The sequence below is a fragment of the Lissotriton helveticus genome, chromosome 5_1 (assembly GCF_964261635.1).
Source record: "Lissotriton helveticus chromosome 5_1, aLisHel1.1, whole genome shotgun sequence".
Lineage (NCBI taxonomy): Eukaryota > Metazoa > Chordata > Amphibia > Caudata > Salamandridae > Lissotriton > Lissotriton helveticus.
In genome coordinates this window covers 671,487,920-671,560,008 of record NC_136065.1, presented here as the reverse complement: position 1 = coordinate 671,560,008, position 72,089 = coordinate 671,487,920, and the positions used below count along the sequence as shown (strand labels likewise).

Here is a 72,089-nt window from a genome sequence, read left to right as displayed (position 1 = left end):
GAGGTTCCATTTGAGTGGGAAGGGGTTGCAGGTCTACTTCGAGTTGCCGTAAGCCCTGCCGTGCCAGTTGATTGTCTGTTGGGGAATGATATGGAGCACAATGCTTGGAAGGAGGTGGAATACCGGACTCATACCGAGATGCTGGGTACACCTGTCTGAGCCTGTGCCAGTACAAGGTCCGTGGCTACCCGGAGGGGGAGTTCGCTTCCGCTGGAGCCAGGAACAAAGGCGCAGCCAGCTGCCAAAAAGGGAAAGAACCAAGGACAGGAGGAGCCTGCCTCAACATCCCAGCCTTGTGAGATGGATAGGCCACCTGCGGTGGTGCACCTGGAGTCCACAGAGGGGGATGTTACCTCACTGGAGAACCTACCCATCCCTGCTGAATGGCATGTGGAGGGAGGGCCTACCAGGGAGGAGTTCTGCAAGGGCCAGAAGGAGTGCCCTACCCTTGAGGGACTGAGGCGTCAGGCCGAAGCCCAGGCGGCAGGTAGCGTTACTGGGAGCTACCACATTTACTGGGAGGATGGACTTCTTTACAGTGAACCCAAGGCACCAGTGCACGGTTCGTCATGGGCCTTGGTTGTCCCACAACGTTACCGAGCCTTTCTTTTGGAACTGGCTCATGAGATACCTTTGGCCGGCCACTTGGGTCAGGACAAGACCTTTGCCCGGCTTGTCCCCCACTTTTATTGGCCTCAGATGAAGGTGGCGTCCGACACTTACTGTTGGACATGTGTGTCTTGCCAAGCCAGTGGGAAAACAGGGGTGAAGCTGAAAGCTCCCCTGGAACCACTCCCTGTTGTTAGCACCCCCTTTGAAAGGGTGGGCATCAACATTGTGGGGCCATTGGATCCACCAACTTCAGCTGGTCACAGGTTTATCCTGGTTCTGGTGGATCACGCCACACGGTACCCAGAGGCAATTCCTCTGAAAACCATCCCTGCACATGCAGTGGCTAGGGCCCTGATGGGGATCTTTACCCAAGTGGGTTTCCCCAAGGAAGTTGTGTCCGACTGGGGGACCAACTTCATGCCAGCTTACATGCGGGCTATGTGGAAGGAGTGTGGGGTTACCTACCGGTTCACCACTCCTTATCACCCACAGACCAATGGTCTAGTGCAGTGGTTCCCAAACTTTTGACTCCTAAGGACCCCCATTGAGTCACCACTGTGAGCCGGGGACCCCCAAGCAATTTGTATGAGTTAAATTTCAAAATTAAAACAGTAATTCGAAAAAATACACACGTGTGCACACAAAACAAATACTCAAAGTACTAAGGATTTTGGGGCCAGATGTACGACAATTTCATTTAGCGCCTCGCAATTGGCGACACATTGCGAGTGGCAAATTGCGAGTCGCTAAATGAAATGTACAACAGTGTGTTTAACACTGTTTGGGATTCCCAATGGGGTCGCAAATTGCGAGGTTCATTAATATTAATGAGCCTCTCGCAATTTGCGAGCCCATTGGGAATGCTAGCCCTCCCAGGGATGGTGGCCTGCTGGGCTCTGCAGGCCACCATGTCTCGGTTTTAAATAAAGCAGTTTAAAAAAAATGCAGCCTGTTTACCATGCATTTAAAATAAAAAAGAAAATGAAAAGTTTTCGTTTCATTTTCTAAGGGCAGGCAGAGGTCCCTGGGACCACTGCCTTCCCTTAAAAAATGATTTTGTATGCATTTGCAAAGGGGCAGGGGTCCCTTGGAGACTCCTTCCCATTTGCGAATGCATTACAATCTACTTGTAGTAGGTGGTAATTGCGACTGTTTTGCGACCGCAAAACATTTGTACATGGTTTTGAGACTCCCTATTTGGAAGGGAATGCCCCTTCCAAATAGCAAGTTGCAAAACCTATTTAGCGAGTCTCAAACAAATTGCAACTCGCGAAATAGGCTATGTACATGGCTCAATAGGTTTTTGCATGCATAAACTGGTTCGCTAACCCGTTCGCGCACATAAAAACAGATCGAACATCTGGGACTTGGTATTTTATATTGAAGTAATAGCCCCTCTGTCACATGTATTTCATTTGTTTTATAGCATCTCTCATACCATTGTAGGATGTCCGAGTACTTTACATCTCACACATATAGAGACATTGAATCATACATGTAAATCAGTGTGTATTTAAAATGTTTAAAGAGTGCTTGGTCTCGAAAAGCACAAACTCAGGATTCAGAACATAACTAGCACTGACTTTAACATTAAAAATGCATTTCCACCCAAATAAATCTTTTTAGCAGCATCAGGATAATGAATTACTGGGAAAAAATATAAATTAATAACTGGTACCATGCAGTTTGCAAGCAGCTCTTTGATGACAGTTTATAGGTCCCTCCGCTAGATTATGATTGTCACTTATGAAGTGCACAGTAACAAAAGAATTTCTGTGACTAAAGCAGTAACCACGAACATATGCACATAAAATACTGCTTTTTAAGATGCATAATACACGTTCTTTGCAGTAGGCACATTAACCCTCTGTGCTACATTAGTTCAATCAAAGCTGCCACTGAACAAAACTCTCCTCAGCTCCAGCAGCTACATTAATCACTGGCATTCTCTTGACACTTTTATTGTTGCTGGAAGGCTGCTAATTATACAAGAAACGTTTCTGTGCTTTTAAAACTGCAGCCTGCGGACCCCCTGGGAATGTGTCACGGACCCCTGGGGGTCCGCGGACCACAGTTTGGGAAACACTGGTCTAGTGGAAAGGTTCAACAAAACCTTGAAAGGCATGATCAGAAGTCTGCCTGAGAGCCTGCGGAGGAAATGGGACGTCCTCCTACCCTGTCTGTTGTTTTCCTACAGGGAAGTGCCACAGAAGGGAGTGGCATTCAGCCCCTTCGAACTTCTGTATGGGCACCCTGTGCATGGACCTCTCAGCCTGGTGAAGGACGGATGGGAAAAGACTCCCAGGAAGCTTCCCCAGGATGTGGTGAGCTATATGCTGGCCTTCCGGAGCCAAATGGCTAAGTTGTGGAAGCAAGCTTCTGACAACTTGGAAGCCAGCCAAGCAGTGATGAAGGAGTGGTATGACCACAATGCTCACCCGGTGGAATTGGAGCCTGGCCAGAAAGTGTGGGTGATGGAACCTGGAGAGCTAAGTGCCCTCCAGGATCGCTGGACCGGCCCCTTTGAGGTTATGGAGAAAAAGGGTAAGGCCACTTACTTGGTGGACCTTAAGACCCCCCCGACAGCCCCTACGGGTGCTTCATGCCAATCGCCTCAAACCCCACCATGAGAGGCCCGAGGTCATCTTAATGATGGTGACTGATGGAGCAGAGGAAGAGGAAAGCGATACTCTCCGTGATCTTTTTTCGTCTCAGGAAAAGGATGGGTCGGTGGAGGGAGTGATTCTCACACCATCCCTAACTCCTGAACAGCAGAGGGATTGCCGCCAGGTCCTGGAGCAATATTCCTCGCTGATCTCCCTTGTCCCGGGAAGGACTCACCTGTGTACCCATGATGTGGACACAGGAGACAGCCCACCTGTGAAGTCTAAGATCTACCGGCTATCAGACAAGGTGAAGGCCAGCATCCACAGTGAAGTCACTAAGATGCTGGAGCTAGGAGTGATTGAACCTTCAGGTAGCCCCTGGTCCAGTCCGGTGGTTCTGGTACCAAAAGCTGCCCCACCGGGCACCACTCCAGAACTAAGGTTCTGTGTGGATTACCGGGGACTGAATTCAGTGTCAAAAACTGATGCTCATCTGATCCCGATGGCAGATGAACTCATTGACCGTCTGGGAGCTGCCCAATACTTGAGTACCTTTGACCTCACTTCAGGGTACTGGCAGATCTCCCTGACAGATGGAGCAAAGGCAAGGTCAGCCTTCTCCACGCCTGAGGGCCACTACCAGTTTTGTGTAATGCCCTTTGGGCTTAAGAACGCTCCTGCCACTTTTTAGCGGCTGGTGAACGAGGTCCTCTCCGGGATGGAGGCCTTCTCCGCTGCTTATCTGGATTACATTGCCGTCTTCATTAGCAGTTGGGAGGATCATTTGTGTCATCTACAAGCTGTTCTCCAGGCCCTGAAACAGGCTGGCTTGACAATCAAGGTAGAAATAATGGGAGGTACCCCTTTAAATAAAATCAAGGTAAGTAGGGTTAACCAACCAATAAACAAAGGATATTCCCTTGAAAAATATACAGTGAAACAATTTGAAACTCCAAGCAAGTAGTTCAATACATAAAATCAACAACAATTATGCAAAAAATTTCTTTTGTATTACGATTTATTAAATTACACAATTTATTTAAAATACCAAGTGGACAATAGCACCACTTACACAAATAAAAACAGTTAAAAAAAATTTTAATAAGACAAATGATCAAAATACATGGGGTTCAAGATTGACCTGCAAAATTGAAACAAATTACAAGGACAGACAACAGTGAGACATTCAATTGTGCAATACTGAGTGTATATTCAAACTCTATCTGACCCCCATATGTTATGCACAGTCTATTAATGTGTCAACACAGGTGTCCGAGTTGAAGAATTATACTATGAAATGCGTCGACGCGTTTCGGTGGTACATATGATTCTGGGCCACCTTTGTCAAGACACTACGTTCTGTCTGTCGAGTTTCTGGGGTCAGTTAGATCACCCTTAAAACTATCCGTTGGATATTATCATGTGGGGGTCTATTACGGCGTAGTGATTTGCTTCATTTTTCGTTTACTCTCCTAAATTTGAGCAGTCTGTAGTTTGTTAGGTGTCCTGAAACGGTAGGCGTGCTGTGTCTTCAAACACTATTTCCTTGTCTGATGGCGGGTTTTCTCTTTAAAAGCTTTTTGTGGGACCAGGGGCGCTTTCGTCATGTCCTCCCGGTAGAAACAATCATTTTACTCTTTTACCGTGGAGAACTGCCTGCTTCTCTGGTCCTGTTCTAGAACAGAACCAGAGAAGCAGGCAGTTCTCCACGGTAAAAGAGTAAAATGATTGTTTCTACCGGGAGGACATGACGAAAGCGCCCCTGGACCCACAAAAAGCTTTTAAAGAGAAAACCCGCCATCAGACAAGGAAATAGTGTTTGAAGACACAGCACGCCTACCGTTTCAGGACACCTAACAAACTACAGACTGCTCAAATTTAGGAGAGTAAACGAAAAATTAAGCAAATCACTACGCCGTAATAGACCCCCACATGATAATATCCAACGGATAGTTTTAAGGGTGATCTAACTGACCCCAGAAACTCGACAGACAGAACGTAGTGCCTTGACAAAGGTGGCCCAGAATCATATGTACCACCGAAACGTGTCGACGCATTTCATAGTATAATTCTTCAACTCGGACACCTGTGTTGACACATTAATAGACTGTGCATAACATATGGGGGTCAGATAGAGTTTGAATATACACTCAGTATTGCACAATTGAATGTCTCACTGTTGTCTGTCCTTGTAATTTGTTTCAATTTTGCAGGTCAATCTTGAACCCCATGTATTTTGATCATTTGTCTTATTAAAATTTTTTTTAACTGTTTTTATTTGTGTAAGTGGTGCTATTGTCCACTTGGTATTTTAAATAAATTGTGTAATTTAATAAAGTGTAATACAAAAGACATTTTTTGCATAATTGTTGTTGATTTTATGTATTGAACTACTTGCTTGGAGTTTCAAATTGTTTCACTGTATATTTTTCAAGGGAATATCCTTTGTTTATTGGTTGACAATCAAGGCCAGCAAATGTCAGATCGGGCAGGGGTCGGTGGTGTACCTAGGCCACTTGGTGGGCAGGGGAACAGTGCAGCCCCTCCAGGCAAAGATTGAGGCTATCATGGCCTGGGAGCCCCCCTAGACCCAAACAGAGGTCCGAGCTTTCCTGGGCCTCACAGGATACTACCGTCGCTTTGTGAAAGGGTATGGCACCATTGTGGCACCCCTAACTGAACTTACATCCAAGAAGCAACCCCGACGGGTAGTCTGGACGGAGGCTTGTAAGCAAGCCTTCGACACCTTGAAGCAAGCAATGTGTAAGGCTCAAGTCCTAAGGGCCCCTGATTTTTCCAAGGAATTCATTGTACAAACAGACGCATCAGAACATGGCATTGGGGCAGTGTTATCGGAACTCAATGAAGAGGGTCTGGATCAACCTGTTGTCTTCCTGTCCAGGAGACTGCTTCCCCGGGAACAGAGGTGGAGTGCAATTGAGCGGGAAGCTTTTGCGGTGGTTTGGGCTCTGAAGAAGCAGCGACCCTACCTGTTTGGCTCGCACTTCCTGGTTCAGACTGACCACTGGCCCCTTCGTTGGCTAATGCAAATGAAGGGAGAGAATCCCAAGCAGTTGAGATGGTCTATCTTCCTACAGGGAATGGACTTCCGGGTGGAACATCGGCCTGGAGTGGACAACGCCAATGCGGACGGTCTCTCTAGGTATTTCTGCCTTAGTGATGAGAACTCCCAAGGGGTTGGGTAGCTCTCCCCACTTTCAGCTGGGGGGGACACGTGTTAGACCTGTCTGCCTGTGGGTGTTCCCTTCCAAAAACGTATTTATTTCTTTGTCCCCTTTTGTTTCCCTCTTAACTCTTTTCATTTTTCTTTTTCATGTCCACTGAGATTTTTGGCGTTGTCCTGGGGGTTAGGTGCTACCTTGCCTGATATGTTTTTGAGGACTTGTCGCACTTTTTAGAAATGATGTAAGCAGAGACACAAAATGGTGGCTGATAACTGCCATAATTTTTACCTCAGGAACTAGGGCCATACGACTCTATGAGGAAGATCTAGAACCTTCTGGCTAGTTCTGGTAGCCAGAACCCAGACTATAAAAGGCCAGAACCAGGGCGGCCATTTTAGATGCTAAGGAGTGACCTTAGAGCCAGTTGGAGTGCAGGCTGTGGCGCTAGGGGGCTTGGACACACAGAGGGCTGACTTCCTTCCCTAGGGATTGCTGCCTTACTGCTGTCACCGACCCGCTGACCATAGACCTGGCCCTTTTGAATTGTACTCGGTTGATTGGGACACAAGGACCCCACGAGTTACTAGAACCCTTCCCCTGACGCTGGGGTGAACTCGTAAGTCTGCTGGTGAACTGGGCAGGGAATTCTGCTGGGACCCGATAGCGGCAAAGTGCCCCAAGATCTAAAGGGGAATTCTTGGACTTCGACAATCTCAAGGACTTCCGTCTCTGATACCCCCGTAGTACTCACCTCTCTCCTGTGCTGGGAAGCGCTGCCCCGACGTTGTCTGCCCCTCCCTGAGGTGTTGGGTGTGGAACGGGAGCGTGGTGATAGAGACAGCGGAGCAAGCGAAGGGGTGCAAGAATAGTGGCCCGTAATTGCGCAGGTCCTAAAGTGAGGGAGACACTACACCCAGAGAGGGGGTGGAGCGACGTCACGGAGTAGCTGCTGGCGGGTGGGTCCGGAGGAGGGCCTGTCAGCCGCCTGAGGAGAAAGGCGGCACCGCAAAGGAAGACACTTATCTTCCGCGCAGAATCAGCAGCGCGGACCTTCATCAAACCTGTAGCCGCGCCTCAGTGAAGACCGGGGTTGAGGTACAACCAGCGTGCCGATAGTGAGTGCGACCCCCCTCCTGCAGGCTTTGAGGTGGTGCGGTTTGGCCTGTGAGGGGAGAGGACTTGGGTATACGGCGCTGGTGGTGAAACGGTGAACTGGAGGAACCAGCCTCCCTGATTACAAGTAAGCGGGGAGCGGGGGGCTAGCAAGGGACGTGGAACTAGAAATCTACGCCATGGTCCATGGTGTTTAGTTGAGGTGGAAGAGCTCTGTGGAACTGTGTGCTCGCCAGCGCGAGTTGAGCTGGCAGGACTGGAAATAGAATTGTGACTTAAAACTCAATCGTTTTAGGGCTAATTCTGGCTGGTTAATAACGAGGACCAGGGAAGCCAGTGACAGGAAATTTTCCACGAAGTTGGAACAGCATTGACCCCGTTCTCCTGAGAAGGGATTAAGAAGTGGGAGGGGAGAAGCATAAGAGTGAAAACGGGCAACTATTGAGAAGACATATTGGTAAATCTAGCTGAGTCGGCTTCTCCATGGTCACCAATTAGTCCTAATGTATACTTTTGCTAAACTGTATAAACTGTATAAATAAGGAATGTTGCTTCAGTGACCCCTAACTAGACAAATTGAGAATAGCCGAATTGTAAGTGATAAGTATAATTGGTAATCCATTGAATCTGGGGTCTCCATGATCTGCTGAGTTGAACCTAAAAGTATTTCATTACTGAATGTTCCAGAGTGTCACTTTAGACTAAGCATTAACCCCAGGTCAGAATTGAAAAGAACTGACCAACAACGCAGCAACAGAGTATTGAGTAATTACTTCTACATGAAAATGTGTATATGCTAAGAATCCAATGCGGAGCTATGTAATGAACAGAAACTAAGGACTGCAAGGAAACATAGAGAAACTACAAAGAGATTTTATAAAGCAGATCGTATTTTTCTAAACTGGTATGGCGTCCTTTATTTTCAGTGGTGGAGCGCTGGGTTACTGTGAGTGAGAATTGTAAGCACAACACATTTGCCTTGGAGTGTAGCTGTCCCTGCTCTGTGCTAAGCTACCCTATGTAGTGTGGTAACCCCATGTCTAACAGGAGGGGTTTGTTCAAGAAAGGAGGAGAGAAAGTGTGATGGATATCTGTTCATGGATGACGCAGAGTTTGGTCACTGTGAACAAATAAGGCAAGCTCCTGCTGTGTCAGGAGAACCTGTGTTTCTCATGTGTTGTAATGAAAAGTGTACCACTGGTAGAAACTTGGACAGTGGTGCAACCTCTCGGGTTGGCAGAGTTTGTAGACCGCCTGTGTGTTTAAGAGACAACCTGCCAAATGCATCACACTAAGCAATTGCGATTCCTTAATGGCGATTATTAAGTTAAGGAATCGCTATTGAGGAATCACAACTGCCTATGCATGTAGGTTTCACAAACAAAATAGCAATTCCTACACATTTCCCATTATCGGATCGCAAATTGCAATTCACTATTAGGGAATGCTTTCCCATTCATTCCTATGGACCTAAAGGCCCATAGGAATGAATGCGGAACCATTCGCAATTTGCGATTATCAAATAGGTAATTGCAAATTGCGAATGCATTTTCAAGGGTGCCAGGGGGCCAAAAGGCCACCCTGATGTACCCCCAAAATTGGCATGTGTGCACATGTGGCACACACAAATGCCCTAAGGGCGTGTGTGTGCCACATGGCACTTAGATAAACTGCATTTTGTGCATTTTTCTAAGGAATTGCAAATTAGCATAAACTTGTTAGTTGATGGTAATTTGTGATTCCTTAATGCAAAGTTGCATTCTGAGAATGCTCCTTGTATTGCATTTAAGGAATCGCAAATTGCAACTCCCTAACTGCATTCACAAAATAGGTTCTTGCAAATTTTGGGATTACCTATTTTGATAATGGCTTTGGGCTTGATGCATCCCAAAAGTCTAATTACAAGATGCAAGGGGCCCGATTCTGTGAATCTCCTGTTTGCGACTGGTAATTAGCTTGGTATATGTGCCCCAGCGTCTCTTTCTTTTCATTTCTTTCTGTATCCTTCAGACTATGGTTTTCCTTTCCTCACTTCTGTTATTTTCTTGCTGCCTCTGGTCTTTCTCTTGCCTAATCCCTTGTTTTGTTCTTCGTTTTTATTATTGAACGGAAGGGGATGTGTTATGTAGGGCTCATGCCCCTGTACCACGAGAGCTCAAGGGTGCCTCGTGCCTTGAGGTCTCGTGGTCAATCCTGACTTGGAATGTAGGGGTTTGAATGTGTGGGAAAACCATTTGGGGGGCTAACATTGGCAGTTGGCTGTTATACTGGCCAATTATAGGTCCGTTCTGATCTGTGTCACATTACTAAATCAATGTACCCACCTCCTCTTCGTTTGAACAGTGTTGTTCTCGCCACAACAGGTGGCTTTTCACTCGTCATATTTGATGTCTCCCTCTGCACCTCAGAGTCCCCAGGCATGATACTGTTGCAGTATGTTGCCATTTTAAGTAGTGACACCTGTCCCCACAAATAATAACAACATACAAAATCCCCTCAGACCTCTTGATCTTAAACTTCCAGGAATTCTGGCTGATCCACAGTTCCCAGAGTATGACCATAATACTGACAACTTCCTCTAGCATACATACAGCATATACCCCTACGATTCCACTTGACTGTGTCCCACAAGAGCCTTCCCTCCCCTGTATATGTAGCTAGCCACATGTGGTAAGTTGTTGATATAGAGCCACTTAATAACCAGCAGTAGCAACTGTGGTTCCCCCCTACGCAGAGACCAGGTTTACATCCAACTGACTCCCATCTCTGGTACCAACCACTTCCCTTTAAACTCTTTCCATTAGTAGGGAACACCAGTTCGCAGTTTGAATGTAATAACCAAGCCAAACACACCCAATGCCCTTATTGACTATTGATCTTGTTAAATCTCTCAGCCTAAACATCATTCACTGAGACAAAAGAGAGGATGCAACCTCTAAGCCAGACCTGTCCTTCTTTGAGTGTCAACGGCCTATTGCACTATGTTAAGAGAAAGCAGAGGCTATTATTACTATCCAGGAAGCAAATCAACATTGGACTATTTAAAGAAACCTAGCTTTCAACAGTAGAAACTGACAAACTGAAAGGAGATTGGGTGGGCAGGGTTTTCTGTAGAAGCCATCTTTTATTTGAACACAATGAAAGCCTGAGTCTCTCCAATCCGTCAAAGAAGGTGTGGATCTAGAAAAACGTCTACAAAATATTGTGAGATACTAATATCGTAGACATACTTTTGAGGGCCAAACAATTGAAAGGTAAGTATTTGTAGATGTTTTATACCCAACTCCTCGTAATGTACCTTGACAATATAAAACTCATCAAGGTACAGAGGTGTGTTGTTAAGAAAAGGAAATCTATACTTCTCTCTTTGAATTTACCTTTGTCTATTATGTCCCTCAATATTTTGTCCATGATATTAGTGTTACACAATATTCTTGAACTCAATATTCCAGAGAACAGTCTTCAAAGAAGCGTGCAGTGGCCTTTATACTGAAGAAATCACCGTGCTTAAGGTACTGAAGAATTGACCAAAAGGGCCGATAAGTTCTTGCCAAACTGAATATATCTAGGGGAATCTCTGGTCATAGGCTTGGTCTACGCCCCTAATCATTCACCAGCACACGTTTTTGAGGGTATTGGTTATTAGTAAAATGTAGACATAAACATGTATACAAAGTGAAGTGAGTCTATAAAATAGACAGACCACTGAGGGCAAACTCCTTCAAAACATTTTTCAAGGAGGCCAAAGAGGCCGCGGAAACAGGCTCTTTTTACTCCCTTGACATTGAAGCCCGAATAATGGTACTTCGTAGGCTGGACATGTAAGCCTTGCATTACACTAACTATTGCCCAGCTTTGCTGACTGAAATGAAATCCTATCCAAGGTACTGGCTAACAGGCTGCACAAAATTATTCCCTCTCTGTTATGTGAATCACAGATGGGCTTAGTCCTTGTGGCTCCTCCAGACATCATTAGCAAACCCTGTAACACCCTCTGCGGTTATCCAAGTACTCTCCTGAAGAGTGTTTGGAGTGGGGCCATCTCTTTAGGACCCGCGAGAGAGAATTGGTTTAGGACACAGCTTTATAGTGAAAGCAGGAGGGCATACCACGACCCCACACATGTGCATTACAGCGGCTTTCTGTCACATTCTTCTCCACACAGAGGCACCAAACAGGGCTGCCCTCCTTGGATCTTAATTTTTGTTGTAGTCCTTTATTAAGTGGAAAACGAAGAGATCCCAGGGTTATGTTTATCAAAATGACTACATAAGCTGATGTCGCTAGTCCAAATGTAAGATTTCATCAGTTGCTTTAACTGAAAACATTAAGGGTAAGACAGACGCGGGATCCTCACGAATGGAGGATAAGGAAACTGTCATTTCCGAAATACCACGTGTGTTAGTATGATGGTTCTATAAGAACCATAAATCCAGCGTTTCGTTCACCATTCTAATTATTCCGCATATGTAGAACTGTCTTACTTTAAAATAAAACCTTCTATTTTTTCCATCTCCATTCGCCAACATTTCCATCAACTTCTCATTTTTACCAATTAATGCATAAACACAATTTTATCATTGGTCTGTCAGGTGGTCGACAGTGAATATTGAGATTTATGACAATACTCTAGTTTATAGGACTAGGTATTTCAGGAAATATATTTAATCAATTCCGCTTGAGTCAGCAGGTGGTGAGTAAGTGGATGAAAAATTAGTGATTGCAGTTCTCTCACCTTCTTTAAGAGACTTCTGAATTGCGGGGAAAATATTAGTGTCCTCTTGATATATTTTTAAAAATCATTGTAACCAGCTCCAGGGGTCTTCTACTAGGTGTAGGAAAAGGAGTAACACTAGAAAGTTAGGAGGAGCAATGACAGAAGGTAGGAGGAAAAAAGAGGGGCTAATTTACTAACCACACTTGCACCAGGTTTGTATCACAAAAGTGCACAACAGGCACAAAATGTAGAACTGGGATTTACTTTTCAGTGCAAAACTTGTTTAGCATTGGAAGTAGTCCTTAAGTAACACAAAGTAGAGCTATGTGCTACTATGCATTACTTTGCTTCCATGGGGCGTACTATTGGTGTTTCCATGCAACCATCCAAGATATCTGATGCACAGCCCTATTTTCTAACATTTGTGCGGAGGGCTTTGTGCCAAAAATAACTCTTTGAGGTTAGCATTTACTTGTAGAAATGTTTTTATACTACAAATGCTTCCGACTTTGCTTAGTGTGATTCACTGTACAGCACACATTAAAAGTTGGAAAAGTGTTACATTATGTCTAAGCATAGTATTTTGTTGTGAAAGGTTACAAAACATGTGCTTGGCATTGTGCACAGCTCATTGCATTATGGCGGATGGGTGTGAGCACTGGCACATGTTAGCCTAAAGTGACCCAGCACCTGCAGAAAGGAAAACAATGCCATCTCTTAGTAGATGTGATGCTATTTTGCTCTCTCCCTTTCACACAACGCAGCACAGCAATTTTGTAGCTGCACGGTATTGCATGAAAATTTAGTATATCTGACCCATAGTGTCACATATGGTGATACACTGCAAAGCCCTATAGATATGTCCAGCTGAAGCAAAGAGGCTACAAGACTTTATAAGAGGAGTGTCACATTACTGAAAGAAAACATGGGATAAATGATTCATCAAGCACTTTCTTGTAGTTATAGGGTAAAGTGTGTATTCATTTGTATTTAATGGGAAGGGACCACGCCAATGATAAATTATTCAATTCAGGGATGCTTAGGTATTAGATTACTATTGGGCATCCTAGCCCCTGCTAAAGACACTTACTCCACGAAATACAAAGTAAACTGGATGATCTATTGGGCCTGATTCATGAATATGTTTCAGCAGGTATGCATGATTTACTTCCAGCTTATGGTAAAATCAACAGAAATAATGCCTTACATTGTTACTTGCATATAAATTGATGATTGCTGCTTTGTGTAAAAACAGTAGCTCTCAAGGAGACAATCTGAATAAACAGGATTTGAAGGAGTGGGTAAAATTATTTTTGGAAACTGAAACCATTTGTTGTTTGCTGATCAGTGGAACATATGTGTTTTTTGTGGTTATAAAAATTCAGATCCCTTCATTTATTCAAACTGTGCTGATAGGGAAGAGATGTTTTTAATTATCATAGGTATGTAGCCTTTCTGATTATTTTTGCTGTAAATTAAATAGTATAAGTTCCTTGATAAGGGAGAAAGAGTGAGGGAATTTGTGGTTGTTACATATTACATAACATTTCAGGATCCATTTAAAGTAACTATACATTACTAAGGGGCTGATTAGGATGTCGGGAAAATCGCCACTGACAGGCTGTCGGTGGCAGTCTCCCCGCCATCCTATGCAACTTTTGCGCCCGCCAGATTTTGATGGCAGGCGGTGTGCAGGTAGGGGTAAAGACTGACCGTCACGTATCCGATGGGCTCCTTGAGCCTGCTCGTGCGGCGGAGGTCCTCCTAATCCCAAAAATTGTGGAGGTGCCGCACTGCCGTAGGGATGAGGATGAGACCCTCCCTGCCAGTCTTTTCATGGCGGTTCACCCGAACCGGCATATGGATAATTGCAGGTAAGTAAACAATTTAATTAATAAAACAAATTTCGTAGCGCGCACTGCATCACATTTTGCGATGCAAGGCGCACTACCAAATTCGTTTTATTAATTATATTGTTTACTTACCTGCAATTATCCATATGCCGGTTTTTAGCACCCTCCACCCCGCCCCTCCCCCTCCCCGCCTCCCTGCCCCACCGTAACTCCCTCCACGGCCCGCGGCTGTTGCATTGTCAATCGTGCATATTCAAGTGGTGCATGGATGTCTGCCTATCGAACAGGACAGTAGATGAACTGGATTTTGACACGTGTGTGCACCCCCTGTTGGTACATGACCAGGAGTGTCACCGTGATACCCGTTTATGGGATGCCTTGATACTTGACATACATGCTGGCAGCTGGACCTGGGACATTGCACAAATCCATGTGCAGTGACCACATTGAACCGCTCCCCTATTGGGATGTAGTGCTAATTGGTGAAAGGGGGTGAACGCAGCACATCTGTCCGGATCTGCTAATGGATGGACTCGCCGTCCTGTTTGATGAAGTCGACAACGACCTCATGTTGGAAATGATGGCCTACGAAGCTGCAATCGCTTTCATGGACGAGTAACTACGTACCTGCAGCCACAACTGATTGGAACCTCGGAGGAGATTTCGAGGAACATGGGGGCCACCAGCTAAACGGCCATGGGCACGTCTCACCTCAGGGTTTCCTGATGGCGGTCTGAAGTCTCGTACTCTACGCGTCTATTCCTGATGGTTTGACCTCCTCTCCTGGGTTTCTCTGTTTTCTTCCATCAGGCGGAGCAGGTAATGCGGGGTGCCCTCGTTGGTCTCCGCTCCGGTGAATCAATAGCTCTTCCTCTCTGCCCCTGGGAGTTCAGAGACTGGCGGTGGGAAGAGGCATCTCGGCTCCGGAGACGCCGGGGCGCTGCCTGCTTCTGGCTCCATGTCGCTGGGGGCAGAGGCAGCACTGGCTCCGGTCTGCGTTTTGATATTGCTGTCGGGACCAGGCAGCTGCAGGAGGGTGAGGAGTGGCAGTACGATGGCGGGAGGAGGTATGTAGCACTCCAGTTTGGTGAAGCTGCAACACATGTAACTCACTCACTGGTCAGTTTATCGATTGGTGCTTGTTTCACGAGTAAGGACCTAGGGAGTGTGGGTTTTTCTTCAGCAGTGGGGGGGACAAGTAACTCTCTCTACCGCATGGAGGCGGGCGAAGGAGGTGGAATAGAGGCAAAAGGGATATTTTCCCCTCCCAAACTCGGTTGATATACTTTGCGAGCCAGAGTCGCCCATTCCTCGCAGAACATCGATATTACTCAGCCCACACTGACGCCTAAAAAATCTCCTCCTATCTTGGAAACCAACACAATAATTAAACAGCAAAAGCGAGGGGCTACGATCGACGAAGCAGATTTAAAGGGGAAAGAGGTCCCTAAGAGTAGGGGGAGAAGGTAGGGCGAAGAAAAAACTATCCTTAAAATTGAAGATCACCCCTTCTTTAAAAACCTACTATAAAGTTATGTCCTCCACTGCGGATACTGGTGAGCCAGTTAAGACAACCAGGCAAGAGGAGTTGGAGGGGGGCCCTCTAAGCCTAAGCCCAAGCCTGAAACCAAGGTACCAGCTAGTGATACAGGGTTACCTCCACCCCTTACCCCATTCTTGCAGTGTAAACAGAGAGGACCCAAGCAGCAGGGGGGCCTACAGTAACTTTGCCATTAACTTCACCCGATCCCCACCCGGCAGTGAGCCTGTCTAATAGACATAATGTTCTCGAAATACAGGACTCTCAAGTCTCTTAGGATTCTCAAGACGGTGCAAAGGAAATAGTTACTGAAACAGCCACTGATACTCAGAATGGGAAAACTGGAGAAGCCGGGGCCCAAGGATTTGCGCCTCACTCCCTGTCTCCCTGTCTGTCCCTCCACTATCCTACTCGCCATGAAGGAGGAGATGTCGAGTGGGTTTAAGATTTCAGAAATGAATCAGGCGGAGTTGGCCAGTAGGTTTTCTGACTCTGAAGCCAACCAGGCAGAAATCCAATCGTCTTGCGAGGTGTTAGCCCCGAAACTGGAGGTGGTTATGGCAAGGACGGATCTAATAGAGGGGGAGATCCCTATAATTAAGGAGGCTACACACTCTGCTTCAAAGGATGTGGCAAAATTGACAGCACAGAACAAAGAGCTCAACGATGACCTAGAACTGTTGGAGAACCACTCCAGGAAAAACAAACTGAGACTTTTCAATATTCCCATGAGTTTAGAGGGGGCAGACATTAAAGGATTTGTCATTTCCCTGATTCAGGGGACTGTTCTAAAGAGCTCACCAGGTATTAACCTGGCCCAAGAGATTCAAAGGGTCCATCGAGATTCCTTTTAGGAATCCTGGCAGACAAAAACCTAGGAAGATTTTGATACATTTTCTTTCCTTAAGGAAGGCTCAATATCCTTCTCGCTCACAGGCCAAGAACAATTCACCTTTCTGATAAGATCCAACATTTCACACACGACAGCAGCAAGGCAATAGGAGTTGGGGAGCAGACTAGACGAGCTGAAAAGTTTGGGAGCAATGCCCAATTGAAGTTTCCAGCTCAACTACGAGTAATGTATAATAATCAGATGCATCAGCTCTGCACAACAGAGGAGGTGGGTGCCTTAATTACGAAAATTAAAAAGGGAAGTGATTTAGGAGAGGGAGGCAACAATAGTGTCAGGGGTTCTTTTGCTTCAGATTTTCAAACCGTCTCCATTTTTTCTCTCGAGTTTATATACCGAGGGGGGAGTGACCTAATAGGCATCGCCTATTGGAAGGGAGGGTTCCTCATGGGAGCAAGGGGGTACAAGAGGGTGGGGGGAATTGAGCTGCACAAGATTCCTTCACCAGATAACTCCAGAGACGGCAGAGATGGCAGAGACGGCTCCACTCCGGGTTTTTGTTTGCACCCGAGGCCGAGGGGCAGCCCAGTAGTCCAGCAGCCCCGCAGCAGCAGCAGCAGGAGTGGTGACCACCGGAACAGTGCAAGGACTCGACGCGATGGTGGAGCACAGGGCTGGCTCCCGGGCTTCTGGCCCCCCGTGGCTTCATCTTTTTTCATCTGTTCCTATCGGCGGTCCCGCAGCAGCAAGCGGAGGCAGCCTGGGGAAGCCTGGGGAATCCTGACCACGCGGAGCAGACCGGGCTACGCAGAACAGGCCACAGCTTGGGGCAGGCACCTGGTTTCTGGCTCCCTCGCAGTTTTTTACAGCAGGCGTGCAGCAGTTCTTCAGCAGCGGCGGCGGCGGCTGCAGGAGTTTTTCGCGGGAGCTGCCCGGATCGCTTGGTCATCTGGTTGCCTGGTCGGGTGAGCTGCAACCTATGTTGACTATCGATTGCTGATTTACTTGCCCTGCCCCGCATGTGACTCTAAAGTATGACAAAAGCTCTGCATTACAATAACCTCAGAAAAAAGCTAAAAACACTGCTCTCTGCCTCATTGATCATTTCCTTTGCCTAACTCAGGTGGGCCATTCTGTTTGGGCTACTCATTTACCCCGTTTTGTTGACTTGCCTCCCTACTATCTCGCTACCTTGACTACTTGCCACATTGACAGCCCCCTTTTATTTTTGGCCCCGCAGTCTGTGTAGCGAAGGAGTAGAAAGAGGTAAAAAAAAAAAAAGAGCCATAGGAGTGTCAGCAGAGACTCACAAACAGGCCCCAATTAAGACTGGCCCTTTTCCCAGACCTCTCAGCCTGCCCTGGAAATCATCAATTGGAGAACTGCTGAAGGGCATCTGGAGGGGAGGACACCTGCTTAGAGTGTGTTTAAATGGAGCAAAATCAGGGGGAATTAATGCCCTCACCTGAGGCACGGCCCGAGGCTCCGTCCACACGAAGAAACCGCTATCTCCACAGAGCCGCTAAGGGCCCAATCCATGAGGCATCAAGGAGGGCACTTCCTTTTCTTCAAGGATGGAAGTCGTCTCACAGAGCATTCCACCAACGGTGAGCTAATGCTCTCGAAAAATGGAGAGACCAAATAACTAAGAAAAGAAGTTTAACACAAAAAACATCTAAATTAGCGGAAGTGCTGATGACAACTCAAGATGGATCTTGCACATCCCTCTCCCTCGGTGGGGTATCCAGCCTCAGCCCCAACCAGACAAACCATCCACCTCTGAAGACCACAGTAGTCTCCAAATCCACCAAAGATGGGGACAGCGTAACTCCATTAAAACCTAAATACTCATCTATCGTAAAGGTATGCATGGATAGCAAAAGGACCAGCCATACTAGTAGCGGAAGTCCTCCAGCAATGAAAAAAACCATGATAACTGACTTTTTTTTCAAAAAATCCCCTCATAACACTCAGTTAGCCCAACCGGGCATCATGGATTCCTCGGACTTAATTAAGAAAAAAGTACCCAACGGTGACCTAGCAGCTACTCTGGTCCATCCTATGGGTATAATATCTCCTATAACTCCATCTCCTACAACAATTAGTACGCACAAGCAGGTGCAACCTCACTTAATAAATAGCACATTTATTGACATTTCCTCAGGAAGCCCTTCGGACAGCCTGCTGGCGGTCATTGACCTAAGAACCAGCATGACGGAGAAAGACACAAGAGACAAAAAAGGGATCTGCCTCCCAACACCTAAGGATAGTCCGGATAAAGCACTATCCTATCCCAAACTAAATTGCATTACTACGGCTGCACAGATTCATAGCTCCAAGGAAAGAGACGCAGGAGCTACAGGACAACAGACAATTGTAGGCTGCAGTCTATGGCCCATTGAGCAAGCAGCCCATGACACTTTCAAGGGCAGCCAAAGGGGTCCTCACACCGGCCCGGTCTCGCTTGGGGTCCCTTTTTGCACATCGGGCAAATGTATAGTAAAATCTATAGAGTCCGGGCAAGCACTCGAGCAGCACGAGCTCCTCCCCCCAGTGGTCTGTAGCTCTACGCTAAGCTTGAGTATTACGGAAAGTCTAATATCATCCGCTTCTAAAAATATTACAAACATCACGGAACAAGAATCTTTATTGGCTTCTATAAACTCTGGTAAACACAGAAAGGGCCCTGACATGGCACTCCGATAAATTGGAGTTGCAATTAGATTTAATTCAAACCCTGGCCAACTCAATACTAAAGTAAGGAAGAAATCAGTGCACTGCAAGAGAAGCAAAAAAAGCCGCAGGCAAGGAATCCCCCTGCCCTTCTTGCTCCTGCCACCTGATTGCGGAAAAACTATGCTCCCTGCCAGATGCACTAAATCTAATGCTAACAGACATAAAGTCGGCTCTACTGCAACAACTAAGCAGTAGCCACAGCAGGCTCGACGAGAAACCAATAGACAAAAAATCTGGTGGCAATACGGAAATTGAGACCACCGTCCTGGGGCAGCTGATGGGGAAACCCCACTGCCGGTTGTGAAGCTACCAAAGCAAGAACTTGGAGAATCTCCATTACGCACCTCGGAAGCAATTCATAACCAGGGGGCTGATTTGGCCCCCACAGAGTACGAATTTGGCTTGGAAGCCAAGGATAAAAAATCGGCAACATAGAAAACTTCCAACAACTAATGATAACAAATGGGACGTTGCCCTATCAAAAAGAGCAAAAAAAAGACAAAAGAAGGCCAGAAACAAAGCAGTGAGAGACTTTCGCTTAAACCAGCCTCTAAGTAAACTAACAAAATTAGATAACAACTCGCCTAATGTATATCCACTTTTTAAAGGCTGTGGGAATTCGAAGAATTCATCAACAAATGCACAACCACCTGCTCTTCTACCCCAGGTACCCCTGGACTCGACAACGCCTATTCTAAATACAGCTCCCATCGTGGTCCAAAGCATAACAACACAGTCCATTTCATCAGGAATACACCTGCCGAGGTATTCACCCTCAATCATGCAAAACCGGAAGGAACCTCCGCCCGGCCATAGTGGTAACTTAACAAAAGATCTGGAAATAGAACATTGGCCGCCATTCTCACCTGAACGCACAGAGAGATTAGTTAATTCTACAACCTAGAAAGACCCAGGCTCCACCACTGATCAAAGCCCCGTACCTCGAAATTTAGAGCCCTCAATTCACTCACAAAGGACACAGCAACACACAGGATGAGTGGTGACTTTAGTCCCACAAGAAGTTCTTCCATCTGCAAAAGAAAGTGGAGATCCGCGGAGATCATCGCTAGCGTGCGAATTGATTAGACCTGTGATCAATCATCATTATCCCCTAGCTCACCCTGATAATGAAGGCCATACCAAAAGACGCCAAGGAGAGGAGCAACCGGCTAAGCTGGCCCTCTTCCCATACTATCCGTCGGAAGGGAGGCATGATGTGCTGAATCGTTCCAACATATTAAGGCTACTTCAGGCTACTCCTATCCACTCAAATTTAACCTCAGATGACATTCTGAGTGTGGAATTTAAATTTACACCGGATTACCAAAATGGGAGGGAAGCCACTTTTTTAACATTAAAAACAACTTCCCTGGCAGAGGAAATACTAGATCGCAAGGACATCCTCGAGGAATGGGGCTTAAGAATTTAAAAAATACAAGCACCGAAATATCCAGCTCCGTTAAGAAAGCCATATGACTCAACAATTTCAAAAGCTCACCCCTACAGTATATTGAAGGGGACAGGGCCCTTCCTCCGCCAGCCACCGATAGATAATATAAATATATCCTGCTTCCACTCATCATCAAGGGGCATGACTAGGAAAATAGTAACAGGACAACCAGGGAGTGCCCACCAACATGACCAGAGACCAGTTCCCCACATTTTGCCGAGTGAAGTCGCAGCCTATTCCTAGCAGTGAGAAGCGTGCATTATTCCCACAACAACAGATAACCTTCCTATCATGGAATGTAGCAGGACTATAAAGACTTCTTTGCTCAAACACAGCAAAAGCACTGCTATTGGCGTCTGATGTTCTTTGTTTCTAAGAAACATGGGCTCTAACACATTTAACAGGTGTTGGCTTCCAAGGGATCCACCACGTAGCTAAGAAAAAAAACATCTTTGGTAGGCCCTCCGGAGGCCTGTCAATATATCTCAACTTGAATATGAAAATAAAAACACGATCAATCTCAACCCAAGATGAGATGCTTCAAGCGCTCGTATTGTAGAGCAGCAAGCCGTTGGCGCCCCGCTTTAAAATCCTCCTGATCAATGTCTATTTCAACAGCTTCGGCTCAGATCGAGCAAGACGTCTTCGCCAGCTGTGCGATAATCTGGACCAAACCCTCTGTGACCATGTTAACTACGACACAATAATCTGCGGAGACTTTAACCTACGACAATTAGGATCATTTAACACCACCTCTTTATCTCTAAATCCTTTAAGTACCCAAATGAATAACATCTTAAGTAAACATGGATTACAATCTTTACAGCTCTTACCAAACAGCCAAGGTTCATCATTCCAATCCCTGAAGACCTTCAAAGGAATAAGTACCATCGACTACGTTTTTACACGGCGAACCTTATTAATCAACTTGTGAGCTTCAAAGTGTCTTTTTCTAAAGATAGCGACCATCTACCACTTTGTACAACATTTAACGTAAATCTCCCGAAACACAAAGGTCATAAAGTGTTGGGTACTTCATCCAACGACGAAAGATTTCACCTAATTCGGATGCTAAAATGGGGCCGGGTCAATTTACGGAATTTTGCATTTTGGAAAGCAGCCACTGGACAGTCCCTGCAAGCCCAAAGCGGCGAATACCTACTATCTCACTGGACTCCCATTATTAGGGGCATCCATGAATTATTTAATCCTCAAAAAGGCCCCAGGCAGCACCAGTCAACACCAACTAACAATAATCAAACGATTTTGGCGAGCTCACGGCACATTCGTAAGCTGACAACGGCACGCAAGAAAACTTGCAATGTACTAACCAAAGTCGACCTGTCTTTGGAACTCCAGGGCGCAAGAAAAAAGCATAGGCAATTGATATGGCAGGAAAAAAATCAACATAGGGAAAAGGATTGGCAATATGTCCACTCAATTATGAGCAATCATAATCAGGCAGACCTATGGAGATGCATCAAAAACAAAACAAGCCAAGACCAAGTAAGGAGCAACTCCATCACTGAAGCAATGTGGTCTTCGCACGTAAACAACCTCTATGTAGTTGATTAAACAGGAGCCTCTCAGCCTGAATACTCAGATCCTTCGGATGACTCAGAGGACAGTGCCTCCATATTTACGATTAATAGTGTTCAAAAAGTACTAAGCAAAATAAGATCCTTAGGTGCACCTGGTCCGAATGGCCTCCCGGCCCAACCGTTCAAAGGAGACTAGTCATTATGGTCTGCAATACTTCTCTCACTGTTCACAACCTGCACTAAACTCCATCAAGTACCTGACAGCTGGAGAGGTTCAATATTGCACCCAATTATTAAAAGGGGCGACAGACTGAATCCCTGTAATTATCGGCTGATAGCCCTGTTGGATATTGAGGCTTAAGATCTGTGCAGCTGTACTCTTAAAAGATCTAGAGGCTTGGGCAACAACAAACGCAATAACTCCTTTTTGCCAAACTGGCTTTAGACCCAATTCCTACACAATGGACAACATAATCACCCTATCCTACCTTGCCTATCAGGCAACAAACCAGAAGACACCAGCACTCTACGCATGTTTCGTGGACTATTCATCTGCATTCGATCTGGTGGACAGAGGCATTCTTTGGAGAAAACTGCAGGCGTGGGGCAATTCCGGCGGCCTTCTCAATTCCATCATATCGCTATACACTACTACATGGGTGAGGGTCAAGTTGTCAGACACTGTGCTAACCAAGAAGATCAATACCACCCAAGGGTTAAAGCAAGGGTGCTTCCTTGCTCCAATGTTGTTTAATTTATATACAGCGGACATGTCGTGGGCGCTTACCAACGCTAATCTAATCTCCCCAAAAGTCGGCAACACAAAGATCACAATATTGCAATATGCGAACGACATCGTCCTCCTCGACAACTCAAAAATAGGTCTCCAGCGAGCATTAAACTCTCTCCACCTATACAATAGTGTAAATAAACTGAAAGTAAATGAAGCAAAAACAAAGGTTGTATCATTCGAAAGGACGCAAAAAAAATAAATAACAATTGGTCTCTGGGTCGCTTAAAAATCTCTGGAGCCATATCCTATAACTATTTGGGAACATGGTTTTCTGCAAACGGCGCATCAACAACACACAAGCGTCACAAAAAGAACAAGGCAGCGTTAATAACCACAAGACTGTGTCAATTACATGCTTCCCTTGAAAGTCCATCCTCTGCGCCAATTAGAAAGGTACTCAGAGCAGTATTACCATCCGCAATTACCTACGGCAGTGAGGCCTTTCCAGGTCAACTCACCAACACCATCAAAAAATTGCATCTAGAAATATACAAAAGAGTGTTTAAATTGCCCTGTTATACCAGGGGACCCTTGGTGAGACTTGAGTTTGGCCTGGAGGGCATCACATGGTCAAGTATGGGGTCTTTTGTAAAGTACTATCACAGATGTATCACGGCAACACCGGGCACCCTGAAATTTATTTTGCAAGATATCTTCAAACATAAAATCAATCCATGGTCCACTTACTTAAGGCATCAGTAGAAACTATACAAATCGACTTGACCACTTTAAATACTTCTTCATTTACGTTCGCTGCAATAAAAAGTATAATGAAAAAACAGACTAGATTACTTTCCAAGACCATGGACCTGCAAAACATTAATACCACTCCACCACTAAGGGCCCTGGCAGCGTCATACAACAATGAAAGTCAAGTTGGACTTAGGGCACAACCTTACCTCAATTGTACTATAGGGAAAGCCTGCCTGACTAAAATCTTGGCAGTAAGGATGCTGGCATTACAAATCAAAGATTTTAATCCTAACTGGCCGCTGCTTTCTAAAGTAGACAAGTGCAGACTCTGTGGCTACAAATCAGAATCTCTTTTACATTTACTGTGCAGCTGTACGATCTTGCTTGATTGCCGTCCAACTTTACTAAAGCCACTCTTTTTAATTCACAGCATAAGAACATGCAACCAAGTAATGAACTGGATTTTTAGCACAAGGTCCCCCCTGAATTGGCAAGAATAGGTACCTTTTTTTAAAGCTGCGCAGGACTTCCTAAAAAACTCTATACAAAGCACTGAGACGATTATGTATTAACCCTTAACCCATGGATAACGGACATTGATGCATAGTAGAGTTATCACACAAAAAAGTAACCAAGGGTCAGGGCACAAGGTGACTAACAACTGAACAAATATACAACCACGATGTGGCAAACAGAAATATCAACAATGAATCATTAAATCATTTTAGATGTGGCAGACAAAACCAGAGTAAACACCCATGTGTGTCAGATATTAAGTGAACTCTGGCTCAAACACATTGGTAGAAGTTTCCCATCAGTAGCTGTCCTGTACCGCCCTTGACATCATATGGGTTCTCATTACCCAGGAGACAGAGTTCACAGCCTATACATTTGTTTGGGACTGTGATTTTACCTAGAAATAAATATTTAGGGTAAATGGTGCAGGACCTTAGTATATTAGTAGCTACTGAATAAGCAGTGCAAAAGAAGAAAAAAGTGTATAAGTGAATCTAAAATTGGGTAGAGCTATATAAACTACTACTTTAATATTTTTATTAGCTCTCCCAAGCTTAAAAGATACTATGTGCAGATACAGATTTAACATAATATCTGTAAACAATAACGGTCGACATGTTTCAGCATGGAGGGCTAGTGTGCCAATGCATTCCTCAGGACCAAATCATTGCTACTGCTGTATAACGTGAGAAAATAAAACTAAAATGATATCACCTGTTGGATGAGGCAATATACTCCACCACAAGACTGTTGCCACATTGCTTCGCGGTCAAATGAACAGAAAGGACACACAAAAAACATAGGTTAAGATAGACCTAGTTAAAAAAGTAATTTAAGATAACACATAAGAACAGATAGGTAGTGTCAATGCCTTTTGACAACACTCATACAACAATCCAGAGCTATCTGTTGCAAAATATAATTTTTAAATAGACTAAGCAATATATCATACATAGCCACTCACCCAATCGTTGTGGGGATGGCGCCTCACCCCACCTGGCTGTAGCTCAGGTAAAGAGGAGACCGCTCTAATATTAAAAACAACAAAAAGACCTTCAGTACACATCGTAGCTGGTTGCATTTCCCAAAGATTTGAGTAACTTCACTAGTATGTCATTTCTTGGTCAGCCTCTAGAGATAAGCCTGTAGATTGTCAGAGACTTTTGAAAAGAACAGGCTCACTACTGGCCGACTACTCGTGCTGTTATATCACATAGTTTAGAGGATTGAAGCATGTTTGTCAAAGTAATAATCATCGTTTTAATCCTGCATCGTTTGAAAAAGCGGCAGATATTGTTTCCTTCACTTAGTAGCTGCCACCGAACGCGGTGTATTAATCAAATGCAAAATCGTTCAAACACTTTACTATAATGCGCAGTGATGAACCTTACACACACGCTTCTACCAATAAAATGAAAACTAGCGAAAGCGTGTTGATTGACTACGTACTCGATAACGCGCTTGTCACTCGGTGAATGCTTTAGCACTCACCCGGTTGCCGCCCCCTCCCATGGTTAAACTATCCGATGTACTTGGCTCGGTTTTCACTCAGATCATAAATTATACCGCGAAAGACGGCATGCATTTATTTCTAAATTCAAAATGAGAGAGGTTTAACAGTCCTACCTGACCGTCGGTGTCTCCAGACGTTCCTCTGCTCTGTCTGGGGAGGCACGCGGCCATTGCCCGTTGTCTATTTAATCTGTACTTCGCTCTCAGTCATGTGACTGACAGTCACATGATAACTGAGGATCCTGGGACTAGTCGTTTTTCGTAGCGAAAACGATTTTTTAATGCAATTTGGCAGATATAAAAGCCAGTTTGAATAGAACATTATTAGATCTAAACTTTATAATAATATTCTTAACATAACCCAGGTGTTTTATATACAATGACTTAAGTTTGTCTTGTACAGATAGAGTGCAACAAATGCTGAGTGCATACATTTTCAAAAGTAGCCTCTAATTGTAAAAGAGATAAGTACATTGATATATTTATAAGACTTAGTTCCCAGACTGGTTGTGAATTTCCACATGAGTGCATACGTTTGTGTATATACCTCTCCACCCTCCCTTGAAGTGTGGTACTTAACTATCCAGAGGGCTTATCTTCCTTGATCTTTATTTGTTCGTTCTCCTGATTGAGTAGCCACAAAACCAAGTCCTCTATTCAGAAGACTCTCTTCATCACTGGTGAGTATGTGGGAACTCAAATTAATCACGAGGCTGTCGTGTTGCTTGATCCCGCTTGTTGTTGGGGGGCCTGGGGTACCTTCTTCCCATTCCGTAGGTCCATTGTCGGGGTTAGTCCCCATCGGACTTGTTGTCCCGATCCCTGTCTTCTTCTGCCTCTTGTTCGTCTTGGGCCCAAGCCTAAAAAAGGCTGCATATTTAGATCTTGTTGCATTTGTGGCGGGCAGAAAGGTCCCATTTGTTGTGAAAAAGTCGGTCCTCAAACTTGTAAATCTACTAGTGTGGATATTGGTACTAACAGACCATGGCAACAGCTTAGATTCACAAACTGTAATAGTGAGAATCTAGTTTATCTAATCACTTGCCCTTGTAACAAACGATATGTGGGTATGACCACAAGAAAAGTGAAGGTCAGAATTATGGAGCACAAGAGTACAGTACGTTGTCGGAAACAAGCCACTCGTCTGACATCACATTTTCTAGAGAAAGGCCATGGACCAATTGATTTTGTATGGACTGTCCTGGAACAGCCCTTTGTACCCAATCACTGTTCTGATGTGAGCAAATTTCTTTTTAAAAAAGAACAGAAGTGGGTTTATAAACTCAACAGTGACAAAGAGGGATTGAATGAACCAATACCATGGATGTCGCTGTAACGCCTGAAGTATTTTTGGTTATTGTGCACAGTTGATTCCTTCAATGGTAGTGTATATACATTTTGGTAAACATCGTTTACCACGATGTTTTCACATCGCAGTACCTTTAGCACGCATCCCTTACAACGCAAGTCATTACCACGACTTGCGCTGGAGGGCGCTAAAGGATTAAAAATAGTTCATTTACTATACCAACACCTTCCCTAGGGTCCACGGGGACTGGTGTTAGAATAGTAAATTAAACTATTCGAAATTCGCACCCCCAACGCAAGTCGTGGTAACGACTTGCGTTGTAAGGGATGCGTGGTAAAGGGATGCGTTGTGACGGTACGCGTTGTACCGTCATACATCCATATATTTTTATACTAATTTGACATCTGAGTATAAAAATCCGTGAATCCAACGAACAAATAAAGATCAAGGAAGATAAGCCCTCTGGATAGTTAAGTACCACACTTCAAGGGAGGGTGGAGAGGTACATACACAAACGTATGCACTCATCTGGAAATTCACAACCAGTCTGGGAACTAAGCCTTATAAATATATCAATGTACTTACCTCTTTTACAATTAGAGGCTACTTTTGAAAATGTATGCACTCAGCATTTGTTGCACTCTATCTGTACAAGACAAACTTAAGTCTTTGTATATAAAACACCTGGGTTATGTTAAGAATATTATTATAAAGTTTAGATCTAATAATGTTCTATTCAAACTGGCTTTAATATCTGCCAAATTGCATTAAAAAATCGTTTTCGCTACGAAAAACGACTAGTCCCAGGATCCCCAGTTATCATGTGACTGTCAGTCACATGACTGAGAGCGAAGTACAGATTAAATAGACAACGGGCAATGGCCGCGTGCCTCCCCAGACAGAGCAGAGGAACGTCTGGAGACACCGACGGTCAGGTAGGACTGTTAAACCTCTCTCATTTTGAATTTAGAAATAAATGCATGCCGTCTTTCGCGGTATAATTTATGATCTGAGCGAAAACCGAGCCAAGTACATCGGATAGTTTAACCATGGGAGGGGGCGGCAACCGGGTGAGTGCTAAAGCATTCACCGAGTGACAAGCGCGTTATCGAGTACGTAGTCAATCAACACGCTTTCGCTAGTTTTCATTTTATTGGTAGAAGCGTGTGTGTAAGGTTCATCACTGCGCATTATAGTAACGTGTTTGAACGATTTTGCATTTGATTAATACACCGCGTTCGGTGGCAGCTACTAAATGAAGGAAACAATATCTGCCGCTTTTTCAAATGATGCAGGACTAAAACGATGATGATTACTTTGACAAACATGCTTCAATCCTCTAAACTATGTGATATAACAGCACGAGTAGTCGGCCAGTAGTGAGCCTGTTCTTTTCAAAAGTCTCTGACAATCTACAGGCTTATCTCTAGAGGCTGAGCAAGAAATGACATACTAGTGAAGTTACTCAAATCTTTGGGAAATGCAACCAGCTACGATGTGTACTGAAGGTCTCTTTGTTGTTTTTAATATTAGAGCGGTGCTCCTCTTTACCTGAGCTGCAGCCAGGTGGGGTGAGGCGCCATCCCCACAACGATTGGGTGAGTGGCTATGTATGATATATTGCTTAGTCTATTTAAGAATTATATTTTGCAACAGATAGCTCCGGATTGTTGTCTGAGTGTTGTCAAAAGGCATTGACACTACCTATCTGTTCTTATGTGTGTGTCCTTTCTGTTCATTTGACCGCGACGCAATGTGGCAACAGTCTTGTGGTGGAGTATATTGCCTCATCCAACAGGTGATATCATTTTAGTTTTATTTTCTCACGTTATACAGCAGTAGCAATGATTTGGTCCTGAGGAATGCATTGGCACACTAGCCCTCCATGCTGAAACATGTCGACCGTTATTGTTTACAGATATTATGTTAAATCTGTATCTGCACATAGTATCTTTTAAGCTTGGGAGAGCTAATAAAAATATTAAAGTAGTAGTTTATATAGCTCTACCCAATGTTAGATTCACTTATACACTTTTTTCTTCTTTTGCACTGCTTATTCAGTAGCTACTAATATACTAAGGTCCTGCACCATTTACCCTAAATGTTTATTTCTAGGTAAAATCACAGTCCAAAAAAAATGTATAGGCTGTGAACTCTGTCTCCTGGGTAAGGAGAACCCATATGATGTCAAGGGCGGTACAGGACAGCTACTGATGGGAAACTTCTACCAATGTGTTTGAGCCAAAGTTCACTTAATATCTGACACACATGGGTGTTTACTCTGGTTTTGTCTGCCACATCTAAAATGATTTAATGATTCATTGTTGATATTTCTCTTTGCCACATCGTGGTTGTGTATTTGTTCAGTTGTTAGTCACCTTGTGCCCTGACCCTTGGTTACTTTTTTGTGTGATGAGTCCAGTACATGGGGGTATGTATCCAATAGGTCGTTAAACTAACCCTCTGGTCCTTTTTTGTTGTCTTTGTAGCATAGTAGAGTTAGCCTATGCCACAATTGAGTCTTTTCTTGTTGTAAACTTTTCATTTATTTTATGAAAGGTTTTCTAACTTACTTTTATTCATTATTTTCAAAATAGACATGGGAAAGGGAAGATGGCAGAGAGAAAGTCTATATACCAAGTGCTTCCTTTCCTCGGGCACAATAAGCCATTCATATTGCATGGTTTTGAAATGCAACTAGAATTTTATTTTGCTTCTGTATAATTGTGTTTTTTCTTAAATGTTTTCTATTGTCATGGTTTTAAGTAATCTACACAATAAACGTTGTATTGACTGGGTGGGGGTAGGGGGTGCACAGGGTGGGGCGCAATGGGTTAAAATTAAAAATAAAAAAACCTCATCTCACTTGAAGCATTTAACTGCTCAGTCAACTGAACGTGTATTCCGATGGCAGGTGATGCGATAAAATATATGAGGATGAGTTTTATCTCTTAGAACGTAAACGGGCTGAGATGTCCAAAGAGGCAAAGATTGATATTGAAATATTTGGAGCTCTCCGAAGCACAGGTCTGCCTTTTGCAAGAGACTCACTTGACTTCGGGGGAATCTAAACGATTGTTTTCCAGTATCCCTTGGATTAAAGGTTATTGTTCTTCTGAACAAACAATTAATAGCCATGGAGTCGCAATCTTGATTAAGCAGGGGCTAGCTTGTTCTATAAAGTCGGCACAGACTGACCAAACAGGCAGGTGGACTGTTGCACAATTGGACCTGGGAGGTACAGATTTAACATGTGCTTCCTTCTATGGACCAAATGTGGATGATCCATCCTAAATCTCTAAGCTGCAGTCCAAATTAATCTTGGAAACCCCTCCTACGAAAGTGGGCAGGGATTTCAATGTCCTTTTAGATCCTCTTAAAGACAGGTCAAATCAGGTGCATTATATAGGGGCTCGGCGTATTCGTCGTGCTATGAAGAATTTGATGCATGACTTGGAGTTGGTTGACGCCTGGAGGGGGAAGATGGGAGACCTCTCTGGGTTTACGTTCTACAGTAAAAAATACCATAATTCTTCCAGGATTGACTACTTTTTAGTGAGTAGAAATCTCCTGTATACTACATCTGCGGTCACCATACTTCCAAGCCATCTCTCAGATCATGCCCCAATCTAGTTTTCCTATAAAAAAATAACTAATGCGACACAAACAAGATAAATGCTTAATAGGGCAAAGTTAGCAGACCCTGAAATATTACAGGCCATTAAAATATCTTCCTTAGAGTTTTTGATCTAAATATCGGTTCTACCGCTATTAAATTTGTTTGGAATGCCTTTAAAGCCAACCTGAGGGTCCACCTCCACCGCCTTATATGCTCCAAAAATCAAGCCGAAGCCCGGGAGCTAAGATCAAGTGAGGAAAAAATCAAACACATAGAAGCTGAAAGAATGCTGTTAATAGGAGGGAGCCCAGCAAGGTTGGGTAAAGTGCAGGACGATCTTGATAAAGCTAGGCAAGAGTTTAGAAGGAAGTTAGATGAGAAGTGTAAGGCTCAATGGCTTAATAAGAACATGGATAATTATGAGTATGGGGAGAAAGCATGTGCCCTTCTAGCCTGGAAGGCCAGAGCTGACGGCTTCAAAAACAACATTAGCGAGCTAGTAATAAACAACAACGGGGATAAATCTACTAGTATAGAGGCTATACAGACTTGCCTCCTCACACTATTCTCAGATCTCTACAAAGAGAATTTAACTCCTTCAAAAGAACAAATACAAACATGGCTGAGCAGTAAATATTTACCTACTTTAACCCAAGCTAGCCGAGACCTTCTGGATGCCCCTATTACGCTGGAAGAAATAAAAACTCAAATTAAGTTATCCAAAAATAATAAAGCATCAGGCATGGATGCATTGACAAATGAAGTTCACAAATTTTTGTCAGATGAATTGACCACGGCTCTGGGAACTTTGTTACATTCAACATATAGCTTAACAGGACGAATTCCTAGCTCCTGGAAGGAAGCAACCATTGTCCTAATACTTAAACCTGGGAAAGATCCATCAAAAGCAGATTCATATCGCCGGATCTCCCTGCTAAATGCCGATTATAAGATCTTTATAGCATTTTGGCAGGGAGATTGGCTAAGCTGGTCCCTGGATTGGTTAACATCTACCAGAAAGGTTTTATAACCGGGCGTTACATCCAGGAGCAGAGGCAGCTGCTAATAGGTAATATAGACCTGGCCATAATAAGATCAGACCCCTTGCCAGAGATAGCTTTAGACGCTGCCAAGGCGTTCAACAGGGTATGTTGGGCTTACTTCTGGGATGTATTGGGCGCAATGGGTTTTGGTCCCACATTTATACAAACTTTGAGGAAATGTTATCAGGGAGCATCAGCAAAAATCTTGATAAATGGAATGCTTACCTCCAGCTTCGGAATCCAGAGGGGGACTAGGCAGGGTTGCCCTATCTCGCCCTTGTTATTTGACTTATACATAGAGTCGTTGGCTCAGGCTATTAGATCAGAAGAGCTAATCCCCCCTTTGAAATCTCAACTTCATCAATCTAAGATAGCTTTATATGCTGATGATATAATCCTATATACTAGTAACCCAGAAGTGACCATCCCGCGGGTTGGAACCCTACTGGAGGAGTTTGGCTCTATTTCTGGCTATTTAGCCAATTCCTCCAAGACAGAGATGATGTGCTGGAATATCGATCAGTGGGGGGGACCGGTTAGTAAAGAGTTCAAATATCTGGGCATTAATATTGTTAAAGATCTTGAGAAAATTCCCCTCATTAATTTGAAAAAATTATTAAGGAGATAGATGGTCTCTTCGTAAGGTGGAGGAACCTTCCCCTGACTATTTACGGGAAGGTTAACCTAGTGAAAATGATCATCCTCCCAAAGTTGACTTACCTGTTTAATGCAGTTCCCCTGACTTTCCCCCAACAGACTATTTCCAAGGTTCAAAGTAAGATCAAGAGTTTTGTTTGGGGGGATAAGGGAGTAAGGCTGTCATGGAAGAAATTGAGGTGCAGATTATTCAAAGGTGGGTTAGCTCTTCCAGACATCAGCTGATATCTAGTCGCATTCCAATTTAAAGCTACATGGATGCTACTGTCTAAACCAGTGGGAATGGCTTGGGGAAGGTTGCTTAGCGAATTGGCAATAAATGATGCCGGGGGAGGCGCAGAGGGGTTTCTTTACAAGTTTGGGTCTCCCAAATTCTTCAAAAGAGTGTGTTTGAAGGTTCTTAAGACTGCATTAGAAACTTGGTTTAAAGTAAGAACCAGATGGGGGATTGGCTACTATTCTGATTTTGCCCCCATATGGAATTCCCCGGGGACCACTGTGTCTCCGAGATGGTCTAGCTGGCCCTATTAAGAGAGCCGGAGTCTCTACATGGTCTGATTTGGGGGACACAAATGGTTTTCATCCTTGGGAACTACTGAGAGCCAGGATAGGCCCTAGTTTTTCAAAGTTTAAGTTTCTACAACTCAAATCTTGGTTTGAGGCGGACAATGGGGGTATCAGAGGAAATTGGGATACAGAGATCTTATTTCAATCTGTTCAGCCGTTGAAGAAAGAAATTTCTATCTGGCATAAAAAGTTATTAGATGCAGACGATCTAGGTATTCCATCACAGACATCGGCTTGGAACCAATCTCCATTTGAATCCGTCATTGGCGATCTCCTAGAACCATCCTTAAAACTATAGTATAAGTTTCCTAAATAAGCCAGTCTTTAAAAAAATAATTTTTTGTTACTAATCGCATTTACTATACACCTGCCAAAATAGCCAAATTCGCCCCTCTTCCTGAGCCAAAATGTATTGGATGCATGGCACCCAAAGCCAACGATATCCATATGTTCTATGAGTGCCCTGAATTAGGTTTGTTTTGGAATGGGGTTGGAGACTACCTGTGTAAAATCTTTAAAGTTAACATCGAGGTTAATGACTCTCTAGTTTTTTTTGCTACTGATGGACTCTCCCCCTCGGACTTAACACAGACTCACAGAGGATTGTTGCTATGTTTGATTCTGTTGGCTTGCAGGGAGATATGTATAAAATGGAAAGATCCCCTCCCCCCTTAAACGGAAGACTGGCTAAAATCCTCACTTGCAATGGCACGGCATGAACCTGTTGGAACCAGTGATAGCTCAATAACTATTCTGCAACCTTTTACCACCATAGGCCGAGATCTGAGGCTGCTATGACATCTATGGTAAAATTCATCTGGTTCTATGATTACACCATAACCCCAAAGGGGGCTGGTCGGGTGACCTAAGCAAGTGCAGGAAGCCAAAGGGCACCCAGTTCGAAAATGATGGCTTTGTAAGTTCTGCAGCATGCTTATTGGTGAGATGAGGACAAAAAAAAGAAGGAAAAAAAACTGATAGGAACCCTTTGCACATGTCCCAACACATTGTTACATCTTGGAGATCTGGTCACATATCCCACGACAACAGTGGACAAAGCTGCATATGCCTGGACTCCGACTACATGAGCAGACAACAACGCAGGTTAACACACACCTGTGAAAGGTGAGGCACTCCCCCGGAGTGGACAGTGGTGCTTGGCAACGTTCCTCATTCTTAGATACTGCTGCATTGGTCAGCATGTTGTGACACTTATCTTGCCCATACTGATACGCATATGCAAATAAAGTCTACGCACCTTCACTTGTACTGTGATGAGTGTTCATTTGAATAACAATGTGAGTCTCACTGCCTATCTGGGTCATGGCCATACATGCACATTGATAGCATTACCCAGGGAGTACCTTTTTGTTGAATCCCTGTCCCACATTCATCCATACTTACATACTTGATTGATCATAGCCATGCCACATATGAGTGAATTAAAATGTTTTATTCACATACAGTGGTGTGTTGAAGCTGGAGCAGTACAGGGCCATGCAAACCCCACTTTACATTGTTTCCCCGTGGAGGGCCAGTCAGAGTCCTTTAGGGATTGACAAGTTCATCGGAAGCGGAAGACATCAGTCCGCAGTGATTGCTGTGTCATTGGTAACCAGACAAAATATGGCAGTCCATGTCGAGGTCCAAGGTGAGTGTCACTGAGTGTATCGGGGGACAGTGGAAGGTGTTATTCCAGGGCATGATACAGAGGGCAGAACCAAGCTGAACCCGGCCATATGGCAAAGATGAATGCTATCACTTCATTCTTACCACAAAGCTGGATTCATCATCATCTTCGTCCTCTGATGTGTCATCTGCCTCACATGTGGGTGGTAGTGACACATCAGGAGCCAGGGGTGGAATGTCTGCTGCACTGTGTGGCACTGACAATTCTGGGGCCAGAGAAGTAGATGGAGTGGTAGCAGCAGCATTCATCTGTGCCAGGCCGTGTGGTGGCAATTCCATGAAGAGGAACTGCAGGGCATGGAAGATCCCAGCTACATCTCGCTGGTGTGCAGCTGTGGCAAACATTCCTTCCACCTGCATCTGCTCCAAGCTCTCCATCATTCTCCTTATGTGTCCCAAATCCCCGGTGACATCGCTGGAGCTACTCTGAATAGACAGTTGTTCTTCGCTCAGAGTCATGACTCCAGCGATGTCAGCCATGGATTGTTGAAGAGCATAGAGTGGACAGTGGCTGTCCGTTAGGGACTGTAAGTGGTCCCTGATAGGACTTAGACACCCACGAATGGCATCTAGTTTGTCTGCCATGAGGTTGAACCCCACCTGCAGCTGATCAGACATCTTCTCCTGGCACCCTAACACACGGCTTTGGAATGCCATGTGTTGGTCGTGGGGGTCCTAGGAGACAGCCCTGGTGGTGGGTGCTTCCTGCTATGTGGTCTGTGCAGGGGGTGGGGTCTCCTCGCTGCAGCTGGGCTGCCCTGTTCCTGGAGGTGGGGTGCTGGAGCGGTCCATGAGCTGTTGGATGGCATCAGTTTCGATGTTGGGGAGGTCCTCTTCATCATCAGTGCTGTGTTGTTGGGTCTACTCTGCAGGAGTGTTGATTCTCCCCCTGCAATGTGAAGGGGGAGATGCAGATTGACATTGTGTTCACATTTATGTTCACAGATTGTACAAGTTTACTAACAGACTGCATGACAATGTACATTTTAACTGTTTGTGAGGAGATGCCTATTTAATGCGGGACAGTTGACATTTCTACGCCATCACGAATGTGAGGTTGTACTTGTACATTGTCATCTCACAGTTTCCTGCTATACACTAAACCAACGGCTAGGAACACACTTCTCTGTTTCGATAGCTTCCATCCGAGAAGACAGAAAGATGCAATCCCTTTCAGTCAGTTTCTACGCTTGCATTGAAACTGTCCTTCTATCAAGGATTATCTCCAAAACGCTGAAATTATGAAGAAGAAATTCATCCAATGAGGATATCCACCGAGAATGGTTAGAGAGACCCTCGAACGAGCGTGTTTATACAAATCGAGACTCCATGTTCCAACCCAAACAACAGGAACAAATGGATAAGCTTTTCTGTGTCACCAAACATTCCCCTATTGACAACAAAATCAGGCAGATTGTTATCTCACAATGGCATCTACTTAATCTAGATGAGCAAACCACTGATCTACCGAAACCTCTTTTTGCTTTCCATAGAAATAAAAACTTGAGCAATTTGTTAGTTAAAGCTAAATATCCAGAGCAAAGAGGATGGACTCAAAGGTCCATCACAGGAGTCAGTCCCATCAGTGGCAACCATAAATGTGGAACATGCCATGCATGTGCCAATGCCATTGTCAGCAATCAAATCTGCATTAATGGCTATCATGTACAATTAAAAGAGATGACAAATTGCAGAACGTCCAATTGCATTTATGCCATCCAATGTCCCTGCCCTCTCACCTATGTAGGTGAAACCGCCAGAGAGGTGCGGGTAAGAATAGGGGAACACAAGTCCAATATCAGACTTTCCAAGGATACAGCACCGCTTGTAAGCCATTGGATGGAGAGCAACCACTCAGAGGAAGATCTCCGTTGGATAATTCTTGAGATAATCCATCCACAAAAGGGACGGGACAGTAACAACGTACGCAAAAGGCGCAAAGTATTTTGGATTTTTGTACTTAATTCCAAAGACAAAGGACTGAACGTATCCCTTCCTTGGGAAAATGCTATTCTTTAATTATCTCGGCCTTTTCTGCATGCCTGGTCCTGATTATAACCTCCTTTTTGCATCTCTGTCTATTCTGAGCTGCTTTTCTGTAGATAAGTCTGCCTATTCTGGAATACCTTGCCTTTTGTTTTTCTCTCTTTAGTTATTTTCTAGTCTCCTCTGATGCCTTGATTGTAAAGGACCTTCTTTTTTCTGCTGATGCAGAATTCTTGTTACTATGATTTAACTATCAAGCTTTTATGACATGTACAGTTTATCAAATTTCACCATATATATACCCCCCTACGGGACGACATTTTTTTAATCATTCCTTTTTAGGTCTCACCTATGCAGCGCGCATGCGCTGCAAAGGCAAAAGGACCTTTTGCGATCGCTTTCGCTTTTCAGCCAAAACTTGCACGTGTTCCATTGCCTTCAATGGCAACGCGTGGACGTGTGGCGATTGACTTGAGGAAGCGTGCGGCGCCATATGGTAGCAATTATCGCTCCTGGCGCTGCTCGCTCTTGCAAGTGAAACACTTTCTCTCGCCCCCTTCTCTCGCCCCTCCCCCTGCTGCCTCCTTTTAGCCCAAGGAACAAGCTTGTTTTCTGTAAAGAATGCATATTAGTTGTGTTCAAGGTGAAGTAATTACTTGTACAAACTGAGACATTCCAACTCTTTGACCCTCTTCTTCCCTATGTTCCAGAACCTCTCATCACAAAAATGAAGTTGGTTGTCACTAGGCCGACTTTCTACGCAGGTGAATCGCGCCTCTGCCCCAGCTTGACAGCAGTCAGCCTGTCACAGGTTCTGATGACAGCAGACGTGATAAAAGTAAATTGTAGAAGGTTCACGTGATATTTGTAGAAGCAGTAACGTGAGCGGTACAGACTCCCCGCTACACGGGTAGCGGCCGCAGAAGGCTGCAGGGTTCCCACTTGAGGCTGTTCCATCACGGTTACCACTTGAGGCTGTGGGAAGCCGGTTCAATCTCCTGTGGTAACACAGCCAAGCCAGCCTGCGTGCAGAGAACCTGCATTGATTGCACTCATCAGGATCTGAGGCTGTGGCTGATGAGATGCAGGCGAGAGGGTCACTCAGAGAGGCAAGGCATGCTGAGATTCGGCCGGAGGGCTCTGAGCACTGCCCTGGGGGGGAAAGAAACCATAGGGGTTCTGTGTAAAATTTCCAGTAGACAAACCTTGATCGATCTCCAGCGGGTTCATTAGTCACCAGAGTTTTCTTGACAGTTGTATTGGTGCTTGAAACATGCTGGAGGCAAGCAAACTGTCAGGTGTCATTGGAATGTGGAAGACACATCGAAGGGCGTGTCAAAACGTCGGTGCTGAAACCTGCTGTCATCTTTATCAATCAAACATTGTTCCAAATACGGATTTTGGACTGGGGGATAGGGTTGTTTGAATGACACGACCCTGCGCGCATTACCGGTGCCCCGTGAGCCCGTATCAAGTACTAGTATTATAAACACTGCCTGGTGGTAACTGTCACGCACTGTGACCCGTGAGGATTAGAAACGTACTGGTGCCCCTATGATCAGATCTGAGACTCAGACAGAGAAGCCCCGCGGCCCCACCTGCATTTACTGTAATAATCACAATGATCAGATTGACTGCAGATTTAAACCAGGAGGCTCACTGGGAAAGGGGATGAGAGTGAGCAGCCCTGCAGATGAGATTCTATTGTGTGAAATTGATTTATTTTTCAGATGGCTCATTCATGTAGTAGTATTATAAATACTTACTTGAACTAGAAGAGGCCGTCCGGAGGTCGCGGGCCGCAAAGGGACCCCCCGCCGCGGCTGCACAGCTCAGCTGCAGCACTGACTGCTCTGCACTGCATTTATGGCAGGTGGCTACAAGTGCTGGCAGCAGAGGTGTATAAAGCAACAGGGATTCAAACTGCACAGGGGTCTGCAGACACCAACACTGCTGTAATGCATTCCACACAATTGTTGAAGGCTCCGACACTGCAGACCGGCACACATCACAAATGCTGTCCATCACAGGCGTAAGAGTGCATACAGTCCTCTGTGGAGGAGTACACTTGCACAGGGGTTATGAACTGCCCGGAGAGCTCCAGAATTACTTCAGTCTTGGCGCACACTCCAATGGAAGGCCGCTGGTCTGCCAGGTGGGGTGCAGGAGGCTGCAGGCCCCGATTGCATAATGCACGCTTTACATATGCGTGCAGGCTCTGGTACCAGGCCTGTGAAGGGTTAAGGAAGTGGACACTGTGGTTGCTGTCTCTGACTGTAGGGGGTGAAATCTGCACAGAGGCCGCAGCTTCCGACTGTAAGGGAGTGCACGCTGTGGTTGCAGTCTCCGACTGCAGGGGGTGCACAAAGCACAGAGGCTGCAGTGTTAAACTGTATGGGGAATCATATGGCACCCGAGGCTCGACCTCTGCCACTGCGGTGCCAAGGGGAATCTTCAAACCGTCGCAGCGCTGTGCAGATTACTCTGCGGCCCGGTGCATTTATACAAACTCGGCTTGCTTTGAACGGCACATGCGTGGCCCTATTAGTTCAACATCTTTCATGTATCTTTCACGCATCAGATATAGCTGACCTTATCATGAACAAAGAAATTGATGTGTCAATTCTGACGGAAACGTGGCTATCAGAATCCTCATCTCCATATATGGACCTACTAGTTCCCCCACAGTATAGGATTGTGAGACTCGATAGGCCAAAAAAGTTAGGAGGGGGGGTCGCCTGCATTTACAGATCTGAAATAGAAGTAAAACTAATTCCATCAGAACCACTTGAATCCTGCGAACACCTAAATCTCAGGATAAGATCAGAAGATAATCAAAATTGCAATCTTCATGCACTCTACCACCCTCCAGGTAATAACACTACCTTCATAGACAAGGTAATGGAAATCATCACCAGCGAAGCCAACTCAGAAACTAATAACATTGTCCTGGGGGACTTTAACTTACACTGGAATGACAAAGACGACAAACAGGTCAACGCTCTGAAAGAACTTCTAACAGAGTTAAATCTTAACCAAGCATGCACAGAGCCAACACACGAAAAAGGAGGCACGATAGACTGGATAATATCAAAAACTAACAATACCTCAATCATATCAATTGAGCCATGCGACTGGTCAGATCACCATGCCATAACCTTCCTGATAAACAATCTGAAACGGAACAAGACCTTACAACCCACCAGACATAAGAAATGGATGCGAGACATGAAAGATCCGAATATGGCCTTATTAGTGGAAAGCTGTGAGAAGAAATTGATCCCACCAAACAACTTGCAGAGCGTAGAGGAACTTACTGATCATTACACTAAAACAGTAACGAATATAGTCAACACTACGATGCCACTAAAAATGAAAAGAGTCACAGAGAAGACAAAAAACCCATGGTTCAATGAAACACTTAATGAAGAAAGGAGGAAACTAAGACTAGCGGAAAGGAAATGTAGACAACGACCATCATCACCCGAACTGAAAGCACTCAGAAGAATAAGAAGCGAATATAACAAAAAGATACTAAACTCCAAAAAAGAATTTATCAGATCTGAACTAGATAACGCCAAAAAAAGACCGCGGAAATTATTCGAGATTCTAAAACAACAATCCAATAAATTAGCTAAAACCAGCCAAGAAACCACAAAAACGCAAATAAGCTGTGAAGAATTCTCAACATTCTTCACAGAAAAGGCAAGCAAGTTGGAAAGAGAGCTCAGGAAAGAAGCTGACAACATTGGCAATACGTACAGACAGAATCCCAATATCACCGTAGAAAACACCATTGAGAGGACTAAAAACAAGGCACAATGGGAGAACTTCAAACTACTGGATCAGAATAACATAGCCAGAACACTATCTGACATCAAACCTAACAATCACTATAATGACCCACTACCATCAAAATGTGTCAGAGAAATAAACCACATTGTGATTCCCATCTGGACGAAAATAATAAACGCCTCTCTATCACAAGGGATCCTTCCAGACTGCCTAAAAACAGGTCAAGTCGTCCCTATCATCAAGAAACCGAAAGCGGACCCAGCAGATCCAAACAACTTTCGCCCAGTGACCAACATCCCTATACTTGCCAAACTCATAGAGAAATGCGTACAAAAGCAACTAAGTCAACACATAGCTAATTTCTCGCTACTAGACGACTGCCAATCAGGATTCAGGACAGGACATAGCACAGAAACAGCGATCCTGCATATTGTTGATGATGCACTACAGGCACTGGACCGTAATCAAACATGTCTACTTATCCTTCTGGACCTATCATCAGCATTCGACACGGTAAATCATGAAAAATTACTGAAACGACTCCATGACAGGATGGGAATGGCTGGAAATGTGCTTAAATGGTTTGAATCATTCCTGCAGAATAGAACGCAAAGATTCCTGGTCAACCAATCACTCTCACCTACATGCCCTAATTCAATTGGAGTTCCACAAGGCTCTACATTATCGCCATCACTGTTCAACCTTTACATCGAACCACTCACTGAAATCCTCAGAAAGTCGAAAATCTCCTACCACATGTACGCGGATGATACCCAGATATATATCAAGATCACATCCAGGGAAGATATCTTGAGAATGAATTAGACATTAAAATTGACACTACGATGGCTAGCTGACAACCATCTAAAACTAAACACACAAAAAACGGAATTCTTGCTAATATCCCCACCGAAGATACACACACAAGTGAAGGAATGGACCAACATGATTACAGCATTAAATTGCACCCCTACCCTAGTGGGCTCAGCGAAATCACTAGGAATCACACTAGATGAGAAATTAAACATGAAATCCCATATCAACACAATGGCAAAAAGCGCCCGCTACCATCTGAACTACATCAGAAAAGTGAAACCATTCATATCCAAAGCAGACCTCAAACTGGCAGTTCAGGCTCTTGTTATCGCGAGGATTGAATATGGATGTACGACGCTAGCGGGGCTTCCAAAAATTTCAACAGCACCCCTGAAGGCATGTCTCAATGCGGCGGCAAGACTAATCACTGGATCAAGGAAATTTGACCACATTTCGCCACACTTGAAGGCATTAAATTGGTTACCATACGAAGCCAGAATCCAGCTAAAAATAGCATGCATAACACATAAGGGACTCCACCACAAGACACCCAACTACCTTGCTCAGAAAATTAAACTATCTGGAGGGAACAGACCAGCCAGGAGCACAAAGGAGCTTATGTTGAGACCTGCCATCTTCCGGAAGAAGAAAACATACGACAGAGCTTTCTCAGGAGCAGCACCTAGAATCTGGAATTCACTTCCTTCTAACATTAGAAAGATTGAAAACACCATATCCTTTAAGAGGGAAACTAAGATCTTCCTAATGAGTAAATTCCTTCCATAGTCAGAACACGGGAAGACAGAAGGCATGCGCATTGGCAGGAATTGAAACAGACTCAGAAAATAAACATTCAGGATCGTCGGATTCAGTTACACTTTATATTGTGCTATGTATTAAGTCATGGTTCGTACTTATGTTGATATAATCTATATTCCTGTAGAAATTTGTTCTTATATTTTATGTGTCATATATATACCTACCTCTTAATGTTGTGAAAGTTGCTACAACGATACAGATTATAACTACCTCATGTAATGTGAAGCGCTCTGATACCCAAGGGTCTTGTTCGCGCTATACAAAACTCTAAATAAATAAATAAATAAATAAATAAAATGTAGACATCATGGCGGCCGGCGTGCTGCTCGTCTAGGAGGTAAAGATTGGCCTAACCCCACCCACCCTGCTGCGTGTCATTTGAGTGACCCCTCCTCCCAAGGAAACTGACATTAGGTTATTGCAGGCCATCCTCAAACGGGATTGTCGGGGCCTTACCAGCTTCTTGGCACCCCGATTCCCAATATATGCAGCAGGTCTCAGGTGTGTAAAAGGGCCCCTCCCTTATTTCATCACACTCTTCCCTCTGTTTGACACTTTTGAGGATTCTCGGTCACTGAAAAATGTCAATTTTTTGTACAGAAAGTGTGGCATGGGCTTGATTTTTAATAAAATATTGGCCAGGGTTATTTTCTTCCATAGCCTGTATAATAACACGCATTGGCATACCCAATAGGTCTTGCCTTTGGTACCTTATAAGTGTTTTAGCCATGCAACAGGATATTGGCTGCATAACTAAATACTTAAAGGTCCCAAAAGCAAGACCTATTTGGCTATGCCAATGCTTGTTACCTTTCAAGTCGGCCCATCAGTACTGACCAGGCGCTATCCCTTTATTATCCAAGGGCTGTGTCTGACTGACACACCCCCACTGGCTACGTAATTCCTTCATGAGCTATTTAGGCTCCTGCCCATGGACTGTTTCCTGCCACTTTACCAGAGGAAAGCCGTTGTAGCCACGCACGAACAGCCGCGTTATCGTTAAGGTATTTCTCTCTGACCGCCCAGCCTCTGCTTCTATTATTTCACCGTCTGACTTCTGCTTTCTGCCTGTGTGTATTGCCGGTCGTGCCCGAGTGCCACTATTTATATATGTGTTTCCCTTCTTTTTTTGACTCCCTTCCTGCCTTGCTGTTATCACCGGATCATGGTTTTATCCGCCACATTATTGGACCATGCCTTTGCCTGCTAAATATCGCTAGCAGTTCTGCGTCATTGATCTAAGAGACTGCCCTTCCCTACTAGGTATTTACCCTCGGACTTTGTAAATTCCTTCTAGCTACGATACTATTGGGGAAAGCTTTGAAACTTATATGCGTTTCCTGGTCTTTTAATTGTATTGCAGTGTCCCGTTAATTAACAGTTTCCAGTTCAGCGGCAGTGTTTCCAGTCACGCCCATCGGTCTCTGCACGTTTCTTTTTCATTACCATTACCAGGTGAGTGCAATGTCCATGCTTGATCACTGTTGTTCCCTGAGTGTCACGTGGCCTTTGAACATTACTTCTTGGGCACTTTTAATTTGCTGTCTTTATCTCTATCCCAGAACCGCCTCAAGTGTTCTTGGTTTTCTTGCTTGATAAACCGATGGGGTTGACCTAATCTCCCCTTTCGAATTTCTTACGCCCTCGGCGCATCAGATGAGATGTTTATCTTTTGTTTGTGGTTTTCCTGGTTGTGCCGTTAGTTAGTTTTTATTGAAGCTAACGATACAATCTTCATGTCAATTCATGTGATATTTATTGACTTCTCATTTATGTGAACAGTGTTGGCTACCGGTGCCCAGACGGAGGATAATCACGTCTACATTAGCTTCTGCTATCCTCTTTTTGCGAGCAACATTTTTCTACTAAATACTTTTCTTCCTAGGACAGGCAAGAGCTTTAAATATCTCTTCTTTCATATTATTGAACTGTAGAGCCACTCAAAGTACTTGACGTGCTCTGCCTATTTGTCCGGGCATGCTCTAGTCCAATAGATTCACACGTTTTGAGCAAAAACAGCTTGTTCCTTTGTTTTCTCAGTACACCGCTTTGATTAACATAAAGCTGCCTTTGCGTTTTTTTTTTTTATTCGGGTCCAGCAGCTATTTCTCAACTTCTGGGGTATCCGTTTTTGACCTCTCCGGAAGTTCGTGCAATAATTTTTTTTAGGTCTCGCCTATGTAGAGCTCATGTGCTGCTTTGGAGAGACCTGTAGCCATCGCCACAGCTGTGGGGGCAAAAACGTGAATGCGTTGTGCACATCTTTGTGATTTCCTTTCCTGAGGGCGTAACGAAACTTGAGGGGGCCCCCCTGCAAAGCACATGGAGGGGCCCCCCCCGCGGCTCAGCTCACCACCTAACTACCACTTTGCCCTACCACCCAGAAATCTAGTAAATATTGTGAGTGAAAAGCTCAACTTCTGGGGTATCCGTTTTTGACCTCTCCGGAAGTTCGTGCAATAATTTTTTTTAGGTCTCGCCTATGTAGAGCTCATGTGCTGCTTTGGAGAGACCTGTAGCCATCGCCACAGCTGTGGGGGCAAAAACGTGAATGCGTTGTGCACATCTTTGTGATTTCCTTTCCTGAGGGCGTAACGAAACTTGAGGGGGGCCCCCTGCAAAGCACATGGAGGGCCCCCCCCCCCGGCGGCTCAGCTCACCACCTAACTACCACTTTGCCCTACCACCCAGAAATCTAGTATATATTGTGTGAGTGAAAAGCAAGGTAATCTATAATTTTCCCCCTTAATATCTGACAACACCCATCTCGTATAGCGTGGCCCAAACCCGAACACTTGTAGAGGTTAAATACTTTTCTAGCATCGAGGGATTACAATATAGTGTCCTTCCCGCTCCTTCACATAATATCAATGAGATATACTCCCTCCTTCGTATTATCCCTGCACCTACAGCCCAGATTAAAACCAGCTCCATGCACATGTATAGGCAACAGAAGCCTCCTCAACCAGCTAATTTGCTTGGATCCTGGACCTTCATATTGGCATCTAGATTGAGGAACAATGTGGGCTACTACAAAGCACATAGCTTTGGCTTCTTATTTGGTTTGTGAAACAATGAAATAGTGGCATCTCAGATCAATGGGCTAACTCCACCACCGTCAGAGAAGCCAGCCATTGGCCAATATGATTATCTCTGTTTTTTTCAATCTTAAACATATGCCCAAAGAAGGTCAACACCTTAATGTGGCCTACATATGCTTGCAATTCAGATTTTAAATGTAAAAAACATTCAGTGGTTTTAATAAAAATAAAAAGCGTTTCAGTTGCGCCATGCATTTAGTTATTATTCGACAGCAATAAATCACCACCTAACAAAGCATATAAATTGCAGGCAGCTACAATGTCACTTTATAATGGCAACTTTAACAAGCAATGGCAACGCCAATAGGCCTCGCCTATGCACAATCTATTGGCTTTGTCAATGACTATAAGACATACTGGACAGCCGCTCATGCTGCTGTGCAACATGGCTTAAAGTCAAGAAAAAAGTGTTATGACACGTCCATTGTTACCTCATCATATCACTTTTTTTAGGCCATGTTGCACAGCACACACTCTGCTGTGCAATTTGTTAAAAAATATGTGGGGGGAGAAACACAAAGGGGGAGGGAGCAGCAATAACGGATAGCGGGAGATGGGACTATAAGGAAAACAAAACGAGGAGGGAGGACCAGACGGGGGCAGGAAGAGTTGGAGGATGGAAGAACAATAGTACTTCGTTCCCGTTGGGAGCAGCGGATGGGTACTAATTAAGTTGAATCAACCTGTGCTTGGCCTGTGCTCCACAGAAAGAAAGGGAAGTGAAGCTTGGCCTGCGCTGGCCAATTATGAGGCTGCAAAGAATAGTAACACTGAAGTCAGTAAATGGTAAGCAATGGACGTGCTCCAAGCCCCTCATTGTAAACCATAGTGTCTCACAAGTGAGAGCGCATGCAGTGCCTGCGCTGTTGCAGGCTTGACCTAAAACGGGGGAAGGGGCGAAATAAATCACCATATAATCTGGGACCGGCAGTGCAAGTAATATAGTCAATAATTAAAGTTTTCTTACAAAATAATATAAAAGTTCCCTTTGAATCAGCTTTGTCACAGAAGAGAAAGGACCTCTGTTTAGGTATAACTGAACAATATGCATAGACTTTGTACAAGCACTCAAAGCGAGTCGTCTCGTGAAGTGGGTTGCCACACCGTCCCATGCTGTGTGTGGTGTGTGGGCGCAAAATGTGAATGACAAACATACCAATGGATGAAGTCTAGCGACCAAAATCCCTCTACATATGTATATCATGTATCGATTATGTGTAAGAACAGTACTCTGGGGAGAAAGCAGCAAAAGCTGTCTCCAAGACCAACCCAAAAACAAAGCTACGAGTGTTTAACTGCATCTTGTTGTATCAGAAGACACAACAGGCATGTGCTGGAGCAGAGACTCGCCTGGAAATTGTCAGGTCACGTGTTGGTATCACATACTCCCTATGGGGAACATCGTTTACGACGCGGTTTTTACACCGCAGTGCCTTTACCCCGCAGCTATTACAACGCAAGTCGTTACTACGACTTGCGCTGGATGGCGCTGTGGGATAAGGAATCTTGCAATTTTATATTCCAACACCTTCCCTACTGTTACGGTGACTGGTGTTGGAATATAAAATTATAAGATTCCTAAATCCACGCCCTCCAATGCAAGTCGTTGTAACGACTTGCGTTGTAAGACTTGCGTGGTAAAGGCATGCGTTGTTACAACATGCTTTGTAACAACGTACATCCACTCCCTATATGTGAAGCCAACAGCAACCTCCTATCTTCGTCTTAAGTAGCTTCATGCTGTGGAAGGTGAACATAGAGGTGTTTCAAGGCTGTGGTGGGGTACTTTTTCAATATTTTTGTTGGGTTCTTTCGATACAACTTTTGACACTCGACGGAACAGTGCACTGCCACCAGCCACTACAATCACAGTGTGGAATAATAGCATTTTTATTTTAAAAAACGCTTCATACCACAATCTGGCATTTCTAGGCACTGTTGTTTTTCCCAATTCATTGATACTCAATTCACTGACCTCAGAAGCATGCAGAGGCCTTGGCACCATTCAAACTCACGGCCTGCAGATCACAGCATATGTCAGCAGCAAACATTGTTCTGTTAGTGAGACATTATGCGGTGTCTGGTTCCTTAGCTCTATCCTCAGCACAAAGCAGGACCTTTCATCTGTCCATATGTCTTTAGACTTCGAGCTGAAGGAACCTGCAGCCCTGTGAGGTTCCAGAACATCCTTGCAACATGCTGCAGCAACAATCGTTATTTCTAAGAGACTGGCTCTTCAAGCACTAAAAGGAGAGGTGTGCTTCCTAGCGGTTCTTGCTATTATCCATTAAGAATACATGATTGGTTTAGAATGTAATTGTATGCATGGCACAGTTTGCAAAGTGGATTGTTTATATAAGCTCTAAATGTTTGTCAGTTACGGGATCTAGGCATAGGGAAATAAACAGATTCACTCAAGAGGACACATTTTGAAACCGGTTCAGATGAGCTGAGCCAGTGGAGAGGATGTGCACAAATCCAATGACTGCCGGTTACCAAAGGTTGTGCTGCAGCATGTTAATCTCACCAAATATTCGTCCTGCCATTACCTGTCCTCCAAAACAAGATGCCGGCTAAACAAACCAGAGCACCGCCCAATGCAGTCCACACACTGGGGACGCCTGTCTGAGCTGTCATTATTGAATGTATACGCGGGCTCCAGGGTTAAATTAGATCGCAAAATCTGGCCCCAATGTATTCATTTCTATAGTTCCTCGAAGCCTCTTGACTTACTCTGCTTGCAGTGTGTCCCTGGGTTGAACCCACTGACAGCTGCAAGCAGAGGAAGTCAAGAGGCTTCGGGGAACTACAGAAATGAATAAATTTAGTGGGTTGCTTTGAGCCACCACCCACGGACCACTACAGTGCGGCTGCCTCGGACAGTCCCAGACATTCAATCACTCACCTGAGGAGGGCTGAGGTCGGCCTGCCCTGCAGCAATTATTTAAATCATGGTCTGGCCGGTGACAGACGGTCTGGGTCCCGACTCTCGGGACCTTCTTAGTCCGTGGCGTGGCTGCCTGGCTGGGATGGGCATGGCTTGGTATCGGATGCGTCACGTCAAGTTACACGTACTTTGAATTGTGCTTCAGTGCGCAATGGACCAGGCCAGCCCCACCCACCCTGAAGACTGCGCAGACGCCAAGACAATAAACTGCGCGCCTTTAATTTATGAGAGCCTCGGACGCCCGGCCGGGTCCTTGCGCAGTTGAACTTGCACACCATTTTCAAGAGCCACTGAGGCCCCGCCGGTGCCCGGCACTGTGCACCATTTAACTTATTAAGGAGGCATACTGCGCAGTGCACACAATCATGATGAAGAGGCGTGTGCTTCCAGCTCCACTTCTGAGTTTGAGTGAGGGGGCCCTCGCGGGGCCCCTGGAGCACGAGGGCCCCCCCGCAACGCGGGGGCTGCGGGGGCCTGTGTTACGCCCCCGCGCAGCGCCATATGGTAGCAGGCTCCCAAAAGGAGATTGCCCATGCCCCCTCCCCCTGCTGTCACTTTCACTGCCGCCTGGCCAATGCTTGTTGTTTGTGCTTTCCAGCACAAATTCTTAGCGACCTGTTATGTAATTAGAAAAACGTTTTAACTTTAGTTATATTACGGAACGTGTATTGAAACTATCGCTACCCTCACTGGGAAGGCGCTGCAGTTTTTCCCATTAGTATGTTACATTTCGAAATGTATTAACCATTTTAGTCTGGTCTCATATTGACTTAATTTGTAATTGTATTTTCGAGATAAATCTGAGGTGGCGTGGGGGGACCCAGGGAGAGCCAGGCGCGAGCCGGTCTCTTCCTGGGTATGTTCGCGCGAGAATCAGTAATCAGGTGGGACTGATTAGCGGAAGGGATATAAGGGAGACAGGCTGGCGGTTGGGAACTGCGTGGCGGGAGGCTAGAAGGGAGGTCTGTTTTGCGGCGCACGTTTTGGTGTACCTTGTTTACACGGGTCATATGGAGGAAGCGGCGGAGGTCAGGAGGGCCGTGCAGATACTCTGCGAGGCCGGGCGCGAAGACCTGCTGCGGCCGGGTGTCCCGGCGGAGGCGTGGGTAGGAATGGTCCGCCCCCCTCGCAAAGCTTCGGAGGGAGTTTCCAGGGCTGTGGAGGCGTGTTTGGCACTGGGTCCGGAGGAGGAGGAAGACGGCGAGGCGGCCATGCCAGCGGACGGGCCCATGCTCGTTTTGCCCGCCGCAGCTGTGGAGCCCCCGCCGGGTGACCCGGGCGCCCTCCAGCAGGTATGTGCTTTACCATTTTTTAGCGCTGGTTCACGTGGGGCGCCCGGGGGGAGGCGGGGGCGTTCTGTGGGCCGGCAGGCTACGAGTTCAGGCGGTCTGGTCCCGGGGAAGTCGGGGAAGCCGCAGGCGGGCCCTAAGCCCAAGCGGGGGCGGAGCCTGGATTACCACGGGCACTCGCTGTCCCCCCCTCCTGCTGTGCTGCCTGTGGATTCTTTACCTGCAGCGCCCGCTTTGCCAGACACGGTTTCTCCTTATCTGTGGCTGAATGGCCAATGCTTCATGCTCTCCCCTGCCACGCCGGGGCCTGGTCCTGCCCCACCCCTGCTCTTGGCCCCCCACCTGTCGGTGGCGCTGCCGCCGGGTCACGCACTGCCGCGCTGTCGGCTCACCCTCCCCCTGCGACTCCCTCCCCTGCCCCTGTCGTGGTTTCAGTGGGCACTGCACACAGTTTGCTGCCCCCCCCGGTCACTACGTCTGCGGCCACCGGAGTACTTGGCCTCCGGTCTGTCACCCCCACGTCCTTGGAGCCTGGTGGGAGGGGTTGGTCGCACAAGGGGGCGCCCGCGTATCCCGGGCAGGCCCTGTTCCCGGTACCTAGGGGTCGGCCGGGTGGCCTCCAGGGTGGTCCTCCGCCTGGGTCAGGTGGTGCTTCTGGTCTGGCGTCGGTGGGTCGTTCTTTGGGGGGTGCTTGCGGTTCAGCTGTCGGGGAGCATGTGGTTGCGAACTCTTCATCTGGCTCGAGCGGCCACAGTTTTCAATCTGCGCCTTCGGCTGGGCGGCTGTTGGCTGTTTCTGCGGCCCTGGGAACTGTCCACACGGCTGTTTCCAGTGGTGGGCTTACAGGGGGGCTGTCTGGAGCGGATGGCCCTTCTACAGCTTTCGGTGCACACAGCTTTCAGAATATTGACTGGCAGTTTTATGATGGGGGTATTGGTGATGGGGCTATGCCCAGTGGCAGTGATCAAGTTGCATTTTCTGATGAAGCTTTCTGTGGGAGTTTTCATGATGATGATTTGGAAGAAGGGGAATTGAGAGACAAGACCGTTGGGCTTTTGGCAGCACGGGCCCTAGGGGGTGGTTTGGGACAACCCACTGTTTCTCGTGTTTTGCAGGAGTCTCGAGCGGACCATGCGGCTGTACGAGGGGCAGTGCGGTCTGGATCTTCTCAAAAGGATCGTGGGGCTGTTCAGCCACAGTCGGAGCAGTTGCCCAGAGGTAAGGATGGGTGGTGGTCTGTGTGGCAACCTAGGGAGAGTCTCCCTGTTAAGAGTACTAGATCTATTGGTACAGGCGATGGGGTTGTGGTTGAGCGAGTCGCTCCGGCACCGAGGCTTGAGCGGCCGGTGATTTCACATGTTTCTACTGTGCAAGTTGCACCGGATGTTTCTACAGTGGGGTCTGGTGGGGCGAATGCCTCACGGGTCACAGAGGATAGTATCCTACCGAAGAAATTGCCGTACTCTGGGGTGGGGATGCCGTTGGGGTCCCATTTGTCTGACAAAACAAAGAATCTCATATGGTCTGGTGCTTTTGTGGATGTTTTTCGGCTTTTACATAGGGATGTCCAAGCTAAAGAAGGGTCAAAGGAGGAGGAACTAGAATTGGCTCGGAGGCCTCGTGTTCCGAAGTCGATAGAAAATTGGACTTCGGCCTTTCTTATTTATGCCAGCGTTTATTGCCAACGTCATCCAGAGAAGGCAATAGACATGTTTAAATATGTAGATGTCATTCGCAAGGCTCACAGTTCCTTTGGGGGCTTTGCCTGGTTGTCATATGATGACGAATTCAGGGCGCGCATGAGCGCTTTTCCTGAGCGTTCATGGGGTGCGGGTGATTCTGAATTATGGCTGCAATGGATGGCGTCGGCGAATCCGCCTGCTACGACCCACACGGCTAGCGGGCAGCCGGTGTACTATCGGCCCTTTTCAGCTCGCCCCGCTCAGTCTGGGGCGGGGGTTTGGGGCAGAGGTCAATCATCCGCATCTGGCACCTGCTGGCATTTTAACAGGGGTTCCTGTAACAGACCAGCTTGCAGGTATAAGCATGAGTGTTCGCAGTGTGGAGGGAAGCATGCGCTCACCCAGTGTTTTCCCGGCCAGCGCTTTGGTGATCAAGGACGGGGTTCAGGGGGTAGAGGACAGCCGCAACAAGCTGTTTACAAGGGCTCCTACTCCTATTAGGCAAGATGTTCTTGATCTCTGGCTGGTGGAATATCCTGATTTTGAGGCTGCTAAGATTTTGTCTTGGGGTTTCAAAATTGGGTTTCGGATTGGGTATCAAGGACCCCGGGTGGGCAGGTGGTCGGACAATTTGAAATCTGTAAAGGAGAGTCCCCATGTTGTGCGAAAAAAGCTGGATGCTGAGCTTGCAGCGGGTCGGATTGCTGGTCCTTTTTTGACTTGTCCTTTCCCTGACTTGATTGTGTCGCCTCTGGGTGTGGTACCCAAGAAGGCGGCAGGGGAGTTTCGCCTTATCCATCACCTGTCATGGCCCGAGGGTGCATCCATTAACGACTTTATTGATCCAGCTGACTCAACTGTCAATTATGCTTCGGTGGACGATGCCTTACGGCTCGTGCGCACGGCTGGGGTCGGGGCTTTGCTGGCGAAGAGCGACATTCAGTCGGCTTTCCGGCTACTGCCCATCCATCCTTGGGATTTCAGTTTGTTAGGAATGCAGTTTGATGGTAGTTTCTACGTGGATAGGGTGTTGCCCATGGGCTGTTCAGTGTCATGCTCCCTATTTGAGGCATTCAGCACATTTCTGCAGTGGCGCTTCACTTTTGTTAGCGGCCATGTCTTGGTCTGTCATTACCTGGATGATTTTCTTTTCATTGGGGAGGGTCACTCTGGGCAGTGTCAATCGGCTCTGACCATCTTTCAGGCTCTGGCGGAGGAGTTGGGTGTTCCATTGGCGCCGGATAAGACAGAAGGTCCCTGTACTTCCCTGACTTTCTTGGGGATTGAAATTGACACCGTGTCTATGGTGGCGAGATTACCTGAGGCCAAAGTGAAGGAAATGTCAGCATTCATACATCTGGTGTTGGGGGAGCGGAAAGTGTTTTTGAGGACCGTCCAGAAGCTTTTGGGGTATCTCAATTTTGCTTGCCGGGTTGTTCGGGCGGGCAGGACGTTCTGTAGGCGTCTGGGTCTTTCCATGTCCGGCGCAAGCCTTCCCCATCATCGGGTGCGCATCACCACCGCTGTGCGTGCCGATTTGACGGTCTGGCTTAGATTCCTGCAGGAGTTCAATGGTGTGTCCTTGTTTTTTGCGGATGAGGACATGGTGTGGCAAGTACAGTTGTTCACGGATGCGTCGGGAGCTCACGGCTTCGGCGTATTTTGGGAAGGTCGATGGTGCGCGGCCGGCTGGCCGGCGCACTGGAAGGACCGGGGTCGCAGCATAGCATTTCTAGAGCTCTTCCCGCTGCTGGTTGCCTTGTATCTCTGGGGGGAGGAGTTTCAGAATCGCTTCGTTTTGTTCCATGTGGACAATTTGGCAGTTGTTCACCTTGTCAATCACCAGAAGGCTCGTGACTTGAGGGTTTTGCGGCTCCTGCGCGCATTCATGCTGCGGTGTCTGCAATTAAATATTGTCTTTAAAGCACGGCATGTCCCTGGTACTTCTAATTGCATCGCTGACTCTTTGTCTCGCTTTCAGTGGTCCGAATTCCGCAAATTGGCTCCCGGGGCGGACCTGGAACCCACGGCGATCCCACAGTACGTATGGGACCTGGGGGATTGAGGGTGCACCAATTGGTTGAACAATCAGTGGCTGACTCCACAAGGCGGGGTTATGTGAAGGCCTGGCATGAGTTTCTGCAGTTTGGTAAGGATTTGGCGGGGCTATTCCGGGCTGGGTTGTCAGATGAACAGCGCATCTTACAATTTGTTTTACATTTGGCGGACAAGGGGCTATCGCCCACAACCATTTCTGGCAAGTTGGCTGGTGTTTCTTTTTACGGGCAGCTTTGGTGGGGGAGGGACCCGGTTGGGGGGGTGTTGGTTCGGAAAGTGTTGAAAGGTTTGGCCAGGCTTTGGGCTGGGGGTCAACAGCTCCGGCAGCCGGTGACGTTTGAGTTGCTCCAGTTGCTGCTACCGGCATTGGAGGTGTGTTGCCATGATGATTTTGAGTGTGCCAAATTTCGTTTGTATTTTGTTTGGTTGTTCTTTGGGGCATTTCGGGCATCTGAGTTGCTGGGGTTGAGGGGTAGGGTAGGTATGACCAGCGGTGAGGTGGTGTTGGAAAGTGACCGAGTGCGGCTGTGGCTGCGGGCGTCCAAAACCGACCAGTTGGGGAGGGGTAAGTGGGTATTTCTTGGTAGGAGTGGCGTCGTTGCATGTTGCCCGGTTGGTGAATGGGAAGGGTTTGTGGCCTCCAAACATTTTCTACAGGGGCCCATTTTCTGTCACGCTGATGGTAGTCCCATAGTGGCATCTCAATTGTTGGCTGTTTTACGCAAGGTGTTGTTGCGCCTGGGGAGGGATCCTGTTCAGTTTGGTACACACTCCTTCAGAATTGGTGCGGCGACTGAGGCCGCTAGGTTGGGGTGGGACTGGTCACAAATTCGTCGCATTGGCCGTTGGCGTTCCAAGTGCTGTGAAAAGTATGTGAGAAAATAGTACATTTTTGCATGTCTAACATTTCTTTTTCTCCTAGGTCCTTGGCCATCAGTCGTCAGATCCAAACGGAGGGTGTGGATACTAGGGCACTCTTTTGTTAAACGGGCGGCTTTGGCCGCTGCCAGTCAGCTTTGTGGGAGATCACTTGGACTAAACAGCATGACACACGAAGTCTCCTGGCATGGAACGGGGGGCATGCGTTGGGGTGGGCTTTTTCCCGCCTTGGCTGCTTTGGTTTCGCAGTGTTTGGGGGGCCCTCCGGATCTACTGGTACTGCATTTGGGCGAGAATGATTTAGTCTCTCTCTCTGGTTTGACTTTGTTAAAATTGATGAAGCAAGACCTGGAAATCATCAAATCCACATGGGTGAGCACCATGCTGATATGGACTGAGTTTGTGCCTCGTCTGCAATGGCGTGGGGCGAGGAGCCATTCCGCACTGGACAAGGCTAGAAGGAAAGTTAATCGCACAATGCGACTGTTTTGTCACCATTTGGGTATCTACTGTTTGGATCATTACCATTTAAAAGTCTCTGAACAGCATCTATTTTGTGAGGACGGTGTGCATCTCTCTGCGTTAGGCATCTCTTTTTACCTTTTGGAACTCAGGGAGTTGATCAGTAAAGTTCTTCAGGTGCAGTTGTGGTGTGCTCCTTCCTTTCCAATTTAGGTGGGGCAGGAAAACGCTAAAGGTTTTCCTGGGTGGCGGGTTTTTGCTAGTGGGGGTGGGCAGCCTGGAGCGGGTTGGCCATCCTGAAGGGTAGCTAGTTGGGTAGGTCTAGGGGTAGTAGGCAGGAGTTTGTTCGGGGTTTTGGGATTTAGGTTTCGTAGGCTCACTGTAGAGTTGCGTTATGTAAATAAATAAATAAATAATGAATGTGTTATGAAATTTATGATGCACCTGTCCTAAAATAAAGTGGCCTTTCTTGCTCCTAAAGAGGTGTGGACAATGATTTCTTGCGCGATGTACTTGCTGGAGGAGAGGCTTCCGTTTTGGTCCGAACCCACGTGGCTCGGCGACAATGGTGTCTTGTGGAATACATTGGTCTTAGTTAACTGTCCTTTTATATGATTTCGCCTGAAGACTTTGTACTAAGTCTGCTTCTTTTCCTGGGCGGATTGGATTTAAAGTTGCGTTGAATACGTATGTTTTTGAAGGGCCACGATTTACTAACCAGTCTGGCTTTTACCCAGCTATCCATTTCTGTTGGGCAAATTACTATTAAACATTATTTTTCACAATTATTTTCTTCTGTCCTTTATCGGAAAACGAGCTGCTGCCTCTTTTTTGATTAAGTACTGGGTTTCTGACTTCACTAGAAGTTGCAGGGTAATTTACTCTTTAGCCGACATGTAAAGTCTTCGTAAGCTAAATTTGGTTTGTGGTAGTCTGATTCAACGCAACCGTATTCTTTTTAACGGTTTAGTCGCGCGTTTGCTTTAAATCTACATACGACGAAGTAGACCGTATTGGCTGGTCCGAATAGGGCGTTGCAAGCCAGACCATGGCCTGATTAACTCATTAACATTTTAAATGTCCTGGTTTAAATAATTTTGTACAAGTTGTCACGTTAACCTGTAGTTTTAATCAAGGCCCTGATCGAAGCCATGCTAGCATGAAATCGTGTGGCTGGTGTGGTCAAACAGGTGCCAAAAGCAAAGGTTTCTTTTGACGGTCGCTGGTTTCCATTTGTTGTGTAGTGGACTGGCAACATTGCAGGGAAACACAAACTTACTATTAACTGTATGTAAACTGAGGACGCAACAGTGACCCACCAGGGTTGTGCATATGACCAGTATGTTGCATGCAGTATACGTGTTCTAGCACTGGCCTCTGCCCAATCGGTTTGCTTATTAGGTCAGGTATTTATATGAATGTCTGCACCAGCTGCTTAATTGACAGTACTGTTGACTTTACTTCTAGACTTGCATTTCAAGAGAGGCATATATGCATCGTTGCCTGGAGATGAACTGGACCCAAAGTAATGGGTAAGTCCTTAGCCAGGGCAAAAACAGTTGATGGACAGAATGCAGAACAATGTCATACATTCACCCCAGGACAGAGATCTGGGCCTAAATCACATCGTTTTTGTGCACTCCACACCACCCCAGGTTCAGACATGGCCATATGCAAGTCAGCCTTAACCCTGTGACTCATGGGAACAGTCCAGCCAAGCCATGTCTTTACTGGACCGAAATCGAGCATCCTAGGACCGGTTTCTGGCTATCCGCCGTCTTCAGCCACGATAGCTTGACTCCAGTGGTGTGGAGAGCATGGGACTCTCGTCTGAGCATACCCATCGGATATTCAGGCTTTGAACGGTGCCCCAGGGTTGGTAAGGGATTACATTAGTGTCAATGTATTGTGGAATTGATTAATCTAAATGAGAGCCTTAAACACCGTTACAATACCACTTATACTTAAAATCTTGTTGGTGCCAACTGGTTCTACAAAATATCAAGTCTGTAACATATTTTACATATATAGCAATTCAATAAATCGATTAAACAAACCAGTCTAAATGAGCCGTAAGCTGCTCCTCCCACACACTATTTGATATGGGTGTGATAGGCAATGTTAGGAGACCTCCGATGTACACTAGGTGTCAGTGTATCCCTAAAGCATTACTTAAAGATGCAGCTGACTCCTCGGCCCCTTTAAACCGAGGCCTGTTCTCCACTGCATTTGAAACGCCGACTTGCTGCTTCAAATTGACCCACCAGTCCCTAATGCACTATTAGATTGGTGCCTATACTCCGAATAGCACTTGTACTACATGGTGTACTGGCTGTTCAGTTCCTGGCTCACCCAGGTGCAGAGTGGAAAAATGCATTCCATCCTTTATGTACTATGACCTGATCTGCACTAGGCCTGCCTACTGCCCCATGACCATCAAATCCTATGGAATAATGCACCAATAAGCTGCGTTGGGATAACTTTGTGGCTTTCATCCAAGTCATGTAGACTTGCTGTGGTTTATGTGGATAGAATTTAGCCTAGAGAATCTCCTTTTCTTGACTGTTACTGAGAAGCAACATTTCAGGAAGGTACATAACTTGTGGCGTGGGGTTAGATCACATTCACGGTGGCTATGGCTAGTTTTATGATGTACCCTTTTTTTTTTTTTTTTTTTTTTTTTTTTTTTTTTTGTAGGAAGATGCCTGAAGGCAATACCAAAAGGAGCTGGAGGCCTTCTATTCAGATACCTTGGGTAAGGCTTGAGTTGTGTATTGCATATATATAGCTTATATTCTGATTAACTTTTTCACATTGAGTGCGGACTTATTGCCGTGGACTCTGGTTCCATGCTGCGCCAGCGTTTTTAATAGAATTCTAGATTTCCTTATTTACCATATAGATCTGCAGAAATAAAGTGCCATGTGGTGGCACGCAGTGGAAGGCCATTTGTAAAAGGCCTTTGTTGCTTATCGCTAATTTTGGTTGTTAAACAGGAACCGAGGGGCAAAAGTTGCCGCATACCTTGCCTTTTCTTGTAACATAATTTTCTCAACTGTGCCGCATAATTTGGCTCACCTGTCAATTCCACTGGCAATGCATATAGCTTTAAATGTTATCTTTCCCCAACTCTAGTAAGGCGAAGTAGGTAGGTTTGTGCGGATCTGCATAACCGAGGAATTTAGCTCTATGGTAACTGAAGGACCTCCGTCATGCAAGAGTAAGGTGGATGGTCTTTGGGAGCTCGTATCTGTATTTGAAGCAGTCACTTTACTCTCCTACAACTTCAGTGAATTATAACTTCGTATTATACGGGCACAATTACTACCTCCGGGCTTTATATCGAGAGTAAATGCAATAAACTTCCTATTGCCTCCTACTGTTTTACCGTGTCTGGGACAGTTATGCCGCTACACACCATACTGTGAACCTTATATAGTCAAATGTTTGGATAATTGATTGTATATGGCGTGCGTAGATTGATTAAAAAATTATGTTAACCACTGTTCTCTCACAGGTATTGGACACCACGTGGTGAAGCAGACCCCTCAATGCCTCGTGGGTCAAATTAAGGTGATGCCTTTGTTAACAATGACCTCGGCGCGTAAAAAAACAGCGTACTACACATTCTCTAGGTCGTTCTACAGCGAGGTTCCTAGCTTGACCCCATTTAAGGCTGTATACTGCATTTTATCTTGTCTTGGGGTTTGGTGTCTTATGATGACGAGTTCATGCACCACACAGAATGTTCTGTTGATTATGAAACTCTGAAGACACAACACTTCCATTAATCGTTTAGTGAGTAAGTTTTATCTAGCCTTCTTTGTATTGCTTTGGGGCACACCAGTAGGTGAGGGGGGGGAAGCAAAGACACTGACACCAGAAGTGTGTGAAAGGCCGCTTTTATTGGAATCAGGTGCACGTATAACACATCCCCCTTGGCCTGTGCCGCACAAAACTACTGCTCACTAATTAACAACTGCCTAACAGCCCCCCACCCCCACCCCTAAATGTAAGCCCGAACATTGCAACAGTAATACAACAACATACGCTCATCAACCTGCCCCTCTACTAGATGCCCCTAATGACCTCCATGACCCCAACCACCATGCAGTCCCAGGCCTCCAGCCAACCACCCTATTTCCTTAGGACAGCGCCCCCACAACGCACCTGTTCCAGCGACAAAAAACACAACCTCAAACCTAAACAGTGCACCATCAACCAAAAAAGCCCCTCAAGACCATATCCCCCGACCCCCCCCCCCCCCCCACCCCGCAAAGGGAAACAACCCTCGGGCCTAAAAATGCCGAAAAAACCTTGCAAAAAGGGAGGGAGGGAGGGACAAAATTTATCTGCGACCTGGCTGCTGTGTCACCGCACCACAAACGTGCGCGGTGACACAAAATGGCCGGCTATATAGCCCCCAGCCCAGATGCAGCCCAAACCGCCCAACCAGCCCAAAAAACGCCGCTACGGCGATCCCCATGTGCCAAAACTTCCCCCTCCCCCCCCCTCCTGCCCCAAACTTCCCCGGGGGGGCGAGCCTCCCGTTGGTCGGCCACCCCCCCAAATCCCCATTGGGGCACACCAGTAGGTGAGGGGGGGGAAGCAAAGACACTGACACCAAAAGTGTGTGAAAAAGGCCGCTTTTATTGGAATCAGGTGCACGTATAACACATCCCCCTTGGCCGGTGCCGCACAAAACTACTGCTCACTAATTAACAACTGCCTAACAGCCCCCCACCCCCACCCCTAAATGTAAGCCCGAACATTGCAACAGTAATACAACAACATACGCTCATCAACCTGCCCCTCTACTAGATGCCCCTAATGACCTCCATGACCCCAACCCCCGCTACCATGCAGTCCCAGGCCTCCAGCCAACCACCCTATTTCCTTAGGACAGCGCCACTCGAAAGTCGCTTACGACTTTCGACCCCCCCCTTAGGACTCCTGTCTCCTGGGATACCTGACCACCCCCCGGGGCCCCATCTAAAGCCTCCTTTAACTGCACTATATACAGCTCCATGCCGTACCTGGACAGGTGGACCCCATCCTCCAAGAAGAAATAGTTCGCACCATAGCGCAACTCCGGGTGCTCCATCCTCCCCACCCCCTCCCTGGCGCAGAAAGCGCGCATCTCACGATTGATCTTCCTACGAGCCCTGTCTATGGCCCCTGGGCGCTCAGCTCCCCTCCACACCCGCCTGGGAATAAACTCCGACCATATGACATGGCAGCCCGCCCATTGCCTCCTGATTTCCTGCAGGTCCTGTCTCATTTGCTTGAGTAGCGCCAAACCCTTGCACTGCACCAAGTCTTTCTCGCCCAGGTGAATTACCACCACATCCGGGCACACCCCCCCCTTTCACCAACGTGTTTAACAACGGCAATAACTCATGCCAACGCCTACCCCCTTTCCCCCTCCAATGACATCTATACAACCCCGGATCCAATCCCAAATTGAGCGCCTGATGCCTGTCCCACTCCGCTCGTTCTGCCCGCTTGACGAACGAATGTCCCACAATAAACAAATTCAGGACAGCCACATCCGGCCCCGCCACAGCACCTGCAAAGACACATATATGAAAATCGGGAATCATTGCGACAACGCCCCATCCGCCTCCCTCAACCGCACATACGTCCTGTAAGAGTCCGATTTCCACCGACCCAGCCTCTGTATCTCTTCCTTACCCCAACCCCTCCGTGCCGCCTCCGTCACCGCCCCGATCCGAAAAGAATGCGTCCCGAACGCCAGGGGATCCTCCCCCAGGACCCGCAGTGCCCGCCGCAAGACCCACAATGCTTGAGACGCCGTCACTCCTTCCCTCCCCCCCCCCCCCCCCCCCGCCCAAAAACCTCCCCCTCCGTCACGCCACTTTCAGCCATCAACCTCCTGCCCCACACCGCCGGGCACACCCCCTCCCTGTCGCCCGGCCCCAGCACCACCCAAGTGCCAACCCCCCGCTGGTCCGTCTTCGAGCGTCTCAAACACACTGCCACTTCCTGGGCCCGCACCTCCACCTCTCCCCACAACACCCCCCGCCTCCCCCTCGCGCCCAGCAGCTCCGACACTCGAAACGCCCCAAAGAAAAGCCATGACATCAATGTAGAGAAACGCACCGTCTCGCCCACATCCCTGCACACCTCTGGTAGCGCGCCAATCACTCCTGCCAGCAAAACCGCCATGATGGGACGGCGCAGCCGCACCGTCGCCCCACTCTCCCTCGCCCACCCCTCCAGCAGCCTGGTTCCCAGCTCCCCTGCCGACGGAGGGTAACCCCACCACATCTTCCCCATGAAAGCCACCGCCGACAACTTTCCCGCAATTGACACCCGCGACAAGCCCCTGTCCATGAGCGCCAGCATGAATCTTACCACCTGTTCCTCGCGCTGCCACCTGTCCCCACGCCGCACCGCACCTGACTGCAGGAATTCCTCCCATGCCAGCTCGTAAGCCTTCCACGTAGACACAGCCACCGACGTCTTCACCAACTGAAAGACCCGGCCTCGCCTACCGACCACAGTTCTTCCGGCACCGGCGTCCTGACTTCCTCCGCCACCGTGGCTAGCCCATGGAACCTCTCCCACTGTGAACGAGACAAGGCATCAGCAATGTCATTGTCCACACCGGGAACGTGGCGCGCCTGAAACAGTATGTCATTTTCCAAGCACCGCAAGACAAACACCCGCATCAGTTTCAGTACCTGCGGATCCCGAGCCGACTGCCTGTTCACCACCTGCACGACGGCCATGTTGTCCACTCGAAAAAGCACCCTCTTGTGTGCCAACGCCCCTGCCCACACCGTGACCGCCACCACCAAGGGGAACAACTCCAGGAACGCAATGCTCCTCCCGCCCGCCTGCCAGTGGTCGGGCCACTGCTCCGCACACCATTTTCCCTCCCAGTACAGACCGAAACCTCCGACGCCCGCCGTATCCGAGTACATGGTGACCTCCCACTCCCAGTCCTCCGCCGGCGCCATCGGCACCCCATTGAAACGCTCCAAGAAAGCCCGCCACATGCGCAGGTCCTCCTTCATCCCTGCCGAGAGGCGCACATGGTGATGTGGCAATGGCAAACCCGACAGCGCCAGCCCCAGACGCCGGCAAAACGTCCGTCCGGCCCGCACCACGCGGCACGCAAAATTCAAATGTCCCAACAACACCTGTACGTCCCGCACCGTCACCTTCCTCCTTGCCAACATGTCACCCACCAAAACCAACATCGCCACCCGTTTGTCTTCCGGCAGGCGTTCTTCCATGGCGACCGAGTCGAGCTCGATACCGAGAAAGGACAACACCGTACTGGGACCGCACGTCTTCTCTGGCGCCAAGGGAACCCCAAATTCCCCCATCAACCCGGCCAAACCATCCAGCAGCCGCTGACAGTCCGCCGCACCGGGCCGCCCCACCAGGAAGAAATCATCCAGATAGTGCGTCACTGACTCCGAGCCTGTGCGCCTGGAAAAAACCCACTGAATGAAGGAGCTGAACCGCTCAAATAGTGCGCATGAAATGGAACACCCCATCGGCAGCGCTTTATCCACAAAGATGTGACCTTGAAACTGGATCCCCAGCAACTGGTAATCCGCCGGGTGCACCGGAAGGAGTCGGAAGGCCGACTTGATGTCGCATTTTGCCAACAGCGCGCCCTGCCCCGCCGCCGCAACCAGACGTCGCGCCACGTCCACCGACGAATACGTCACAGACGCCAAATCCGCCGAAATGTACGCATTGACCGACTCCCCCTCCGGCCAGGACAAGTGCTGTATCAGTCGGAACTGCCCTTCCTCCTTCTTAGGCACCACCCCGATGGGGGAAATGATCAACCCTGGCAGCGGCGGTGCCGAAAAGGGGCCCGCCATCCGCCCTTCTCTGACCTCCTTGAACAGTTTCTCTCTCACTATGCCCTTGTGCGCGTTCACTGATTTCAGATTGTCCGCCCAGCGAGCAATCCGGGGACCTTCGTACCCCAACCGAAAACCCCGGCGCAGCACTGCAGCATCCTCCGCCCGCGGATACGCCGCCAACCAGGGCTCCATCCGCTCGATCCTAACCGGCGTACGAGCCTTTTCCCAGAGCCCCTGCTCCCCCCTCTACCCCCACCCCTCCCCCCGCCTAAACCCCCTCTGGCAAATCCACCTCCCTGCGGGGGCAGCTGGCCTGGGGGGCCCCCGGCGCCCCAACACCGCAGCACCGGATGGTTCCGTCCGCACGAAGAGCACTCATGCCGGAAACTGCACGCCGCCTGCCCGCAGGCACCCCTATTGAAATCCCAACAGGCCCCGACCGCGGCCTGGCTGCCGGAGGCACCCTGCCCCACCCCCCCACGGGTGGGGCGCGCCGCAAAGGGGGGGGGACGCCAGCGGCAAAACACTGGCCGTGTATATGGTGCGGCCAAACTTGGCCCCTCCCATCGTCTGCTGGTATAGATCGGAATCCAGTTCCCCCCACTGGGCCTCCGGGTCCCCCGCCATGCGCGCCCGAAACTCCTCATCGTAGTGCGACCAAGCATACCCGCCGTATGTCACCTGCGCCCTCCGGACCACATCCATGTATTTAAACAGCGCGACGCACCTGTCCGGGAATTTCTCGCAATACACGCTCGCGTAAATGAGGAACGCCGCAGACCAATTGTCCAGCGTCAGGGGCACCTTTGGGCGCCTAGCCAACTCCTGCTCCTCCTCTTTTGACCCTTCCTTCGATGTCAACTCCCTATGCAGCAGCTTCAAAATATCGATGTACTCCCCCTTCCAAATCTTCTCCTTCGTAGCCGCGGACAGATGTGCCCCCAGCGGCTTGGTCAACCCCATGTACGGCAGCTTCCGCACCGGAATCACACAACTCTCCTTACCTCCCCCCCGCCGCCTCCTTTTCGCCCGACGCCTTGTCGCCCGCCGCCTCAACCCCGCTTCCCGCGCCCGGCGCAGCCCCGCCCGATACCGCGCCTTCCGTACCGACTCCCGCGTCCTGTACATACCGACCCCGCACCAGCCGCCACCCATCCTCCCCATCGCCCCCAGACCCCACGGACACCTGCACACAACGCCTCTTAGCGCTCCCCGCGCCGTCACCTGTCTTACCTGGCGTCAAGGTCGGCGTCCTTGCTGGATCCCGCCGCCTAACCAGTGGAGCCGAGGGGGCCGTCACTCTGGGTGCTTCCTGCCGTGCCGGCACCTGAAATACACTTCCAACACCATTACCAGCCCCCCCCATCCTCCCGAATCTCTCCCTCCTCCTCAGACTCACCATCCGCCGGCACCACACCACCCCGGCCCCCCAACTGGTGTTCCACCCGGCTCAAACCCGCTCTCTCACGACACACCCGCATTAAATCCATCAAGTCCACACTCTCCCTCCTATGCACCACACTCGCAGGCAACTCAGAAATAGTCGTGTCCATCCTCACTCCCCCACCCCCGGCGGCCGTAGAGACCCATCGGGGAGGGGCCGGCGGAGACGCGTCTCGCCTCCAATCGCCAAGTCCCTGAGCCAGGTCCCTCGCTGGAGCTCGGCCGTCCGCACCAAACAGAGCCGGCCCATCCACTCGGTGGGTGGGAGCCGCATGCTGCTCCCCCGAGCGCCTTACCAACAGCTCCTGCCAAGGAAAAAAGGTGGAGTCCAGCATGCCAGGGTAAAAACAACCCCCGTCGCCCCCCACGCGCTGCCCCCTCCGCCAAACCCCCACCCCATCGCCGCACCCCTCCCCCATCCCGCCGAATGACCTCCGCGCCGCGACGGGACACTCCCTCCTCCTAGCTCCCAACCCCCTTCCCCTGCCCATCCCCCCGGACCGCCCCACCCCCCTTCCCCACCCCACTCCCCCTGCCTCCCCCCAGGCCACGCCACTGCCCCCCGCACCCCCCCAAAACTCGCCGCCCGCCCGGACCCCCAACCCTGCTCCTGGCCCCCTCCTCAAACCCGCCCCTCCCAAACTGCCCACCCCGACCCACCCCCCTCGCCGGTCGAGCCGCCGCCTCCCCTCACGCCTCCCAGCGCCTCCGACCCCCCCCGGCCCCCCTGCCCCGGCGACGAACGCCCCCTCGCCCCTACCCCCCCCCTCCTCCGCCGATGACCCACTCCAGTCCAGCTCCGTGTCTTCCCCCTCCCCACCCCCCACCCCCTCCTCCTCCACATCTGTCTCCTCAATGAGCAGCGGCGAAACCGCCCCCCCAGCCCTACCTCCACCAGCTCCCCACTGCCACTTGGGCCCTCCCCCCCCGCGGGCCCCGCCGCACTCTCATCCCCCCGCCCCCCCTCCAGTGCTCCCACCCTCCCCAGCCAAAACTATCTGAGCCCCACCCCCCTCCCCAGGCCACCCAGCCGTGCCTCCATCACTTCTCTCACCTCCTCGCGTCCTCCCCCCTCCCCCCCTGTCACAAAGACCAACGGCCTCTTCCGCCCCGCCTGCCGGGCCTTCCGCGCCCCCCCCCTTCGCTTTGGCCGGAGCCTTTTTCGCCGCCCGGCCGCCCCCCCGCCCCCCCTCCCCCCCCGCTGAACAGCCCGCGACCTCGGCGGGTCGCACGCCGCCACAGCTGCCGCGGCGCCGATGGCAGCACGCCGCGGCGGCCTCACCTTGAAGTCGGGCCGCATCAAGTCCATGCGGCCCGCTTCTTCCAAGAGCCGCAGCGCCTCCACTACACGCGGGTCCGTCGCCGCCATTGAAAGTCTGCACGCCCCCTACCGCCGACACAGGTCACCGCTCCTCACACCGCCTGAGCACCCCACGCGTGACACAACGGCTCGGAAAAACCGCGCACCGCCGCCACACAGTCCGCTGGGCCACAACTCCCACGCCACAAAATTTATCTGCGACCTGGCTGCTGTGTCACCGCACCACAAACGTGCGCGGTGACACAAAATGGCCGGCTATATAGCCCCCAGCCCAGATGCAGGCCCAAAAGGAGCCCAAACCGCCCAACCAGCCCAAAAAACGCAGCTACGGCGATCCCCATGTGCCAAAACTTCCCCCTCCCCCCCCCCCCCCCCTCCCCTGGTGCCCCAAACTTCCCCGGGGGGGCGAGCCTCCCGTTGGTCGGCCACCCCCCCAAATCCCCATTATGCAGCAAGTGACCTGTAATGGGTTAATTGAGCAATGGTGACCGCGGACCGTAGCACTAGGACTACGTCAATGTGCCCCAAGTTCCAACGATTCTGATTCCATTTTTCTTTTCCAGGTGAACCATGTAGTCTGTGGTGGGCCCTGCTAGTCCAGGTAAGGCATGCTGCTTAGATTACTACAATTTACTTCTAAGATAATGGTGTTAATGATGATACAACTTAACACAGCTGGAATTACCGGCAGATTGTTTGTGGCGAGACTGTTTTTCTGAACACTGTCGATCACGTTCAATGGAGGCGTTATGTACACATTATCTGCACATTCTGAAAGTACTTTGTTTGCAGCCCCACTGGCGACGCAGCGATTCTGAAGACAGCGTTGCATCAACTGGTAAGTGTTAATGTGCAGCTGGATAATATTGTTGTAGGCCAGTGACTTTTAACCATGACCGAGTTAAGAGGTGATCAACTTCTGCGGATCCCATTTAATCCTTACTGGAAAAAAATCAATTTTAACTTAATTGAAATTAAGCTTTTCTAAAGGCAGTTATCTATTCTGTTTTGATGCACTTTCAATGCTTCCACAAACCAATCTGAAGTTACGATCTTAATTTTTAGCCTCAGATTTGAAATCCCAGCAGTCTTTCAGAACGTCTTTGAATTTTCATTTTGTTGTTTTCTATGCAGTCACGGACCGCCCTGGGTAAGCTTTGCAGGCCATCTGTTAAGACCCACTTATGTAGAACATTGGATGTTTAAAGTATATGTAGCCATGGAACTGTGCTTGCATTAAATGAAGACCGTTCCTTATTGTATATTTTGAGGTTCAAATCTTAGACTGGTTAAGATCTCACCTTCAAGTGGTGCGCTGCACTAAGCATGGATACGCTGTGCAGTCTGCACCAACTGTCAATAGCCAAAGGTCACTTGGACTATATCAGATCTGCCAACAATCTATTTGTGAACCCCAGTCACATCCCAGTAATGCGTTACCTGATTAAATGCGGCATTGGTCGCAGGTCATCTTGACACAAAAGACTGCCGACGGGACTACCACTTTTTAAGGATGCGCAATGAATAATTGATTAGCACTTGTCCACTTCGGTCATATCTCACTTCAACTAAAAGGCCAGTTACAGGACACCTAAAACTAGTAATTTCCCTGTTCTAAAACTAGCTTTTCTGAAACCTCATTTTCTGTGCAATGAAACGTGTCCAAACTTCTCTTTAGATGAAATGCCAGGTCTGCAAGTGAAGTTGCCCCTGGCATCCTCTGCAGCCATAGTTCGTACGGGAGTCATTGGTCATGTGGCCTCTAAATGTCAATGTCTACTTTTTTGTTCATGGGTTACACTTGTATTCTACTTTTACACAATACCAGGCTTTTACTTCACCTTTAACCTCTTAGTGGCTTTTTTTTTTAGATATTTCCATGATGAAAACCAAGCTGGAATTACCGGCTGATTCCCAGTGATTAGAAGGTTTTTCTGAGTCCATCGTAAATCTATCAATCGTAGCTTGTATAGGTCCGAAATGTTACTTGCTAACCCTTGTTTTGCCTTTACAGGGCTCAAGAATTTTGGTGAGTTGTCATTTCTCAATTATCTGTTCTCCATTTGTACTGTGCAGAATGTTGACTTGGAAAAGCCGTCCGATGCGACAACTGACGAGTTTTCGGTTTCTGACTTCATGGCTCAACCACCATAGCTTGCTTCTGTTCGGCCAGAATCTTATTCCCTTTCCCTGGCCTTTCTACAGCAAGGAGTACCCTGGGTGATTAACGTGCCATCCCTGGGTCACACGAGCTTCGCTTGCAATGGTAAGGAGACACACTGCTTATATGGCTTACTGTCTTTACTCATGCCTCAACATGATGAATCCTAAGGATATAGGAAAAGCCGACAGATGCGATAACTGACGATTTTTTTAACTTCTGACTTGATGATGTTATTGGGCTAGTTATAATTTGTGGCTTTTTTGGTTTCTTCAAGTTTTGTTTGTTGTTTTAGGACCATTATTGGTGAAGTCTAAATCTGCGAACAGTGAACATGCCTGCCAGACTACAGCACTACATGTAAGTAGCAGCAATGTCCAGTTATTGATGCAGATTCCCTTTAAGTAGGAAACTGCTCGCCCCTAGGATTGTTTTTAGTTCTGAAACTAAATTCGTGGGGAGCATTATATGCTGACATTGTGCCTTTTTAGGTTCTATTCGGTAGTTTCAGGGAGTCACATTTTATAAAGTTGCGCCAGATCTTCATCTCCTAATATTAGTGACCTTGCGTTTTAGGAAAGAGTGGCGCAAATCCTGTCCCAGAGGCCTGTTAAGGTGGAGCTCACACTTTTAATCTTAATCTGAGGTGGTGGGGTTATGCAATGCGAGTCTGGTCTGTGATACCATTTCAATTTGCTGACTCACTGGATGAGGCTTGCGGATATGGGACTGAGACCAGCCTGTTTGATATGACTTTGTTCTCGTCATGTTGTTCCACCTAATGTATTTTTCCTCCCTTTCAGGTCTACTGGACGTGGCAATACTGCAACATGTTTCGGATTGCTAGTGCTGAAAGCTAATTTGTAATCTCGCTAGCCCTGGTGTGGGGCTGTGCCTGGGTTTCTGGGAGGGAAAGAATAAAGCAGACTTTTGTAGCTATGACACAGGAATGGGGGGTGATCTAATTTGTATTGGTCAGCCCTTCATCTTGTCGTTTTGTAAGTTTAAAATGTGTTGTACATTAATATGCACTTTACTTGGACTTTATCATTTATGTACCACACTTGCCCTCACTAAATAAAATGCACTGAGACAAATCACCACCTTCTCTAGTGGCATCTGTTGGCATACATGCTTATTTATACCGTATAGCATGGTATGCGGGAAGGCGAGTGATTTACAAAGCTGCCACCACTGAGGATAGCTTTCTGATAACAGTAGTCCTCCACTTTACCCCTGCACTCAATCGCTCCCCTAATTTGCAGAGTTTTTTATATAGCGCGAACTAGACCCGAACCGAATCAGGTATCAGAGCGCTTTACATAGCACCAGTTACGTTACATGAGGACGGACACACATTCATTTTTAGGCACGGGGAGATTAAGTGATTTGCCCAGAATCACAGGAGGTTTTTGGCGTCGTTACCGAGACTCGAACCCAGATCCCCAGGTCCGAGGTCGAGTGCCCTAGCCGTTAGGCCAATAAGTTCAGCTTCATGGAACTTTAACTCAGATTTGAAAGTGGCCATTGACAAGTGTTTATTTACTCTTGCATGCTGGGAGGGGCACTAATTGTGTGGTGCTATAATGAATGGTTGGTAGTGGATGCAGGAAATGGGCTCAGGCCAACTGGTGTATACCCTTATTGCCCCATTGGAGCAGTGTAAATTTGAGAAGCATTCGGAGTAGCATCCCAGCTGTGTATTTTGAGACACCTAGGAATAAAGTAACTATTGAACCTCCGTGGCTCTGGTATTGCTAATCTAGAATTGCCACTTCTAGAAAGTGCTTGTTTCTCAGCTCTTCAGCTCTCGTGTACATTACAGCCTGTCTCAATACAATTTCTGGGGTGGTAGCTCTGAACATCTTCAAGTGCAGGACACTATACTGCATCTATCTGTATACTGATGAGCCTTCCTGGGCAAAATGTGTGTGTGGGGGGGGGGGGGGTGCGGCGGGTGAGTTTGACACCTACACCTGAATAGGTAGTTGCCAGGCCTCTCAACACCCCTTCAGATAGGCAGACATAGCTGGGCTGGAGAGGCTTGTAAGTAAAGAATTTGTATAGCGCACTACTCACCCAGAGGGTCTCAAGGTGCTTGAGGGGGGGGGGGGGTACGTTATTTATTAAATAGCCAGGTTTTTAGTTGTTTTCTGAAAGGGGTGGTTCTGTGTAAGGCGGAGGTGGGTGGGGAGAGAGTTCCAGGTTTTGGCCGCTAAGTAGGAGAAAGATCTTCTCCCATGGTGGTTTTTCGGATGCGTGGAATCGCGGCGAGGGCTTGATTGGACGATCGTAGTTGGCGGGTGGGGGTGTAAAAGGTTAGGCGCGTTTTGAGGAATTTGGGTCCTAGGTTGTAGAGGGCTCTGTGCGCGTGGGTGAGGAGACGGAATGTTACTCTCTTGTTGACGGGGAGCCAATGAAGGTCTCAGGTGGCCGGAAATGTGATTGTGGCGGGGTAAGTCTAGGATGAGTCTGGCTGAGGGGTTCTGAATGCGTTGGAGTTTTTTCTGTAATTTGGCTGTGGTTCCGGCATAGAGGGTGTTTCCGTAGTCCAGTCGGCTAGTGACAAGTGCATGGGTGACCGTCTTTCTTGTTTCGGTGGGGATCTATCGGAAGATCTTTTTGAGCATACGCAAGATGTTAAAGCATGATGATGAGATGGCGTTGACTTGTCTGGTCACCGAGAGGGAGGAGTCTAGGATGAATCCTAGGTTGCGAGCATGGTCCGTTGGTTTGGGCGTGTTGCCTAGGGCTGGTGGCCACCATGAGTCGTCCCATGCAGAGGGGGATGATCCTAGGATGAGGACTTCCGTCTTGTCTGAGTTCAGTTTTAAACGACTATTCTTCATCCATTCGGCTACGTCGTTCATCCCTTCATGTAAGTTAGTTTTGGCGGTGTTTGGGTCTTTGGTGAGGGAGAGGATCAGCTGTGTCATCAGCGTAGGAGATGATGTTGCGTTTGTGTTGGCGTGCGATGGATGCAAAGGGGCTCATGTAGACGTTGAAGAGGGTGGGGCTGAGCGATGATCCTTGTGGTACGCCGCAGATAACTTCGGTGGCCTCTGATCTGAATGGGGGGAGGCGGACTCTCTGGGTTCTTCCGGCGAAGAATGATATGATCCAATCCAATGCTTTTCCTTGTATCCCGACGTTGCTGAGGCGTTGTACAAGGGTGCTATGACAGACCGTGTCGAATGCTGCGGAGAGGTCCAGGAGGATAAGGGCAGCTGTTTCCCCGTTGTCGAGTAGTGTTCGGATGTCGTCTGTGGCTGCGATGAGGGCGGTCTCGGTGCTGTGTTTGGCTCTGAAGCTGGACTGTGAGGGGTCGAGGGAGTCGTTGGACTCTGAAGGCGGCGAGCTGACTGTTGACGGCCTTCTCTATGACTTTGGCAGGGAAATGGAGGAGCGAGATGGGGCGGTAGTTCTTAAGTTCAGTGGGGTCTGCTGTAGGTTTCTTCAGGAGGGCACTGAGTTCGGCATGTTTCCAGCTTTCCGGGAAGGTAGCGGCATGTTTCCAGCTTTCCGGGAAGGTAGCGGTGTTGAGGGAGCAGTTGATGATATCCCGGAGTTGGGGTGCTATGATGGAGTCGGCCTTGTTGAAGATGTGATGGGGGCATGGGTCGGTTGGGGATCCAGAGTGAATGGAGTTCATCAAGCGGATGGTGTCTTCGGTGCTGATCGGGTTCCAGGCGCTAAGGGTGGGGGTGGGGTGCTTCAGTTCGGTGGGGAGGGGAGTGGACTAGTCGCCGAAGCTGTTATGTATGTCAGCGATTTTACTGTGGAAGAACGAGGCTATACCAGAAAGGCTTTGCAGACTTACACTTAAAGGACACATTTGGGTAAAAGTGACGACACCCCGTTCTAGTTCGCTTTGGGGTCCTAATAAGACTGCCAAGACTAGCTCTGTCACAGTAGGGGCTACCACTTTGCTGACTGCTGTTTGCTTGCTATCTCTGATCTGGGCAGTGAGGACTTTGCTGGTCACCTGCAACCAGGCGCGCAACACCCATTGGGCTCACAGGGCTTCAGCCCCCCCTCGTCGTGTCAGCCCGGGCTGACACCGCTTTGCGGGCTGGCGACCATCTAATCACAGCCGCACCAGAGTTCTTAACAGGTCTTTACAAGACCATTTACTTGTAAATTATGCGTTTGTGTTTTCACCCCTGACTCTGTCTATGGTTGGAAGAATTAGCCCCCCCACAATATTTTTCAGCTACCCCCCCGAAATTTGCCTCTAGTTGCCCGCCTTCGTGCAACAGAAGTAACTCGAAGGGCTTGTTGGCTTATCCCCGTTCAGGAAAATTCAGGGCCTTCAAAGATTTTATCTGCACAAGCCAAGCTACTGCTGCTAGTCTCTACTAATCTCTCAACCAGTCCTGGGCTTTCATTGTTGGTAGCTGATCAGCACTGTGTCGATCAAGAACCAGTGTCTGCCTGCTCGAATGCAGACATGTTTGTCAACACTTGATGAATTTAAAATAACTTAAAGCATGGTTTCCTGCTGACCAGGGGCAGAGTATGTTCCCAATCTATGGTGTGGATTACTGTCCTTTCTCCATCATACCTGTAAAGAGCCTACTGACGGTGCAAGGTCTCTTGGATTGTACTATCATAATTTAAGATGCTTTAATTGGATTCTTAGTTATTTTAAAGGGTAAAATACTAATTTCATACTTATTGTGGAGTTTTCACTCCTACTCACTATAGGGGTAGGCAGCTGGCTGGCTGAATACACTCCACTGACCAATTACTTTTAATACTGCTTATCTCCCACAAGCCCCCACCACTGCAACCAAGTTTTACACTATTGAGGTGGGATCCAACAAGTCACACAATGGTGTAATGCAAATAATTATAAACTAGACTGGAGGAGGTC

The 72,089-nt window shown here is 47.5% G+C and overlaps 2 long non-coding RNA genes and 5 other non-coding genes across 7 annotated transcripts; all 7 read left to right on the top strand.

Moving 5' to 3' along the window:
• Positions 1 to 43,187: 43,187 nt before the first annotated feature.
• On the top strand, positions 43,188 to 43,907 carry LOC144753342 (uncharacterized). The gene is made up of 3 exons (XR_013594309.1): positions 43,188 to 43,280; positions 43,381 to 43,472; positions 43,800 to 43,907. It is a non-coding gene; the product is annotated as an uncharacterized LOC144753342 (long non-coding RNA).
• Positions 43,908 to 55,567: 11,660 nt separating this feature from the next.
• LOC144756940 (small nucleolar RNA SNORA16B/SNORA16A family) lies at positions 55,568 to 55,710 on the top strand. Its single transcript, XR_013595417.1, has one exon. It is a non-coding gene; the product is annotated as a small nucleolar RNA SNORA16B/SNORA16A family (small nucleolar RNA).
• Positions 55,711 to 55,900: 190 nt separating this feature from the next.
• On the top strand, positions 55,901 to 65,653 carry LOC144753341 (uncharacterized). Its single transcript, XR_013594308.1, has 4 exons — positions 55,901 to 55,967; positions 57,133 to 57,190; positions 57,953 to 58,008; positions 65,616 to 65,653. It is a non-coding gene; the product is annotated as an uncharacterized LOC144753341 (long non-coding RNA).
• Positions 56,919 to 57,034, top strand: LOC144756943 (small nucleolar RNA SNORA16B/SNORA16A family). Its single transcript, XR_013595420.1, has one exon. It is a non-coding gene; the product is annotated as a small nucleolar RNA SNORA16B/SNORA16A family (small nucleolar RNA).
• A 50-nt stretch (positions 65,654 to 65,703) lies between the features above and the next one.
• LOC144756981 (small nucleolar RNA SNORD65) lies at positions 65,704 to 65,773 on the top strand. The gene has a single exon (XR_013595452.1). It is a non-coding gene; the product is annotated as a small nucleolar RNA SNORD65 (small nucleolar RNA).
• A 1,343-nt stretch (positions 65,774 to 67,116) lies between these two features.
• LOC144756948 (small nucleolar RNA SNORD49) lies at positions 67,117 to 67,186 on the top strand. The gene has a single exon (XR_013595425.1). It is a non-coding gene; the product is annotated as a small nucleolar RNA SNORD49 (small nucleolar RNA).
• Positions 67,187 to 67,365: 179 nt separating this feature from the next.
• On the top strand, positions 67,366 to 67,438 carry LOC144756946 (small nucleolar RNA SNORD49). The gene has a single exon (XR_013595423.1). It is a non-coding gene; the product is annotated as a small nucleolar RNA SNORD49 (small nucleolar RNA).
• Positions 67,439 to 72,089: the final 4,651 nt, after the last annotated feature.